The sequence below is a fragment of the Callospermophilus lateralis genome, chromosome 12 (assembly GCF_048772815.1).
Source record: "Callospermophilus lateralis isolate mCalLat2 chromosome 12, mCalLat2.hap1, whole genome shotgun sequence".
NCBI lineage: Eukaryota > Metazoa > Chordata > Mammalia > Rodentia > Sciuridae > Callospermophilus > Callospermophilus lateralis.
In genome coordinates, this window is record NC_135316.1 from 9380654 (window position 1) to 9452742 (window position 72089).

Consider the following 72089-nt stretch of genomic DNA (forward strand, 5'->3'; position numbering starts at 1 on the left):
GCATGATTTCCTAATGCCTCTATTGATATCTGCTTTCCGACATATTTTCCCCAGTTCATCATTGTGACTGACTCTTCACTTGTGCTCACATTTAAATTCACTCTCTACCCGAAACCCTATTTCTAGAGAACTTTTGGTCCATATCCTATACTCACTCTTCTTTCTAAAACTCCGACTACCTTTCTAATAATTCCGACTATCCCTTTTTGACTCGAAGTTCTCTTCAACATTCCATCATCCAACATACAAGGTCCTATGCCATTGTAAATTCATTTATCTGAGACAACTCTGCAGAAAATAATTCAACTCTAAGTATCCCAATCAAGGGCCCAATGCCCTTCTGGGCTTCAAATCATACCTAGATTTCTGTTTTCATACTTATATCTCACCCATATATTCTTGTAAATATTGCAGGTTCCCAATACCATTATTCATCCTGCAGAATGATTCCTAACTCAATTCGAACATGTTATTAATCCTAACCATACACTCTTCCCTCAATCTACCTTTACAGAAGATTATGGACAGAGTTGGTCTTACAATACAGGAATGTAGCGGATTTTCCACCTGCTAAGATCCTCAAAGGTCCATACAGAAATGATCCCTGGAGAAGATGTAGGCAGCTATGAAGGACCTGAGAGAGAAAAAGTCATCTCCATGGAATGACTCACCGCTGGCTCCTAAAAATTTCACAGAGTTGGCCAAGGAGATTAGATCTGAGACAGGACAGGCCTTTTATGGTGAACATAGTATGGCCCACCAGTCAGAGGACAGTCTGGATAGTCACAGGCCTACTTGGCGGAAGGAGGTTCCTTTGTGGGTTGGGTGTGCGTTTGTGGTCTTGTCTCATTTTCTGAGAATAGGTAGGAAAGGCCGTTTGTTCATTTTGGAGTGGACTGTTTCTAGAAATTCGTTTTACAAGGAGTGTGTTTCTATGTCTGTGTATCCCACTGTGTTAGTGGATGAAGACATTAGAAAGAGGATGCATCAATGGATGTGTTCTGTCTAGTAGAAAGCTTCCCAGCATTCATCCTTCCCAATTTATGAATGGAATTGGCTTGCCTTCTGGATGGGCAACACCTACTGTCTTCCTAAGTTCCTGTTTTCTGCCTGAATTCTGGCCACTCTCCATAATAGGCTCATGGTTTTGTGTCCAAAATATTTACCACCTCCAAGCTCTGGGACACGGCCATGTTCAGGATAGCTGAAGGAAATTGGAGCATCTCAGAAAGCTCACATATCAATGTGACCAGTGAAGTCTCTGTGGAGAAACCCTGCTTTGGGCTTTATGCATACGTATCCTTCTGTTGCACTGAATAACAGGAAGGTCTTTGATTAGGCCACCCCTTTATGAAGCCTGAAGAAAACAGTTTTCAAAAGGAAATGAATGGGCATCACCTGGGGCTCTTTGCTTAATTGTTTGAAAACGGATGTGTCTGAATAGGCCACTTGGCCCTGTGTGAGACTGTGGCTTAGATTCTCAGCACCTGATGGATCTGAAGAAAGATCCCATGTGTGCACCCAAATCCAAAATGTCCAAAAATCATTCACTGTGGATGACATCTCTCGCCTTCCTCTGTAAGGTTCCTGATCTCCATCAATTGAGAATAGGGATCCTTTGCATAAAATGTGTTCTTCAAAGCCCTGCAGAGTCTAGTCCATAGGTTCTTGTGATTTTTCATAACTCCAGTTCACATAAAGAATCTAAATCCCACAGTCAGTAGGCCTCAAATTGGAGTAGTGGAGCAGTATTAAAGGCAGGGCTCTATGATCATTCCGTGTTCAAAGGAAGGGTGTCCAGGCAACCCTGACTTGTGACAAATGAGGTGCAAGGGTGCTTATTTTGAACACTGTGTTGGTCTGTGACCCTCATGAAAACCTCCAGCCAGAGGTTATTATTAGTGTCTATATGGAAGAAGATGAGGGCCATGTGAGAGTGCTTTGTTTTTAATTGTGGTCATTTGTGTGGCGGTTGGAAGAGATGTCTGGTTCCACCTGGGCTTGAACTCTGGTGTGATTCCCCTTAGAGACTGAATTCTGGAACTGTTCTCAGAGAAGTATTGCCATGAATTGAGTTGGGATTTTAGGAGGCCACACATGTGATTTGATCTTGGAAACTGAGATCTAGGCCGAGGGTGGCTTTCCACAGAGCACAGGTAATCTCAGCCAGGATATCACATGATTTTATTGTTAAAGACCTGGCAGCCATAGTTCAGAGTCAAAACACACATGGAGCTCACATTGTAGACCTCAATGGGCCTGGCTTCATGTGACCTTTTGGCCACTCTTTGGGAAGTCCTGCCTGTGATTGTTCTCCAGATCGTTCGTTCAAATGAGTTTCCTCGCCATTTAATGGTTCCTGAATGATTTCAAACCCACAATGCCTCCAACTTCATCCTTGAAAAATAGCTAGACAAATACCACATTTTTTTTTAAATTTCCATGACCAGGTGGCACTGGAGAACCTTTGGATTCCTGTTGCTGATCATGAATATACCAGACAGTGCCTTGATTGACTTGGTTTCATGAAAATGGTGTAGAACAGAGATGCCAGTAAGTTGGAACCTGCTGAGTAGTTGGCCTAGAGCAGTGGTGGGATGGTGTCAGATAAAACATTTGTGGTGGGGCCATGCTTTTCTGCCATTGGCTTCCAAGTGGCTTGTGACTAACATTTTGCATCCAGAAGACCCTTGTATGTAAAAGCATCTTGTTATATGGAGAGGTTTCAGAGCAATGTTCAGAATCAGGTTGCTATGGTCAATGGGGCAAGCTCTGTGGGAAAAAAAGCTTGCTTGGTGCATTCTCCTTCAGACCCTGACCCACCACATGTGACAGAACTCCCTCCAGCACTGTGTCCCAGTTGAACTCCTTGTATTTCTTGAAACAAAAACCAAATTCCCAGTGCAAAAGGAAGAAACACCAAGAAGAGTGGAGGATGACAAATGACTTTAGATTAAACTTGAGGAGATACTTAGGCCCCAGTGGCCACAGTTTACTTACAAAGAGAAAATTCAGCACTTCTGCCTTATGTTCATTGGGAAATAAGAAACAATGGCTCCAGGTCACATAGATGCAGACCCAGTTATGATGGTCTCACTAGAAAGGAAGATAAATCTCCTGACAACAACATATATTTCAAGTGCCCAACCTCAGAAGCAGTTTCTCAAAAGTCTTTAGGCCAGCAGTGCTCCATGTTTGTGGAGTGTTTACCCTGTTCCTTACTTTTGGAAACTCCTATACCACCTCCAAGTTTGTGAACTCCTGAGCATATTCCATTGCTGATATGTATTCTCAGATTTTCTAAATCATGTCCTCTAATTGTGTCTTATTTTAGGCGAAGATAATGTCAAGGCATTGTTCAGGATGAGAGTGGGAAGATATTTGTGTAGCACATATTTGAATAAATTTTGAATTCATTTTTCTATTTTCAATTTGAAATACTGAATCCCTGACACTAACCCATACCCTACTAGACTCTGACTACTAATCCTAATATGATGGAGAAAAATAACCCAGACCGAATAGAAATACAAGCAGTTCAGATGAGGCATTGTGTATAGTTGTACTTTCCTTTTGCATGATAAAGGGTTGGTGTTATAAATCTAGTCAATTTGTAGTTGAAATAGTTCTCTATGTGTTTTTAACAAATATGTGAATTCCTGTCTCCCTTTCTCTGTAGCCTATTCAGCACATGCATTTTTATATGCACATATAGAATCCTACATGGTATCACATGTACATATTTGTGAGGTAACTGACTTGGCAAATACAAATTGTTAGAAGAGATCACTTCTCCTAAATGTTGTTGGAACTGAAAATTTAACCTATGGGTGAGCTTCCTAGTTGAACAACATAAATCCATGTTTAGAAAATCAATATTTTTGGATCTCTGGATGATATATATTTCATGGTGACTTTCGATTGGCATACATAATGCTACTTTGTAATGTCTGTGTGTAGGTGTGTGTGTATATACATATATATATATATATATATGTATTCACTCTCCTAATTTTTCAAAATATGAAATATATGTGTCTTATTATACACTTCCTAAATTCATTCATATTCATGTATGTGGATTTATAATCAACTTTTCACAAGATTATTCTCAGGAATATTCATCCACCTGAAATACATGTTTGTTCCCTAGTACTGAAAACTAACTTCGGGAGATCATATGATGTCGGTGATGGGAGTTCATCACCCCCATGTACCGCGTCACTTTGCGGGAGAATGACGAGTTAGAACGGCTAATATCTATCATGTTAGAAATTTCCAGAAAAATTGGTGTGCTCCAAAACCTACAAGAAGTATTTCCATTGCACAAGGACCAGCTACGGGGGCTCAAACGCCAGCGATTTGTCCGCACAGAGGGTCACGCTGCTTATTCAGCAAATCGCCCCACGGCTAGAGTCTGCAGTGCGTGCTGGAAAACGACGAGAGATGAACGCAAAGATACAGCCCTGCGGATTATGTGGGCTCCTGCCAGCTGTGCAATCACTGTGCTCAGTGCTGAATTCTGGGTTTGAAATGGGGAAAAGAAGGGGTCCAATTCGGTTCTTCACACTGGTCAGACCACAGGGGAAGCCAGCGGCCACCATCTTGGAGAGCTGATGTCACCATCCCTGTTTTCGACTGATCACAGCTCAGTCACATACAGAACAGGTAATTTCAGGCTGCCATTCGCCTGCATCTCGCAGACAAATTACTCAGGGTCAGTGCTAAAGAACCCATGGAAATTGCTTCTGGGATCCTGCTCCTATCAGAATATACACCGAGCCCCGAGCGGCTGAATTCTGGGTCCCGGAAATGCTCTGGCCCAGGGCTAAAGAACCCGCGGAAACTGTTTCTTGGTCTGGGTCCTGCTGAATACTGTGGAGGTATATGCCAACTGAACCTTCATAGGCAGTGGCAACAGGATTGAGACGGGGCTTGTGAGGGCCAGTCAGGACTCACCCGTTGCTTTGGTCACCCGGCAAAGGGAATGAAATGCTGCCATTCACATGGGATACCAACATGGCAGAGATCTGATGTCATCACAAAGCGGTGGAGGAGATAACTTCATAGATACCAGTGGCAACAGAAAGAGTTGGTCTCCTGGTAAAGAAAGTGAGTCAAAAACATCCGAGTCTCTCTTAATTTGTCATTGAGCCAGAAGTGTAGAGCAGAGCCGCTGCATGTGCCTGGAACAGGCCCAGCGACCCACCGGCGTGGTAGTCACGTCACCCCAATTGGAGTAGGGGCAGAGCAGTCCCGCCGCCCGAGCCTGCAAGGTAGGCAGACCTGCGACCGACCGGCGAAACACACTCCGCGGCCTGCTGGCATGGTAGACACGTCACCCCAATTGGAGTAGGGGCAGAGCAGAGTCTTCACTCGCACCCAGTACAGGCCCAGCGGCCTGCCGGTGTGGTAGTCACGTTACCCCAATTGGAGTAGGGGCAGAGCAGAGCCGCCACCCATGCCTGCAAGGTAGGCAGATGTGCGACCGACCAGCAGAACAAGCCCAGCAGCCAGTCAGCATGGTAGACAGATCACCTCAATTGGAGGAGCAGCACAGTCGCCGACCGCATCTTCAATGGAGATTTTTCCACAATACAAGAGCAATATAAATATATAGGGGGAAAAATTCAAAAACACAACAGTTTCTCCAAGCAGAAAGAAATGCGAGCAGTATGAAAAGAAAAGAAAAGCAAGGACCACAAGCAATGCAGGTCAACTCAACTTTAGAAGAGGTAATAGATGCAGCAGATTGAATGTCAGATAAAGAATTCAGGATGTACATGCTTCATATGATCTGAAATCTCAAGGAAGATATTAGACAGCAAAATCAGACAATGAAAGATCACTTCGACAATGAATTACATAAAAAAATCCAAGTAGCAAAGGTCAACTATACAGGGAGATTAAGGTTATAAAAAACAAACAAACAGAAATCCTAGAAATGCAGGAAGCAATGAACCATCTTAAAAACTCAATTGAGAATACTACCAGCAGAGTAGAATACTTAGAAGATAGAAAATCAGACAATAAAGACAAAGTATTTCAACTCGAAAAGAACATAGACAGCTCAGCAAGACTGTTAAGAAACCATGAGCCGAACATCCAAAAAATATGGGATAACATAAATAGACCAAACTTAAGAGTCATTGGGATACAGGAAGGTATAGAGGTCCAAACAAAAGGAATGAGCATTATATTCAATGAAATAAAGGATAAAACTTCCCAGACTTGAAGAATGAGACAGAATACCAAATCCTAGAAGCTTACAGGATGTCAAATGTGCAAAATCATAAGAGATCCACACCTAGACATATTATAATAAAGATGCCAAACATACAGAATAAGGAGAGAATTTTAAAAGCTACTAGAGAAAGGAAGCAGATTATATTTAGTGGTAAACCAACCAGGATAACAGCTGGTCTTTCAACACAGACTTTGAAAGCTAGAAGATCCTTTAATTACATATTTCAAACACTGAAAGAAAATGGGTTCCAACCAATAATCATGTATCCAGCGAAATTAAGCTTCAGATGGAAGATGAAATTAAAACCTTCCACGATAAACAAAAGTGAAAAGAATTTGAAGCTAGAAAACCATCTCTTCAAAACATCCTCGGAAAAACACTACAAGAAGAGGAATTGGAAAATAACAATGAAAACCAAAATTGGGAGGTAGGACATTAAAGGGGGGAAAATAATCAAAGAGGAAAACAAACCATGTTTAGTAACATAAATTAACAAATATGGCTGGAAAAACAACCAATATCTCAATAATAACCAAAAATCTTCATGGCTAAAACTCACCAATTAAGAGACACAGGCTAGTAGAATGGATCACAAACAAGAACCAACAAAATGCTGCCTAAAGGAGACACATTTGATAGGAAAAGACATACATAGACTGGAGGTGAAAGATTGGAATAATCATATCACTCATATGGACTTCAGAAACAAGCAGGAGTGTCCATACTCATATCAAATAAAATAGATTTCAAGCCAAAGTTAATCAAAAGGGATAAAGAGGGACACTACATACTACTCAAGGGAACTATACACCAACAAGATATAACAATCATAAATATATATGCTCCAAACAATGGTGCAGCTATGTTTATCAAACAAACTCTTCTCAATTTCAAGAGTCTAATAGACCACAATAAAGTAATCATGGGAGACTTGAACACACCTCTCTCACCACTGGACAGATCTTCCAAATAAACGTTGAAATACAAAACTATAGAACTCAATAACACAATTAATAACCTAGACTTAATTGACATATATAGAATATACAACCCAACATCAAGCAGTTACAGTTTTTTCTCAGCAGAACATGGATCCTTCACAAAAATATATCATATATTATGTCACAGGGCAACTCTTACACAATATAAAGGAATAGAGATAATGCCATGCATTTTATCTGATCATAATGAAATGAAACTAAAAATCAACAATAAAAGAAGGGAGGAAAAATCATTTATCACTTGAAGAATGAACAATAGGTTACTGAATGATCAATGGGTTATAGAAGACATCAAGGAGGAAATTTAAAAATTCTTAGACATAAATGAAAACACAGAAACAATATATCGGAATCTATGGGACACATTGAAAGCAGTTCTAAGAGGAAAATTCATTGCTTGGAGTTCATTCCTCAGAAAAAGAAAAAACCAACAAATAAATGATCTCATACTTCATCTCAAAATCCTAGAAAAACAAGAGCAAAACAACAGCAAACGAAGTAGAAGGCAAGAAATAATTAAAATCAAACTGAAATTAATCAAATCAAATTAAATCAAAAGAAACAATTGATAAATCTGACAAAACTAAAAGATGGTTCTTTGAAAAAATAAATAAAATCGACAGACCCTTAGCCATGTTAACGAAGAGAAGAAGAGAGAGAACTCAAATTACTAGCATACGGGATGAAAATGGCAATATCACAACAGACACTTCAGAAATACAGAAGATAATCAGAAATTATTTTGAATTCTTATACTCCAATAAAATAGAAGATAGTGAAGGCATCGATAAATTTCTTAACTCATATGATCTGCCCAGATTGAGTCAGGAAGATATCGACAACCTAAACAGACCAATATCAATTAAGGAAATAGAAGAAACCATTAAAAGACTACCAACTAAGAAAAGCCCAGGACCGGATGGGTATAGAGTAGAGTTTTAAAAAACTTTTAAAGAGGAAGACAAACCAATACTTTTCAAGCTATTTCAGGAAAATTGCAAAAATCCTCAAAAAAATTCTGGTGAATCAGACACAAAAACATGTCAAAAAAATTGTGCACCATGATCAAGTAGGATTCATCCCTGGGATACAAGGCTGGTACAATATACGGAAATCAATAAATTTTATTCATCAGATCAATAGATTTAAAAATAAGAACCATATGATCATCTTGATAGATGTGGAAAAAGCATTTGACAAGGTACAGCATCGCTTTATGTTCAAAACTCTAGAAAAACTAGGGATAACAGGGACATACTTCAATATTGTAAAAGCAGTCTATGCTGAGCCTCAGGCTAGCATCATTCTAAATGGAGAAAAATTGAAGACATTCCCTCTAAAATCTGGAGCAAGACAGGGATGCCCTCTCTCACCCCTTCTGTTAAACATAGTTTTTGAAACATTGGCCAGAGCAATTAGATAGACTAAAGAAATTAAAGGCATAAAAATAGGAAAAGAAGAACTTAAATTATCACTATTTGCAAAAGACATGATTCTATACCTAGCAGACCCAAAAGGGTCTACAAAGAAACTATTAGAGCTAATAAATAAATTCAGCAAAGTGGCAGGATATTAAATCACCACGCATAAATCAAAGGCATTCCTGTATATCAGTGACAAATCCTCTGAAATGGAAATGAGGACAATCACTCCATTCACAATATACTCAAAAATAAATAAATAAATAAATAAAATACTTGGGAATCAACTTAACAAAAGAGGTGAAAGATTTATACAATGAAAACTACAGAACCCTAAAGACAGAAATAGAAGAAGATGGAAAAATATACCCTGTTCATGGATAGGCAGAACTAACATCATCAAAATGGCGATATTACCAAAAGTTCTCTAAAGGTTTAATGCAATGCCAATCAAAATCCAAACAGCATTTCTTCTAGAAATAAAGAAAGCTATCATGAAATTCATATGGAAAAATAAAAGACCCAGATCTGTAGAAATAGTTTTAGTTAGTCTTTCTGAAATCCAAATCGGCTGCTGTTCTCCCTGTGGAAACACGCAATCAGAGCCCCGACTCCAGACAATCACTGGGTCAGGACCTTTCCATTGACCTGTTAGAATATCTTTCCAAAGAACTTTAGGCTTATGCAAATTTTTTGGATACATATGCCTTTCCGCAGCACTAAGTCCTGATGAATCCAAATTTAAAAAGTTTAGAGTAAAAAGCGTTATTTTAAGTTTATCTTTGGGGGATATATACCCCTTTCCAATTCCCTCTTTTTACTTTAATAAGTACGTTTTAATAGTTTGATGAGCTCTTTCAACTATGCCTTGTCCCTGTGGATTGTATGGAATTCCTGTTATATGAGTAATGCCAAATAATGAGCAAAATTGTTTAAAAGAGTTAGAGGTATAGCCAGGACCGTTATCAGTTTTTAACTGTTTAGGAACGCCCACAGTGGCAAAATTTTGTAAGCAATGAGCTATAACATCTTTAGTTTTTTCTCCGGCATGAAGGGAGCCCATCAAAAATCCGGAAGAAGTATCAACTGTAACATGTAAATATTTTAATTTTCCAAATTCTGGCAAGTGTGTGACATCCATCTGCCAAATATGGTTAGGTATCAGTTCTCTAGGATTGACTCCAAGATTCACTTGTGGTAAAAAGGTCACACAATTTTGACATTGTTTTATTATATGTCTGGCTTGTTCCTTAGTTATTTTAAAACGCTTTTGAAAAGTATTAGCATTAACATGGAATTTTTTATGAAAATTCTTAGCTTCTTCTAGTGTAGAGAAAATATATATGTCATGTGTAGTTTTATCTGCTAAATCGTTGCCCAAATTAAGGGCTCCAGGCAATCCTGTATGTGCTCTAATATGTCCTATAATGAATGGATCTTTTCTGTCACAGATTAGACTTTGTATGGTGGAAAACAAAGAGAAAACAGTAGAAGAAGGGGAAATCCTACCAGCATCTTCAAGAGATACTATAGCATTAACTACATACTGACTATCAGAAAATAAATTAAATACAGAATCTTTAAACATTAAAAAGGCTTGTAATACTGCATTAAGCTCTACCTTTTGAGCTGATTGTTTGGGTACTAAAAATGTAAAAGTTTGATCAGGGGTAACTACTGCTGCTGTACCATTATTTGACCCATCAGTGAATATATTTGGAGCATTCATGATAGGGGTTTTTCTTGTCATTATTGGAAAAACTACAGGATGCTTAGACCAAAAAGACAACAAAGGATTAGATGGTAAGTGATTATCAAATAAAACATTAGATTTACACATGATTATTGCCCAAGTATTTAACTCATTAGCTAACTCATCAATTTGATCCATAGTATATGGAGTAATAATTTTATTGGGAGAAATTCCAAACACTCCCTTCGCTGCTTTTATTCCTTTGAGTATTAATTGTCCTACAGCCTCAGGATAACTAGTAATAATAGTGTTAGGAGAATAAGATAAATGTATCCACAATAATTGACTTTCTTGCCAAAATACTCCTGTAGGAATATTTTTTGTTGGTAGTACAATAAATAATTAAGGCAAACTTACATCAATTCTATCCAAATGTATATTTTCCATATATGTTTCAATAATTTTCAATGCCTTTCTTGCTTTAGGAGTTAACATGTGATGTGAGTTTGGATCTGATGGACCTTTTAGAATATCAAATAAAGGTCCCAACTCTCCTGTTGGTATGCCTAGATAAGGCCTTATCCAATTTATGTCTCCCAATAACTTTTGAAAGTCGTTAAGTGACTTGAGTTGATCTACTCGTATTTGAATTTTTGGTGGACAGACAATGGTTGAGGAGAATAGAACTCTTAAATAATTAATTGGAAAATTTAATTGTACTTTATCTATTGCTATCTCTAGATTATAATTTTTTAATAAGTTTGTAAGTGTGGCATAACATTCCAGCAATATGTTTTTATCTTTATGTGCCAATAATACATCATCCATATAGTGAAATATTTGTAGTTCAGGATTTTGATTTCTAAGTGGCTGGATTGCTTTATTAACATATATTTGACGCATAGTTGGACTGTTAGCCATCCCTTGAGGGAGTACTTTCCATTCATATCTCTGATCAGGACCTTCATGATTTAATGCAGGGATAGTAAATGCAAAACGTGGACTATCCTCGGGATGAACTGGAATTGAAAAAAAAAAATCTTTAATATCTATGGCTAAAACATGCCAGGTTTTTGGCAAAGCAGACAATTGAGAAATCCCTGATTGAGCAGGTCCCATAATAACCATCTCATTATTAATGGCTCTTAAATCTTGCAATAATCTCCATTTACCAGATTTCTTTTTAATGACAAAAATGGGAGTATTATGGGGAGATATGGAAGGTTGTATATGTCCTTCCGATAATTGTTGTTTGACCAGATCATGGGCTACTTGTATCTTTTCTTTAGTCAGGGGCCACTGAGGAACCCACACTGGTCTTTCTGATTTCCAAGTAATTTTTATTGTCTCAGTGGCCCTTTCTGAAAATCCAACCCATGTCTGTCTGTTCCTTGATCTATTTGAATTGGTGCTGCTATACCTTGTCCTTGTTTTCCTAATCTTTTTTCTTTCCTAAAACCTTGTCTAGCCCTAGTACTGGGCGCATTATGATTGATGTTATTTGTTATCGTCAAACCTAATTGATCTAGGACATCTCGTCCCCATAAATTTATAGGAAGATGATCCAATACATATGGCTGTATAGTTCCCTCACATCCTTCAGGATCCTTCCAATCTAATACCATTGCACTTCTATGGGGATTAGTAGCCACTCCTAGGCCTCAAAGCGTTTGAGTGGCTTGTTGTAATGGCCAATGTTTTGGCCATTCCTGACTAGATATGATGCTAAGGTCTGCACCTGTGTCCAGTAGCCCATTAAAGTCATGTCCTTGAATATTTAGTTTTAACATTGGGCGAGAATCTAAATTTAAAGACAGCATAGCCCAATCTACACCTGTGGAGCCTAATCCCCTGGAACCTCTTTTTACACTATGACTAGGAAATTTATTATGTAGGCTGAGTATTATTAACAAATGTGCTATTCTATCTCCAGGTGAAATTACTGATATACCTCTTGGAGAACTAGCTATAATTTTTATTTCACCTACATAATCGGGATCAATTACCCCAGGACTTATCATAAGTCCTTTTAATGTAGATGAACTACGTCCCAATAATAAGCCTACTGTCCCTTGGGGAAGAGGTCCTTTCATTCCTGAAAAAATGATTTGAACTCCCATCTCTGGAGTTAGTACTGCTCTGTCAGAGGCGCAGATGTCCAACCCTGCACTCCCTCGGGTTTGTCTGATGAGGGATTTAATGGACAATGTGTCCTGGGCACTACGTTGATGGTGCTGCTGGGTTCCTCCACTGCCCCGTATATTTGTGGTTGTGAGCCCCGGAGCATTGGGCCCCGCTGTCCGTTTTTTGGCAATGGAGCCTGATGCCTTTCTCCACAATATCTTGGGTAAATACCTGGTCCTTGTCCGTTTTTTGATAAGGGAGTACCCTCTATGGTGGTTTGATAAGGGCATTCATTAGCCCAATGTCTCCCTCTACGGCAATGTGGGCAAATACCCGGTATTCTATTTCTTTGATACATAGTTTTGTTAAATCCTCCTCCTAGGGGCAACTCCTTTTAAAATGTCCTGTTTGTTCACAATCATAGCATGTTTTTGGCCTGGCATCTAAAGCCTGTTGTACTGCAGCTGCCAAGACTTGCCCTTGTTCATTATTATGTCTACATAATTTAATACATGTGTTTAAATCTTCATGTCTCCATGGTCTAACAACCTCTCTGCATCAACGATTTGCTTGGTCATAAGCCAGTTGTTTTATTAATGGCATTGCTTGTTCCGTATCCCCAAAAATTTTGGCAGCCGTTTGAATTAGCCTATCTACAAAGTCAGCGTAAGGTTCATTAGCTCTCTGTATTACCTTAGATAGCTGACCTTGTAAATCTCCATGTCCTTGTAAAGTCTTCCATGCCCTAACTGCGTCTGCAGCAATTTGTGCATATATAGCAGGATCATATTCAATTTGTTGCAGCTGACCCTCATAAGGTCCTTTCCCTAGCAACATTTCTAGAATTCTTTGAGGGTAACTGGCTGCTGCATTTCGCCTAGCTGTCTCTGCGCAAAATTCCTCATTGGCAACCTTCCATAACAAATATTGTCCTCCATTTAGCAGTGATTTACACATGCTAGCCCAATCTGCTGGCGTCATGTCCAAGTTAGTAATGGACTCGACCATGCTCATCGTGAAGGGAGCTTGGGGACCATAGGTTGTTACAGCCTCTTTTAACTGCTTCACTGTTATAAAATCTAAAGCACGGTGAATTCGCTGCCCTCCTGCTTGCTCAAGTACAGGGCATGCTAATCTTCGAGGTCCTGTCTCAGGATCCCAATTATCAACTACGGGGTTTGAGGGCCACTCAGCTGTCTCTATCGGTGGGGCTGTTGGTTGAATTAAACCCTCTTGTGATAAAACGGAGTTAGTAACAGCCTCCTGTTGTGGCCTTTTTCCTAACAACACCTTTTCCTTTAAATTTTCTTCCTCTGTCTGACTAGCTCGAGAGACCTTCTCTTTTGCTTGAGCCTTTAGTGAACCATTTTTTCCAGTTTGCCTGAGAAATTTCTAGGGATAGGCAGCTTGAAAGAAAAACAAAATAAATCAAAAGTAGAACACATTGTTTTTTGAAATGGTCACCCATTCTCTCGCCTTCCCTCAGGGGCGAGCAATTTCACTTACCCCCAAGCTTCAGGCATTCCGCGTACGAGCCACCAAATGCCACAGTCTCTGGCTGTGCACAAATCACGAGTCTCCACACAGCTTGTAGATTCAAACAGCAATTCTTTATTCCCGAACTCACACCGGCCGTCTACAAACACATTCTGGGGGAATCCATGTTCTCTTCCCAAATCCACTCTCTGCCCAAATCCATCACTTCCCTGGGCTTCTGTCTCCCAAAAATATTGTCTGACCCAAAGAACTCAAGAGGAACTCAGCAGCAGTATACGCCCTATTCTAAAGGGGGAACACCCTAATCTCCTATTATGCTAAACCACCCTATTCTAAAGAGAGAACACCCTAAACACGGACCCACCCTGGTCCTTGAGCAAGGTCACCTTACATGCAATGTCCTGAAAAATGTCCTGTTTCCATGAGTCCTTCCACTAAAGAAACATGGGGGTACGCTGGCAAAGAAATTGTCATACCTACTTGGCTGATGGCACCCAGCAGAAGAGAAAAAACAATGCTAAGCAGGAAGTGTGAATCAGGTGGTATAGTGACACAAGACTTCAAACTATACAACAGAGCAATAGTAACAAAAATAGCATGGTACTGGTACCAAAACAGGCGGGTAGACCAATGGTAGAGAAGAGGACACAGAAACCAATCCACAAAAATACAACTATCTTATATTTGATAAAGAGGCTAAAAGCATGCAATGGAGGAAAGATAGCATCTTCAACAAATGGTACTGGGAAAACTGGAAATCCATATGCAACAAAATGAAACTGAATCCCTTTCTCTCACCATGCACAAAAGTTAACTCAAAATGGATCAAGGAGCTTGATATCAAATCACAGATACGGCATCTGATAGAAGAAAAAGTTGGCTATGATCTACATACTGTGGGGTCTGTCTCCAAATTCCTTAATAGGACACCCATAACATAATAGTTAATAACTAGAATCAACAAATGGAACTTAATCAAAATAATTTTTTTTTCTCAGCAAAAGAAACAATACGAGAGGTAAATAGGGAGCCTACATCCTGGGAAAAAATCTTTACTCCTCACATTTCAGATAGAGCCCCAATATCCAGAGTATACAAAGAATTCAAAAAATTAGACAATAAGATAACAAATAACCCAATCAACAAATGGGCCAAGGACCTGAACAGACAATTCTCATAGGACGACATAAAATCAATCAACAAGTCCATGAAAAAATGCTCACAATCTCTAGCAGTAGGAGAAATGCAAATCAAAACCACCCTAAGATACCATATCACTCAAGTAAGATTGGCAGCCATTATGAAGTCAAACAACAACAAGTTCTGGTGAGAATGTGGGGAAAAGTGTACACTTGTACATTGCTGGTGGGACTGCAAATTGGTGCAGCCAATTTGAAAAGCAGTATGAAGATTTCTTGTAAAGCTGGGAATGGAACCACAATTTGACACAGCTATTCCCCTTCTCAGTCTACTCCCCGAAGACCTAAAAAGAGCATGCTACAGGGACACTGCTACATCGATGTTCATAGCAGCCCAATTCACAATAGCAAGAGTGTGGAACCAACCTATTTGCCCTTCAATAGACGAATGTTTAAAAAATGTGGCATTTATACAAAATGGATTATTACTCTGCATTAAAAAATGACAAAATCATGGAATTTTCAGGGAAATGTATGACATTAGAGCAGATTATGCTAAGTGAAGCTAGCCAATCCCTAAAACACAAATGCCAAATGTCTTCTATGATATAAGGAGAGTAACTAAGAACAGAGTAGGGATGAAGAGCATGAGAAGATTAACATTAAACAGAGATGAGAGGTTGGAGGGAAAGGGAGAGAGAAGTGAAATTGCATGGAAATGGAAGGAGACCCTCATGGTTAAATAAAATTACATACAAGAGGAAGTGATGGGAAAGGGAAAAATAATACTAGGGGGAGAAATGAATTACAGTAGAGGGGGTAGAGAGAGAAGAGGGGAGGGGAGGGGAGGGGAGGGGAAATAGTAGAGGTTAGGAAAGGCAGAAGAATACGACACTAACATGGCAATATGTAAATCAATGGATGTGTAACTGATGTGATTCTGCAATCTGTATACGGGGTAAAAATGGGAGTTCATAACCCACTTGAATCAAAGTGTAAAATATGATATATCAAGAACTATGTAATGTTTTGAACAACCAACAATGAAAATAAAAAGAAAATAAAAGTAACTTTGGTGAATGGTGCACATGTATCCTAATATTTTTACAGTAACTGACCCAGTTTAACATCAATGCAAGTAGATTCCTATAGGACATGATGTGTATTTGATGTTCATTTTTATTCAACACTGGTACATTTCTATTTCTTCAGTTAATTCACATTATAGGATACATATTTCATCCACAAATTAGCAAATTTAGAGTCATTTTAAAAATTTCAATCACTTCCTGCTTCAGAACTCATGATTTCCTTGATGTTCCTTGACTGGTCTTTTCATGAGACTTCTTTCCAAACACATTATTTTGGATTTCCAAAATCACTTTTGAAGTAAAACTCACACAAACTTCATGATAAAACGTAACACTAATATTAACATTAGGTGTATAACTGGTTGGAATGAATGATTGAATATCAATATAAAACTTCTTATATATTTTCAGATATCAATTCAATCCATTATTTAAAGTGGATCCAGTTATATTATTTATTCACAGTAAGGTTTATTCATGCATTATTTGTATAGTCATAGAAACAGGGTAGACCTCTTTGTACCCCTAATACTAATTTATATGTCTTCAAAATAAGAAATAATCATGGAACCTGATCTACATATACATTTTTTCACAGTAATATTCTGGAAACAAAATGCAAATGTCCCACTTAGGATTGTACAAAAGCCTAAATGGAAAGTGATCATAGATTACTAACAACATTCATGTCCATGTTGCCTAATGCTCTCAAATGTCAATCCTATTGGTAACTACATATTTGTTTCTTCCTAAGATTATACATTCAACCTCAAGTCTGTTGAAATTGTCTAATTCTATCACTAACTTTATACTTTGCCTGATTTCCTAATGTCTCTATTGATATCTGCTTTCCTACATATTTTCTCCAGTTCATCATTTTGTCTGACTCTTCATATGTGCTGATATTTACATTCACTTTCTACCCGAAAAAAATATTGCTAAAGAACTTTTGTTACATCTTGTATACTAACTCCAGTTGCTAACCCTAATGACTATCTTCCTAATCCTACCACTATCCCTTTTGACTGGATCTTCTCTTCCGCATTCAATCATCCAAGGTTCAAGTTCCTCTGCCATTGTGTATTGATTTATATGAGACATCTGTGCAGATATAATTCAAAGCTAAATATCCCCATCTAGGTCCCAATGCCCTTGTGGGTTTCAAATCTTACTTTGATTTCTGTTTTCATACATATATTTCACCTCTATATTCTTATTAATATCACAGGTTCCCAATACCATTATTCATTCAGCAGAATGATTCCTAATGCAAATCGAACATGATATTAACCCTAACCATACACTGTTCCCTTAATCTAACTTTACATAAAAGCAGGGAAAGGTTTGTTCTTACAATACAGGAATGTAGAGGATCTTCCACTTGTTGAGAACCTCAAAGGTCCATGCCGAAATGATCCCTGGAGAAGATGTAGGCATCAATGAAGAATCTGAGAGACCAAAAGTCATCTTCCATGGCAAACAACCAGGTCAGGATTAAGGGTTGTGTCTGAATCAGCCTCTCTCTTCTTAATGTAGAGAAGATGGACCAAACCAGGCTTGTGTGGAGAGCTGATCCCGGGTGTCTAAGATTGATATACCATTCTAACATGTGAAAGTTTCAAAGGAAGTAGGGGCAGCCTTCATCTCATGGGACCCTTGGAAGCAACTGTTAGGACAAAGTGGTTTCCCAGGCAGTGACCTCATTCAGTTCTTGAGGGAAGTGACCTACCTCACTTTCTTGTTGATGGAACTCTCTAAACATGGGATCCAGGAAGCCAGGCACCCAGGTTCATTGGAAAATAAGAAACCATGTCATCCAGGTAACATTGATGCAGACCAAGTTTTGATGGGCTCACTACAAAGGAAGCTAAAGCTCCTGACAACAAAATATATTTCAAGTGCCCAAACTCAGAGGCAGTATCTCAAGAAGTCTTTGGCCAGCAGAGCTCCATGTTTGTGGAGTGGTTACCATGTCCCTTACTTTTGGAAACTGCTATACCACCTCCAAGGTTGTGAACTCCTGAGTGTATTCCATTCCAGATATGTATTCACAGATTTTCTAACTCTTCTCCTCTAATTGTGTCTTACTTGGGGCGAAGGTAATGTCAAGGCACTGTTGTGGATGAGAGTGGGAAGATTTTTGTGTACCACATATTTGTATACACATTGGATTTATTTTCCAATTTTCCGTTCAAAATACTGAATCCCTGACACGAACCCATACCCTACTAGACTCTGACTACTAATCCTAATATGATGGAGAAAAATAACCCAAACAGAATATAAATACAAGCAGTTCAGAGGAGGCATGGTGTATAGTTGGACTTGCCTTTCGCATTATGTAGGGTAGGTGTTATAAATCAAGTCAATTTTTTTGTTGAAATAGTTCTGCATCTGTTTTTAATGTTAAAAAATATGTGAATTCCTCTCTCCCTTTCAGTGAAGTCTATTCAGCACATGTGTTTTTATATGCACATATAGAATTCTACCTGGTATCACATGAACAATCTTGTGAGGTGGCTGACTTGGCAGATACAAATTATGAGAAGAGATCACTCCTCCTAAACGCTGTTGCATCTTAAAATTCAACCTATGAGAGACCTTCCAAGTTGAAAAATATTATTAATAAATTCACGTTCAGTAAAATTAATATTGTTGGATCTGTGGACAATATATATTTCACCATAAATTTCGATTGGCATATATAATGCTAATTTTTAAAGTCTGTGTGTGTTTTGTATATATATGTAAATATATACTATGCAGATTTTTCAAAATATGAAACATATGTGTCTTATTATACACTTCCTAAATACATTAATATTCATGTATGTGAATTTGTAATAAACTTTTCACAAGATTATTCTCAGAAATATTCATCCACCTGAAATACATATTTGTTTCTTAGTACTGAAAACTAACTTCATTGAATGGTGCATACAAATCCTAATATTTCTACAGTAACTGACCCAGTTTAACATCAGTGCAAGTAGATAAATATGGGACATGATGTTTATTTTGACGTTCATTTTTATTCAACACTGGTACAGTACTATTTCTTCAGTTTATGCACATCATAGGATAAATATTTTATCCAAAATTTCAAAATTTAAAATATTTGTTTTACTTTCAATCACTTCCTGCTTCAGAACACATGTATTCCTCCAGGTTTCTTGACTGGTCTTTTCATGAGACTTTTTTACAAACACATTATTTTCGATTTCCATAATCACTTTTGAAGCAAAACTCATACAATCTTCACGATAAATCGTAACCCTAATATTACCATTAGATGTATAACTAGTTGTAATGAGTGTAGGTATACCAATATCAATATAAGATTTCCTGTATATTTTTAGATATCAATTTATTCCAATTCCAATTTCTAAAGTTGGATCCAGTTATATTATTTATTCACAGCATGGTCTATTCATGCATCATCTCTATATTCATTGACACCGGGTGCACCTATTTGTAACCCCAATGCTAATTTATAGGTTTTGAAAATATTGCTCACCATAATGGTTGAAGAAATACTCATGTCACCTGATCCACATATACATTTTATCACAGTAATATAGTGGACACAAATGCAAAGGTCACACTTATGATCGTACCAAAGCCTACATTGAAAGTGAGTATATAATACAAAAAACATCCATGTGTAGGATGCCTAATGCTCCCACGTGTCAATCATGTTGGGGACTACATATTTGTTTCTTCCTAAGATTATATATTCAACCTCAACCCTGTTTAAAATGTATAATCCTATCACTCACTTTATACTTTGCCTGATTTCCTAATGTCGCTATTGATACCTGCTTTCCTACATATTTTCCCCAGTTCATCATTGAGACTGACTCTTCACATGTGCTGACATTTACATTCACTCTCTAAACGAAACCCTATTGCTAAAGAACTATTGGTCCAACTCGAAGACTCACTCTTCTTCCTAAACTTACTATCTTCCTAATCCTACCGACTATCCCTTTTTGACTGCATGTTCTCTTCGACATTCAGGCATCTGAGGTACAAGGTTTTATTCCATCGTATATAGATTTATCTGAGACCTCAGTGCAGAATGTAATTCAAAGCTAAATACCCCAATCAAGGGCCCAATGCCCTTCCTGGCTTTAAATCTTACCTAGATTTCTGTTTTCATAATCATATTTCAAATATATATTCTTATAAATATTGCAGGTTCCCAATACCATTATTCATCCAGCAGAATGATTCCTAACACAAATCAAACATATTATTAACCCTAACTATACACTCTTCCCTCAATCTAAATTTACAGAGAGGAGGGACAGAGTTGGTCTTAAAATACAGGAATGTAGGGGTCTTCCACTTGCTGAGAACCTCAAAGTTCCATGCAGAATTGATCTCTGGAGAAGATGTAGGTAGCTATAAAATATCTGAGAGGGCTAGAGTCATCTTCCATGGCAAACAACCAGGTCAGGATGAAAGGATGTGTCTGAATCAGCCTCTCTCTTCTTAATGTAGGAAAGATAGACCAAACCAGTGCTGTGTGGAGAGCTGTTCCCAGGTGAATATGGTTTATATACCATTCTAACTGGTGAAAATATCACAAAAGTAGTGACATCCTCCATCTTATGAGACCCTAGGAAGCAACTGTTAGGACAAAGTTGTTGCCAACGCAGTGACCTCATTCAGTTCCTGAAGGAAATGATCTCCCCTCACATGCTTGGTGATGGAACTCTCCGAATTTGGGATCCAGGAATCCAGGAACCCAAAGCCAGTCCAAATCCCAGTCCCAGTGGTCTCACTTGTTTGGATTTACCAAGGACAAAGTCAGTCGTTCTTGGTACCTACTGATGGGAGAATGGCCATATGCCTGGAAAGCTCTGAAAAGGGGCCCTTCCAGAGAAAGCAGGTAGAGGCACACTGCTGGCTCCTGACAACTTCAGAGCATTGGCCAAGGAGACCAGATCTGAGACAGGACAGGCCATTTTGGGGAAAATCGTATGGCGTACCAGTCAGAGGACACTCCCCATAGTCACAGACCAACTTGGGGGAAGAAGGTTCCTTGGTGTGTGTGGATATCAGTTTGTGGATTTGTCTCAAATTCTGAGAATAGGTATAAAAGGAGGTTTGTTTGCTTTAGAGTGGACTGTTTCTAATAAGTCGTTTGACATGGCGAATGTTTCTATGTCTGTGTATCACACTGTGTCTGTAGTTGTAGACCATAGAAAAGAGAAGGCATCAATGGATGTGTCCTGTATAGTAGAAAGATTCCCAGCATTCATCCTGCCCAATTAATGAATAGACTGTGGCTTGCCTTATCTATGAGCAACTCATTCTAACTTCCAAAATTCCTGTTTTCTTCCTGAATTCTGGCCACTCTGCAGAATAGGCTCATGGTTTTGTGTCCAAGATATGTACCACCTCCAAGCTCTGTGACATGGCCATATACTAGATATCTGAAGGGAATGGCGAGCATCTCAGACAACTCAGATATCAGTGTGACCAGAAAAGTCTCAGTGGAGAAACCCTGCTTTGGGCCTTTTGATTACCTATTGTCCTGTTGCCCTGAAGGTCAGGAAGGTCTTTGCCTCAGGCCACCCCTTTGTGAAGCCTGAATAAAACAGTTCTCAAATGGAAATGAATGGGCATCACCTGTGGCTCTTTGCTTAATTGCTTTGAAAAAGAATATGTCTGATTCAGCCTCTTGGCCCTGTGTGAGGCTCTGGCTTAGATTCTCAACTCCTGATGGATCTAAAAAAAAAAAATCCCATGTATGCATCCAAAACCAAAATGGCAAAAAGAGCAGTCATTGTGGATGAAGTCTCTTGCCTTCCTCTGTAAAGTTCCTGACCTCCATCAAGTGAAAATAGGTATCTGTGGGGTCTAATTAGTTCTTCAAAGCCCTTCAGAGGTTCTTGGGATTTCTCCTGACTCCAAATCACATAAAGAATCTATACCTGACAGTCAGTAGGCCACAAATAGAAGAAGCAGAGCAGTATTAACACCAGGCCTATTTGATCACTTTTGGTTCACAGGAATTGTGTCCAGGCCACCATGACTTTTGGCAAATGAGGGGAAAGGGAACATATTTTGGACAATCTCTTGAGCTGCACCCCTCATAGAAACCTTCAACCAGAGGTTATGATGAGTGTCTATATGAAAGAAGATGAGGGCCATGTGTTTTGGTTTTAATTGTGGTCATTTTTGTGGTGGTTGGAAGAGATGACTGGGTCTACATGGGCTTGAAATCTGTTGAGATTCCCCTTAGAGTCTGAGTTCTGGAACTCACCTCAGAGAAGTATTGCCATGAATTGTTTTGGGATTTTAAAATGCCATGCATGACAGTCGCCCTTGGAAACTTATGCCCCATTGAGGCTTTCCACAGAGCACGGGGAATGTCAGCCAGGATATCATTTGATTTTATTCTGAAAGACTTGGCAGCCATATTTGATAGTCAAAACACACATGGACCTCATATTTTAGACCTCAATGGGCCTGACTTCATGTGATCTTTTGCCCACTCTTTGGGAAGCCTTGTCTGTGAGAGTTCTCCACAGCTTTTATTAAAATGTGCTTCCTCCAAATTTAATGGTGCCTGAATGAATTGAAACCCACAGTGTCTCCAACTTCAACCGTGAAAAATGGCTAGATAAATACCATGAAATTTTTGAAATTCCCATGAACAGGTGGCACTGGAGAACCTTTGTATGTCCTGTTGCTACTCATGAGTACACCAAACAGTGGCTTGATTGACTGGGTTTCATTAAAATGGTGTAGAACTGAGATGCCAGTAAGTTGGAGCCTGCTGAGTAGTCGGCCTAGAGCAGTGGTGGACAGGTGTGTGATAAACTATCTGTGGTGTGGCCATGTGGATCATCCATTGGCTTCTAAATGGCTTGTGACTCACAAGATGCAGCCAGCAGACCCTTTTATGTAAAGGCAAATTGTTATTTGGAGTGGTTTTAGGGAAATGTTCAGAATCAGGTTGCTCTGGACATGGGGGCAAACTATGAGGGATAGAAGATTGGATGGTGCATTCTCCTGCAGACCCTGATCATACACAAGTGACAGAACTCCCTCCAGCACTGTGTCCCATTTGAACTCCTTGTATTTCGTGAAGCAAATACGAAACTCCCAGTGCAGCAGCAAGAAACACCACAAAAGTGGAGGATGACCAAATGGCTTCACAGTTCACACGGGGAGACACTTAGGTCCCAGTGGCCACAGTTTACTAAGGAAGAGAGAAATCAGCACTGCTGTCTCATGTTCATTTGAAAATAAGAAACCATGTCCTCCAGGTCACATAGATGCAGACCCACCTTTGATGGTCTCAGTACAAAGGAAGCTAAAGCTCCTTACAACAAAATATATTTCAAGTGTCCAACCTCAGAGGGACTTTCTCAAGAAGTCTTTAGGCCAGCAGATCTCCATTTTTGTGGACTGTTTAAATTTTCCCTTACTTTTGGAAACCCCTTTACCACCTCCAAGTTTTTGAACTACTGAGCATATTCCATTTCACATATGAATTCACAGATTTTCTAACTCTTCTTCTCTAATTGTGTTTTACTAGGGTCGAAGGTAATGACAAGGCATTGTTCTGGATGAGAGTGGGAAGATTTTTTTTGTAGCATATGTTTGTGTACACATTGGATTCATTTTCCTATTTTCCATTCGAAATACTGAATCCCTAACACTACCCATACCCTACTAGACTTTGACGATTAACCCTATCATGATGTAGAAAAATAACCCAAAAAGAATAGAAATACAAGCAGTTCAGAGAAGGCATGGTGTATACTAAGTCTTGCCTTTTGCATGATAAAGGGTAGGTGTTATAAAAATAGTCAATTTTTAATTGAAATAGTTCTCCATGTGTTTTTAAAGGTAACAAATATGTGAATTCCTGTCTCCTTTTCAATGTAGCCTATTCAGCACATGTATTTTTATACGCACATATAGAATCCCACCTGGTATCACACATAATTTCTTTTGAGGTTACTGACTTGTAAGAAAAAAATTGTGAGAAGAGATCATTCCTGCTAAACGCTGTTGGAACTGAAAATTCAACCTTTGTCAGCTTCCTAGTAGAACAACATTATACATGAATCCATGTTAAGCAAAATGAATATTTTTCGATCTGTGGATTATATATAAATCATGATGAAATTTGATTGGCATATATATTGCTACTTTCTAATGTCTGTGTGTGTGTGTGTCTGTGTGTGTGTGTTTGTGTGTATATATATATATATATATATATATATATATATATATATATATATACACACACACACTCTCCAGGTTTTTTAAAATATGAAATATATGTGTATTATGTACACTCCCTAAATTCATTCATGTTCATGTATGTGGATTTATAATCAACTATTCACAAGATTATTGTCAGAAATATTCATCCACCTGAAACACATATTTGTTTTCTAATACTGAAAACTAACTTCAGTAAATGGTGCATAGAAATCATAATATTTTGACATTGTAAGATGGCCGCGAATAGAGTGAATCACACCCTGTTTACCGCACCACTGCGCAGGTGAATAATGACTTAGAACGACAAAAAACTATCTTGTTAGGAACTTACAGCAAAATGGGGGTGCACTGAAACCTAGAAGAAGGATTACTAGCACCGAAGTCTGGTAATTGAGTCTCAAACACGAGCCAACTCTGCGACCGGAGATCCTGTCTGACTGATCTGCGTGACCCGCCCAGTGGCTACAGATGGCGGGGCACCACCGAGATGCTATCAATAAGCTGGGAGAAACGTTGATGCAGATTCTGTGGAATCCTGCCGGTAGAGCCCCCACTGAGTCCTGGGCTGAGTTCAAGATTTCTGACGGGGAAGAAAGCGGTACAGTTCTATCTCCCACAACGGAAACTCCACCAAGGAAACCAACGGCCACCATCTTGGAGAGCTGAAGTAACCACAGGGACTCTCATACAGATTGCAACTATAAAACAGGTGTGTGTTACTCAGCTCATCTCCCATACATAGGGGAATTCGCATAAAATCTCTCCTAGGCTTTCTGGGGGATAGATTGTCAGAGCGAGCCTGCATAAAGATGGGGGAAAACTAGAGGCACCTGACTTTCAACTCGCCCTCCTATCAGCGGTGAAAAAAATCCTGTCTATCCAGCGCTTGGGGAGGGGCAAGCGGAAAAAATCAAAACAATAGGGTGCCGGGGTTCCCAATAGCCAACTGTGCGACCAGAGATCCGGGCTGATTGAATCATGTGGCCAGGCCCGCTGTTACAGATGGCGGGGCACCACCGAGAAGTGACCTGCAAGCAGGGAGAAATGTTGCTGTGGATTCTGTGAAATCCTGCCGGCTGAGCTCCCACTGAGCCCCGGGCTGAGTTCGGGAATTCAGACCGGGAAGGAATCGGTACAGTTCTATCCCCCACAATAGAAACTCCACCAAGGAAACCAGCGGCCACCAACTTTGAGAGCTGAAGTAACCACCGCCCCTCTCCAATAAATTGCAACAATAAAACATGAGGCAGCAAGTCCAAGCAATAAAAGTATATTTTGAAAATAAATTAAACAAACAAATTCAAATGGCAAAGAACGAGCTTTACCAGGAGATAGAGATCTTAAAAAAACAAACAGTAATCTTAGAAATCCAGGAAACTATAAACCAAATTAAAAATTCAAACGAGAATATTACAAATAGACTAGATCAAGTAGAAGTCAGAACATTAGATAATGAAGACAAAGTTTATCAACTTGAAAAGAATATAGTCAACACAGAAAAGATGCTAAAATCCCACAAGCAATCTATTCAAGAGATATGGGATGTCATAAAAAAAAAATTGAGAGTCATCGGAATAGAAGAAGGCATAGAGATTCAAACCAAAGGAATAGACAACATATTAAATAAAATAATTCTAGAAAACTTCCCAGAGATGATAGATTGATTGGATTGCCAAATCCTGAAACCCTATAGGACCCCAAACATTCACAACCAAAATAGACCAACTCCAAGACATATAATTATGAAGATATCCAACATACAGAACAAGGAGAGAATATTAAAAGCTATAAGAGAAAGGAGGCAGATTACATTCAGGGGTAAACCAATTAGGTTAACAACTGATTTTTCATCACATACTTTGAAAGTGAGAAGATCCTGGAACAATGTATTTCAAATGCTGAAAAATAATGGATTCCAACCAAGAATACTGTATACAGCAAAATTAAGTTTCAGATTTGACAATGAAATTAAAGTCTTTCACGATAAACAAAAGCTAAAACAATTATCAGCCAGAAAACCAGCACTGCAAAGCATTTTGTGCAAAATACTACAAGAAGATGAGTTGAAAAATAGTGCCCAAAACTAACAGCAGGAAGTATCTCAGTGAAGGGGGAGGAAAATAACCAAAAAATAAAAACTATCCAAACTATAATATAATAAGTAAATAATCATGACTGGAAGTACAAATCATATTTCACTTGTAACCTTAAATGTTAGTGGCAAAAACTCACCAATCAAGAGACATGTGCTAGTAACCTATATCAAAAAAAAACAAATCCAACAATATGTTGCCTTCAGGAGACTCATATGATAGGAAAAGACATACACAGGCTGAAGGTAAAAGGTTGGGAAAAATCATACCACTCACAAGGCCCTCCGAAGCAAGAAGGATTTGCCATACTCATATGGAATAAAATCAACTTTAAACCTAAGTTAATCAAAAGTCATAAAGAAGGACACTATATTCTTTTAAAAGGAACCATCCACCAAAAAGAAAAAAAAAAAAAAACAATAATCAATTTGTATGCACCAAGCAATGGAGGTGCAATGTTCATAAAACAAACTCTCCTCAAGTTCAATAGTCAAATAGACAACAACACAATAATTATGGGTTAATTCAACACACCACTCTCAGCATTAGACAGATCCTCTAGACAAAAACTGAATAAAGAAACTATAGAACTCAAGAGCACAATCAATAACCTAGACTTAACCGACATATATAGAATATATCAACCATCATCAAGTGGATACATGTTCTTCTCAGCAGCACATGGATCCTACTCAAAGATAGACCATATTTCATGCCATAGGGCAATTCTTAGTAAATATAAAGGCATGGAAATAATACCATGCACCATATCTGATGGTAATGGAATGAAACTGGAAATCAATGGTAAAAGAAGGAAGAAAAAATCCTACATCACATGTAAAATGAACAACATGCTACTGAATGATCAATAGGTTACAGAAGACATAAAGAAGGAGATTAAAAAAATTCTTACAGACAAATGACAATACAGACACAACGTACCGGAATCTATGGGACACAATAAAAGCAGTTTTAAGAGGGAAATTCATTTCTTGGAGTTCTTTCCTCAAAAAAAAGAAAAAAACAACAAATAAATGAACTCACACTACACCTCAAAAACCTAGAAAAGGAAGAGCAAAACAACAGCAAATGTAGTAGAAGACAAGAAATAATTAAAATTAGAGCAGAAATCAACAAAATTGAAACAAAAAAACAACATTAAAAAAATTGATAAAACTAAAAGTTGGTTCTTTGAAAAAATAAATAATATCGACAGGCCCTTAGCCATGCTAATGAAAAGAAGAAGAGAGAGAACTCAAATTACTAACATATGGGATGAAAAACGCAATATCACAACAGACACTACAGAAATACAGAAGTTAATTAGAAAGTATTTTGAAACACTATATTCCAATAAAATAGAAGTTAGTGAAGATACGAATAAATTTCTTAAGTCATACGATCTGCCCAGATTGAGTCAGGAAGACACACACAATTTAAACAGGCCAATAACAAAGGAAGTAATAGAAGAAGCCATAAAAAGACTACCAACCAAAAAAAGCCCTGGACCGGATGTGAATACAGCAGATTTCCACAAAACATTCAAAGAAGAATTAATACCAACATTTTTCAAGTTATTTCAAGAAATAGAAAAAGAAGGAGCTCTTCCAAATTAATTCTATGAGGCCAACATCACCCTGATCCCGAAACCAGACAAAGACACTTCAAAGAAAGTATACTACAGACCAATATCTCTAATAAACTTGGATGCAAAAATTCTCAATAAAATCCTGGAGAATCGAAAACAAAAGCATATCAAAAAAATAGTGCACCATCATCAAGTAGGATTCATCCCTGTGATGCAAGGCTGGTTCAATATACGGAAATCAATAAATGCCATTCACCACATCAATAGACTTAAAGACAAGAACCAAATGATCATCTCGATAGATGCAGAAAAAGCATTTGACAAAGTTCAGATTCCTTTATGTTCAAAACACTAGAAAAACGAGGGATAACAGGAACTTACCTCAACATTGTAAAAGCTGTATATGCTAAACTTCAGGCTAGCATCATCCTAAATGGAGAAAAACTGAAGACATTCCATCTAAAATCTGGAACAAGACAGGGATGCCCTCTATCACCACTTCTATTCAATTTAGTTCTTGAAATACTAGACAGAGCAATTAAACAGATAAAATAAATTAAAGGCATAAAAATAGTAAAAGAAGAATTTCAAGTATCGCTATTTGCAGATGACATGATAATATATTTAACAGACAGAAAATGCGTCTACAAAAAAATGGCTAGAGTTAATAAATGAAGTCAGAAAAGTGGCAGGATATAAAATCAACACGCATAAATCAAAGGCATTCCTGTATAACAGCAACAAAACTTCTGAAATGGAAATGAGGAAAACCACTCCATTCACAATGTCCTCAAATAAAATAAGATACTTGGGAATCAACCTAACAAAATAGGTGAAAGATTTATATAATGAAAACTACAGAACTTTAAAGAGAGAGATAGAAGATCTCAGAAGATGGAAAGGTACCCTGTTCATGGATAGGCAGAACTAACATCATCAAAATGGTGATATTACCCAAAGTTCTCTACAGGTTTAATGCAATGCCAATCAAAATCTCAACGGCATTTCTTGTAGAAATAGATAAAGCAATCATGAAATTCATATGGAAAAACAAAAGACCCAGAATAGCAAAAGCAACTCTAAGAAGGAAGTGTGAATCTGGAGGTATAGCGATACCAGAGTTCAAACTGTACTACAAAGCAATAGTAACAATAACAGCGTGTTACTGGTACCGAAAAAGGCAGGTTGACGAATGGTACAGAATAGAGGACACAGAAACCAATCCACAAAATTACAACTTTCTTATATTTGATAAAGGAGCTAAAAGCATGCAATGGAGGAAGGATAGCATCTTCAACAAATGGTGCTGGGAAAATTTGAAATCCATATGCAACAAAATGAAACTGAATCTCTTTCTCTCGCCATGCACAAAATTTAACTCAAAATGGATCAAGGAGCTAGGTATTAAATCAGAGACACTGCGTTTCATAGAAGAAAAAGTTGGCTACGATCTACATACTGTGGGGTCGAGCTCCAAATTCCTTAATAGGACACCCATAGCCCAAGAGTTAATAACAAGAATAAAAAAAAAATGAGACTTACTTAAACTAAAAAGTTTTTTTCTCTGCAAGAGAAACAATAAGAGAGATAAATAGAAAGCCTACATCCTGGGAACAAATTTTTACCCCTCACACTTTAGATAGAGCCCTAATATCCAGAATATAAAAAGAATTCAAAAAATTAAACAATAAGATAACAAATAACCTAATCAACAAATGGGCCATGGACCTGAAAAGACACTTCACCAAGGAGGACATACAATCAATCAACAAGTACATGAAAAAATGCTCACCATCTAGAGCAGTCAGAGAAATGCAAATCAAACCCTCCCTAAGATACCATCTCACTCCAGTATGATTGGCAGCCATTATGATGTCAAACAACAACAAGTTTTGACGAGGATGTGGGGAAAAGGCTACACTTGTACACTGCTGGTGGGACTGCAAATTGGTGAGGCCAACATGGAAAGCAGTATGGAGATTCCTGAGAAAGCTAGGAATGGATCCACCATTTGAACCAGCTATTGCCCTTCTGGGACTATTCCCTGAGGATCTTAAAAGAGTCTACTATAGGGATACTGCCACATCAATGATCATTGTGGCACAATTCACAATAGCTAGACTGTGGAACCAACCTAGATGCCCTTCAATAGATGAATGGATAAAAAAAAAATGTGGCTTCTATACACGATGGATTATTATGCAGCACTAAAAAATGACAAAATCATAGAATTTGCAGGGAAATGGATGGCATTAGAGCAGATTATGCTAAGAGAAGCTAGCCATTCCTTAAAAAAACAAATGCCAAATGTCTTCTTTGATAAAAAGATAGCAACTAAGAATAGAACAGGGAGGAAGAGCATGAGGAAAAGATTAATATTAAACAAAGACGAGTGGGATAAAGAAAGGGAGAAAGAAGGGAAAGCATATGGAAATTGTAGGAGACCCTCAATGTTAACAAAATTACATATAAGAGGTAGTGAGGAGAAAGCGGGGGACAAGGGAGAGAAGTGAAGAACAGCAGATAAGGAAGAGAGGAAAGATGGGAGGGGTGGGGAGGGGGGATAGTAGGGGGTAGTAAATGTAGCAGAATACAACAGTCACTAATATGACATTATGTAAAAATGTGAATGTGTAACTGATGTGATTCTGCAATTCGTATTTGGGGAAAATTGGGAGTTCATAACCCATTTGAGTCAAATGTATGAAATATGATATATCATGAGCTTTGTAATGTTTTGAAAAACCAATAAAAATAAATAAACAAAGGTTTAAAATTGAGTGGGAAGAAATCAGGTAAAAAGGGTTGAGATGCATTCATTTTGCTAAGCAGAAAGTTTGTTTTGTGTAGTTGTAAATATAACAAAATTTATAATAACAGAAAACTGGCTTTTGAAAATGCACATAATTGATATTAAAGGATAATCCACCTACCTTCATGAAAAATTCATAGAATTTCCTATATTTTTCATATTTCATTTTTTTCGTGAATATTTTGTCATGGACCAGGTCTAGTCTTAGGCTATTTTTCCAGAATACTACCTCATCTGACAAGTTCGTACAATGTGTTGGACTGTTCTTTTCATCTTTTATTTAATAGTTTCTAGCAGATAATGTGTATTTTTCCTTATCTTTATTTGGACATACATACTCAACTATATCTTTGCATTTCATGTTTTACTGGGTAAGAGACTCACCAAAAGCACTTTATAATATGTATGAACAATCAAATATTTAGAGCATACAATTATTCTTACTATTGCATGAAAATATCTTTGTACCATTTTACTTATAAAGATGTAGAATTATTAATACTGTCCCTACTGTAATAAGTAACTACTTACAAGAAGAATTAAACAATTAATTTTATATCAATTATGAATATGAAAATTAATAAAATAAGTATTTGGCAATAAATATGCAATTGATAGAAATTGAAATCACGAGAAAGCCATTTAAAATGTCAGTGCATATTGTCCTTAAATAATAGGTTGTTAAAAAAAATTTCTCTAATTCATAAGAGTTAATATGCCATATTGCAGCTTAATGTGATATAAAACCTTAAATTATAAATATTGATAAATAAGAATGATACCTGTTTACTTAAATATGTTTATTTGATTTTCACTGTAAAAGATGTTAATTCTGGAAGACTTGAAAATTAAGAAAGACTTGGTCTATATTATTTCTTACAGGCTAATCAAAGTGCTTTTAAATATATTTGTATATATATATATATATATATATATATATATATATATATATATATAATATCTGTAATACATATGCATGAATATAGATACAAATGTATAATAAATGTATTGTAATATATCTATCAGATGATTATAATTTTTAAATTTTTTCAAGAAAAAAGAATGACTATAAAAAACAGTCTTATATGTAAATTTCATACCATATTACTGTTTGTAATGACATGAGAGAAAAAATGCATATGGAGGGAAAATGAAAAAGGAAGACAGAGAAGGGGGAAAATGAGGAAGAAAGTGAGAAAAGAAGAGGGAGAGGAGTGTTTGATTATAAGATAAAAGTGGAGAGTCTGGGTGTGTGGCTCAGTGGTAACATGCTTTTCTAGCATGTGTGAGGCACTGGGTTATATTCTCAGCAACACATATAAATAAATAAAATGAAGGTCTATCAACAACTGAAAAAATAAGAAAAAAATAAAAAAGTAGAAATATTACCAAAATTCCAAGTTTTTATGAATGTTAAATAAAAAAAATTTACATAGCCTTATGTAATTTCTTGACTCCCCAAAATAGTCATTTAATGTTAGATTATTAGTGCTATAACTAAAAATCCATTGCTCTTTCCTCGACATTCTGTTGCATGCTAGTGCTAAAATAAATTGTATTATAACACCAAAAAAATTCTAATATTTCTACAGTAACTGACCCAGTTTAACATCAATGCAAGAAGATTTCTATGGGATATAATGTGTATTTTGACGTTCATTTTTATTCAACACTGGTACATTACTATTTCTCCAGTTTATGCACATCATAGGATGTATATTTCATCCACAATTTAGCAAATTTATACGCATTTGTTTTACTTTCAATCACTTCCTGCTTCAGAACACATGTATTCCTCCATGTTTCTTGACTGCTCTTTTCATGAGACTTCTTTCCAAACACATTATTTTCTATTTCCATTATAAATTTTAAGCAAAACTCACACACCCGTCATGATAAACCATAACCCTAATATTACCATTAGATGTAAAACTGGTGGGAATGAATGATTGCAAATCAATATAAGATTTATTGTATACTTTAAGATATCAATTCAATCCATTTAAAGTGGAACCAGTTATATTATTTATTCACAGTATGTTCTATTCATGCAAAATCTCTATATTGATAGACACAGGGTACACCTCTGTGTATCCCCAATAATAATTTGTATATCTTCAAAGTATTGCTCCCAGAAATGGTGGAAGAAATATTCATGTCAACTGATCTACATCTACATTTTATCACAGTAATATTCTAGACACAAAATGCAAAGGTCACACTTACGATTCTACCAAAGCCTAAATGGAAATTGAACATGGATTACTAAAAACATCCATGTCCTGGATGCCTAATGCTCTCAAATGTCAATCCTATTGGTGACTATATATTTGTTTCTTCCCAAGATTATATATTCAACCTCAACCATGTTAAAAATGTCTAATCCTATCACTCACTTTATATTTTGCCTGATTTCCTAATGTCTCTATTGATATCTCTTTTCCTACATATATTCCCCAGTTCATCATAGTGACTGATTCTTCACATGTGCTGACATTTACATTCACTCTCTATCTGAAACCCTATTGCTAAAGAACTTTTGGTTCAAATACTATACTCACTCTTTTTTCTAAATCTACTGACAATATTCCTAATCCTACTGACTATCCCTTTTTGATTGGATGATCTCTTCGACAATCAATAATCCAAGGTATAAGGTCCTATGCCATTGTATATTGATTTATCTGAGACATCTGTGCAGAACATTATTAAAAGCTAAGTATCCCAATCGAGGGCCCAATGCATTTCTGGTCTTCAAATCTTACCTAGATTTCTGTTTTCATACTTATATTTCACCTGCATATTCTTATAAATATGCAGGTTCCCAATACCATTTTTCATCCAGCAGAATGATTCCTAACACAAATAAAACATTTTATTAATCCTAACTATACACTGTTCCCTCAATCCAACTTTGCAGTAGAGCAGGGACAGAGTTGGTCTTACAATACAGGGATGTAGGGGATCTTCCACCTGTTGACAACCTCAAAGGTCCATGCAGATATGATCCATGGAGAAGATGTAGGCAGCTATGAAAGACCTGAGAGAGCAAAAGTCATCTTCCATGGCAAACAAATAGGTCAGGTTGAAAGCATGTGTCTGAATCATCCTCTCTCTTCTTAATGTAGGGAAGATTGACCAAACCAGGCCTGTGTGGAGAGCTGTTCCCAGGTGCCTATGGTTTAAATACCATTCGAACTTGTGAAAGTGTCACAGGAAGTAGGTGCATCCTCCATCTCATAAGACCCTAGGAAGCAAATGTTAGGACAAAGTTGTTGCAAAGGCAGTGACCTCATTCAGTTTCTGAAGGAAGTGACCTCACCTCACATCTTTGTTGATGGAACTCTCAGAATTTGGGTTCCAGGAAGCCAGGCACCCAGACCCAGTCCCAGCCCCAGTCACAGTGGTGTCACTTGTTTGGATTTACAAAGGACAGAGTCAGTCTTTTGTGGTACCTACTGATGTGAGGATGGCCAAATGCCAGGAAAGTTCTGAAGAGGGGCCCTTCCAGAGAAAGAAGGTAGAGGCTCACTGCTGGCTCCTGACAGCTTCACAGAGTTGACCAAGGAGACCAGATCTGAGACAAGGCAGGCCATTTTTGGGAAACATACTATGGCCCTCCAGTCAGAGGACACTCTGGATAGTTCCAGATCTACTTGGGGGAAGGAGGTGTATTTGTGGGTGTTTGAGTGGGTTTGTGGTTTTTTCTCATGTTCTGAGAATAGTTCGGAAAGGGGGTTTGTTTGGTTTGGAGTGGACTGTTTCTAGTTAGTCCTTTGACAAGGAGACTGTTTCTATGTCTTTGTATCCCACTGTGTCCGTGGTTGTAGACATTAGAAAAGAGAATGCCTCAATAGGTGTCTCCTGTCAAGGAGAAAACTTCCAAGCATTCATCCTGCCCAATTTATAAATGGACTGTGGCTTGCCTTATCAATGGGCAACACATACTATTTTCTTACGTTCCTGTATTCTTCCTGAATTCTGGCCACTCTCCAGAATAGGCTCATGGTTTTGCGTACAAGATATGTAGCACTTCCAAGCTCTGTGACATGGCCATGTACTGGATAGCTGAAGGGAATGGCAAGCATCTCAGAAAACTCTGATATCAGTGTGACCAGTAAAGTCTCAGTGGAGAAACCCTGCTTTGGGCCTTTTGATTACCTATTGTTATGTTACCCTGAATATCAGGAACGTCTTTGCTTCAGGGTACTCCTTTCTGAAGCCTGAAGAAAACAGCTTTCACATGGAAATAAATGGGCATTACCTTTGTGTTTTACAATAAAACCTTCACAGATTTGGCTCTCATTAACTTAAAAATACATTTAGATTGTATCTCAGTGTAAAAAGTAACATGGAACTGTACATATCTTATTTATAACAAGTCCAATTATAGAACACAAATAATATACATAAATCTCCAACATGTTTTTCTTTTAAGCCTAGAATTACCATACAAGCTTAGAACACCAGCTTGATACAATGCTTTATTGAAGCTTCTACCTTACACACTTGTATACCTGGAAGATATGAACACATTATCACCACAATTACATTGATGTTTTTGCATTTACCATGTTTAGCTCTTTAAAGAAGTAACATGGCACAATTTTATAAAAACAGTACTTGTTTAAACAGGTGTTTAATTTTTTAAGATTACTTGCTCAAACTTACACATATAACCAACTTACACAAACCTTTTTTTATTATTTACTTAAACCCTTTTAATTATTTAATCATATAGACTCTCTCATCCACAAACACATTTTCCCTCTATTAAATCTATATCTAGAACCTTTTAGTTTCTCTTTTCCATCTGTGAACCTCTTTCTGTTCACATTTTGAAACAATACTTGTAAATTTCTGAATTTAAGCAGATTATTTTATAGACATCAACATTTTATTAGGGCCTTTTTGAACACCTAGAAAACTTATAGGCCTAATTTTAAAGACATTTTTAATTTTATCTGTTTACCCAATTTGAATTGAACCATTTGAATCACATGAATCAAAGATATTTGGATCCATTTTTAAATTTTTCATCAGCGCTCCTCATCTGTCAATTGTCATGTCACTGCATGATATATGGACATACATACATACAGACATACCGACAAACAACATGTAACACAAGAGTAACACAAAACACAATAGTGAAGGCCTTGTAGCTTTTTTAGGTTAAATCTCCCTTGCAAAGTTTAAAAATTCCACAGTTGTGCAAAAATGGAACTGATCAGAAAACATTAACCCATCTGCAGGATCAAGATCATGAGCTCAAAAAAAATATATAGAATCTAAGAAGAAGCAAGAGTCCTAAAAAAGATGACTGGCCAGTAATTAGTAAATACCATATAATTTACTTTTTGGTTGGGTCAATTTTGAGTTCAGGTAAAAAGACACTTTTACTCCTTTTTATCTGTCTCCTTCTGAGTGCTGAAGGCTTCCTTTATTTGCATATCAAGTTAAGTTCTGGCTGAGGTCTGGAAAATAGGAAAGACTGGAATTCTGAGCAGAAACCTCATGCCTAAGGCATTTTAGCTATAAGTCATAATTTCCAGGTTTGAATGTTGAAAATTATGATGCAAGTTTAAGATGTAATTCTCAAAATTTTAAATCTTTAGATTTTTCTACACTAGGAAAAACTTGCTCACACAAAACTGAAAATAGAATCATTTTTTGATAATATAAAAGCCACCATCAGAAGACGTTTCTATAGGATCATTAAGCCACTTTCTTTGTTCTGAAGTTTTTAACGTAGTATTAAGTTACATTACATTGGCTGAAAAAATTCTAAAAACAACCACAGACTACCATGTGTATCTGAAATTAAGCTTTAAAAATTTCCAAGACTGTTGCTAATTAATGTCATTTCACTAAGCCAGACCGACGTTTTAATTTAGCACTTTTTTAAAAAAAATCTTACACACTGACGGGAACAGACACCATATCATAATTTATTATCTATGCCCAAGTTAATTCACTGGTATATCTAGTGAAATTTTCTCTGGCTACCTAGTTCAAAATTAAAACTCTTTAATTTTTTTTATCCTAAGTATTTAAGTTTTCTATCATGAACTATCTGAAATCAAACTAAACAATTGTTTAAACTCAACTTTTAACTGTAAGTTAGTGCAATGATTCAGAAACCCATTTAGATACCAGATTGTTACAATAAAAAAAAATGATTTTTAGATACGCATTCAGCCAAGATCATCCCCAAGGAACAATATATAATATCAACATATTACTGCATTCATTGTCCCTTTTGTTAAGTAAACAGAGGTGGAGTAATCCTTAAAGTGCAGGTAAGGAATAAGGGAGTTCCCCACAGCAACATAGCTCTGGCAGCTGCTGGGAGTCCCTTAGCCTCACCATTTACTTACAGGATTAGTTCCTCTGGTTAGGTTTGACCCTAGGCAGCAGGCATTTTCTATATCTCCCAACTTTCAGTAGTCAGCTCCCAAAAAGTTCATCCTCTGCTTGCAGTTGTTTTGAGTGCTAGGCTTTCCCAAGACGGCAGAGTGGGGACTCCTTTAAAGTCCCCTCTGGGGTGTCAAAATTTATGACTGAAGGTTTGGTTCCCATACCCAAAGCCAATAAATGCCAATTTAATAATGAGGACAGGGTTTTGAGAAAAGTTTAAGCGAGATAACAAAGTTTTTAGACCCCAGGCAATTCCCTCTGCAATGAGCATGCTCAAGCCAACTATGGGAAGAAAAGAAAACACTGCTTCCCTAACCTCGCTTAACAAAGGGGAGTAAAGTTTATCAAAGTTGTTTAAAGCACAGCTAAGAGAGGTATAAAAGGTGAGAACAGAAAAACTGGTGGTTCTATTGACTTTTGGTCCCTCACAGGAGAAGCATTAGATTAAAATTTAGCTAAAGTTACTTCCACACATCTAAGGCAGGTTGGAACTCGGGACTCTGCATTGGTCCAAACAATGCCATCACATTTAACAGAAACACAGACAAAAAGACACACAAAGACCATCATGCAGCTCCTGTTTGTTCACAACCCCAAGATCTACAATCTTGTGACTTAGGGAGAATGGAGGGAAGAGGGTGTGGAGCAGAAGGTTTTAGTGATGGGTTTTTGGGCAAAGGGGTCGGAGTAGAGGCAGGGACCAGGAAAGGCTTCAAGGACAGAGGAATGGAATGGCTTTGTCCCAAAATGAGAGTTACTCAAACAGAGACAAGGACAATATAAATGTGACACCAACACAGACACACAGTTAACGTTTAACACGAGTTCAGAAGTAAAGATTACAACCTAGTAACTGGCAAAACCTGATGGGTTTGACCACAAAGACAGATAGTAAATTCAACCTGAAAGAAAAACGTAGCCAGCAAGACCTGATGGGTTGGCAGCAGAGTCACTTAATGAGGGCTCATCCATCCCTCCTCTCCTAATGAGGGCACTTACATCCCTCCTCACTTAATGAGAGCACATCCGTCCCTCCCCGAGTCCTTCAAGGTGTTCCTTGCAAGAACGTGGCCTGTGGCTTTAGGACACGTTTGTCCACCACCGCCAGGGAAAACTCACGCGCTCTGCTGGCAGCCACTCTGCCAACCCAAACCAAAAACTGAAAAACCAAACCTGAACAAAAAGATCTGAGCGATCACAAGGAAAAATGGAAAGAGCCGCCTTACTTACCCCCAGAGGGGTCCGTTGGGGTCTCCTTGTTCTGTGCTGCGTGATTCCTCCAACTCACGAAAATTAAGGGTTCAGCCAATGTCGGAGGAAGAGACCACCAAGAGACCGTGGATCATGCAACAGCAAAAGACGTTTATTGAGTATCCAATCCAGCATGCTGGGGCTCCGCACTCACTCAAGAAGGGAGAGCAGCCCAGAGCCACAAGCAGGGGTTGAGCAGTGCTTAAGTACACTTTTTGGGGAGGGCAGGACTTTACATATATCACAGTCTCCTTTTTCAAATCATCATACACCACGGGAAAATCAAACAACAATTCCTAAACATGATTAGCGCATTCATTGGCGGGAACAGGTCGGGCAAGAGTGATAGGTCATTTCTAAAGCGGGGTACACATTGAAACTGATTGGTTTAGGCCCTGCGATGCGTATGTGCCAGGCCACACAGGGTCCTAGGTTATTAAACAACCAGGCGGTCAGGGGAAAATTTACTGGGCAGTCCGGAAATTGTCCTACAAGCTACAGGAATTTCAGGTTTTGCGTGTAGCATAGGAACTTAACAATACCTGGTCCTTTACGTTTTAACTCAGGCCTTGCAGCTTAGAAACTCTACAACACCCGGTCTTTTAAACTTTAAATTTTACATATTAATTTTATTTTCTTTTAACCTTACAGATCACTCCTGGTTCACAACAAGGGTGTCAAAGCCACCCTGACTTTAAGCAAATGAGGGGCAAGGGAGCTTATTTTGGACACTGTTTTGGGCTGTGCCTCTTATGGAAACCTCCAGCCAGATGTTATGATGATTGTCTTTATGGAAGAAGATGAGTGCCATGTAGGAGTCTTTTGATTTTAATTGTGGTCATTTGTGTGGCGGTTGGAAGAGATGACTGGGTCCACCTGGGCTTGAACTCTGCTGTGATTCCTCTTAGAGACTGAGTTCTAGAAGTGACCTCAGAAAAGTATTGCCATTAATTGTGTTTGGATTATATGAGGCCACCCATGAGAGTCACCCTTGGAAACTGAGATCTAGGCCTAGGGTGGCTTTCCACAGAGCACTGAGAATCTCAGCCAGGATATCACATGATTTTTTTCTGAAAGACTTGGCAGCCATAGTTGAGACTCAAAACACACATGAACCTCACATTCAAGACCTCAATGGGCCTGGCTTCATTTGACCATTTGGCAACTCTTTGGGAAGACTTGCCTTTGAGAGTTCTCCAGAGCTTTCATTGAAATCAGCTTCCTCACCACTCAATGGTTCCTGAATGAATTGAAACCCACAGTGCCTACAACTTCATCCTTGTAAAATGGCTACATAAATACCATGAAACTTTTGAAATTCCCATGACCAGGTGGCACTGGAGAACCTTTGGATGTCCTGTTGCTGATCATGAGTGTACCAGACAGTGCCTTGATTGTCTGGGTTTCATGAAAATGTTGTAGAACAGAGATGCCTGTGAGTTGGAGCCTCCTGAGTAGTGGGTGTAGAGCAGTGGAGTATAGTTTTGTGAATAAATATCTGTGGTGGGATCATGTGGATCTGCCTTTGGCTTCCAAAAGACTTGTGACTGACATGGTGCAGGCCACAGACACTTATATGTATAGGCATCTTGTTATATTGAGAGGTTTCAGGGCAATATTCAGAATCCGGTTGCTATAGTCAAGGGGGAAATCTATGTGGGATAGACCCCTGTTTTGAACATTCTCCTGGAGACCCTGAACAACCACACGTGACAGAACTCCCTCCAGCACTGTGTCTTGGTTGAACTAGTTGTATTTCATTAAGCCAATACCAAACTCCCAGTGCAGCAGTAAGAAACACCAGGAAAATGGAGGATGACCAAATGGCTTCACAGACCACATGCGGAGACGCTTAACTCCCAGTGGCCACAGTTTACCTACAAAGAGTGAATTCAGAACTGCTTCCTCATGTTCAATAGAAAATAAGGAACGATTTACTCCAGGTCACATAGATGCAGACCCAGATTTGATGGTGTCACTACAAAGGAAGCTAAATCTTCTGACAACTACATATATTTCATGTGCCCAACCTCAGAGGCAGTTTCTCAAGAAGTCTTTAGGCCGAAGAGCTCCATGTTTGTTGAGTTTTTAACCTCTCCTTTACTTTTGGAAACTGTTCTAACACATCCAATGTTGTGAACTCCTGAGCATTTTCAGTTCCACATATGTAATCACAGGTTTTCGAACTCCTCACCACTAATTGGGTCTTACTTGGAGCGAAGTTAATGTCAAGGAATTATTCTGTATGAGAGTGGCAAGATTTTTGTGTAGCACATATTGCATACACATTAGATTCATTTTCCTATTTTCCATTTGAAATACTGATCCCTGACACTAACACATACGCGACTAGACTCTGAAAACTAATCCTAATATTATGGATAAAAAGAAACCTAACCGAATAGAAACACAGTCCTTTCATAGGAGGCATAGAGTATACTTCAATTTGCCTTCTGCTTTATCCAGGGTATGTGTTATAAATCTTGTCAAATTTTCCTTGTAATATTTCTCCATGATATATATATATACTTTCTAGATTTTTCAAAATGTGAAATGTATGTGTCTTATTAAACACTCCCTAAATTCATTCATGTTCATGTATGTGGATTTATAATCAACTTTTCAAAAGATTATTCTCAGAAATATTCAACCTCCTGAAATACATATTTTTTCCTAGTACTGAAAACTAACTTCAGTGAATGGTGCTTACAAATCCTAATATTTCTACAGTACCTGACGAAGTTTAATATCAATGCACGTAGATTCCTATGGGACATGATGTGTATTTTGAAGTTCACTTTTATTCAACACTGGCACATTACTATTTCTTCAGTTTATGGAAATCATATGATATATCTTACATCCACAAGTACAAAAATTTATAGATATTTGGTTCAATTTCAATCACTTTCTCCTTGAGAACACATATATTCCTCCATGTTTCTTTATGGTCTTTTCACTAGACTTCATTCCAAACACATTATTTTCGATTCCATAATCATTTTTGAAGCAAAACTCACACTCTTCATGATAAACAGTAACCCTAATATTACCATTAGATATATAAGTGGTTGGAATGAATGTATGTATATCAATATAAGATTTGCTATATATTTTCAGATATCAATTCAATCCATTATTTAAAGTTGGAAATAGTTATATGATTAATTCACAATATTGTCTCTTCATGCATCATCTCTATATTCATAAACACAGGTTACAACAATTTGTGTCCCCAGTACTAATTTATTTAATATTTTGCTCCCCAAAATGGTGGAAGAAATATTCATGTCACTTGATGTACATATACATTTTATCACAGTAATATTCTGGAAACAGTATTGATAATTAAGAATGATACCTGTTTACTTAAATATGTTTATTTGATTTTCACTGTAAGATGTTATTTCTGGAAGACTTGAGAATTAAGAAAGACTTGATCTATATTATTTCAAACAGGCTAATCAAAGTACTTTTAAATATATATATATATAACATATGTAATGCATATGCATGAATGTAGATACATATGTATAATACATGTATTGTAATATATCCATCAGGTGATTATAATTTTTAAATTTTCTCAAGAAAGAAGAATGACTATAAAAAACAGTATTAAATGTAAATTTCATAGCATACTACTGTTTGTAATGACATGAGAGAAAAATACATATGGAGGGATAATGAAAAAGGAAGAGAAAGAAGGGGGAAAATCAGAAAGAAAGTGAGAAAAGAAGAGGGTGAGGAGTGTTTGATGATAAGATAAAAGTGGAGGGGCTGGGTATGTGGCTCAGTGGTAACATGCTTGTGTAGCATTTGTGAGGCACTGGGTTATATTCTCAGCACCAGATACAAATAAATAAAATGAAGGTCTATCACAAACTGAAAAAATAAAACATAAGAAATTAGAAATATTACCAAAATTCCAAGTTTTTACTGATGTTAAATAAAAAAAATATGTTACATAGCCTTATGTAATTTCTACACTCCCCAAAATAGTCATTTAATGTTAGATTATTAGTGCTATAACTAAAAACCCATTGCTCTTTCCTCTACATTCTGTGGCGCGCTAGTGCTAAAATAAATTGTATTAAACACCAAAAAAATTCAAATATTTCTACAGTAACTGACCCAGTTTAACATCAATGCAAGAAGATTCCTATGGGATATAATGTGTATTTTGACGTCCATTTTTATTCAACACTGGTACATTACTATTTCACCAGTTTATGCACATCATAGGATGTGTATTTCATCCACAATTTAGAAAATTTATACGCATTTGTTTTACTTTCAATCACTTCCTGCTTCAGAACACATGTGTTCCTCCAGGTTTCTTGACTGCTCTTTTCATTAGACTTTTGTCCAAACACATTATTTTCGATTTCCATTTTCACTTCTGAAGCAAAACTCACACACCCGTTATGATAAACCTTAACCCTAATATTACCATTAGATGTATTACTGGTTGGAATGAATGATTATATATCAATATAAGATTTCCTACTTAGTTACACATATCAATTCAATCCATCATTTAAAGTGGAACCAGTTATATTATTTAGTCATAGTATGGTCTATTCATGCATTATCTCTATATTGATAGATACAGGGTACACCTCTTTGTACACCCAATACTAATTTATACGTCTTCAAAATATTGCTCCCAAAAATGGTGGAAGAAATTCTCATGTCAACTGATTCTAGATATGCATGTTATCACAGTAATATTCTTGACACAAAATGCAAAAGTCATACGAATGATTGTTCCAAAGCCTAAATGGGAACTGAACATGGAATACTAAAAACATCCATGTCCAGGTTCCCTAATGCTCTGAAATGTGAATCCCATTGGTGACTACATATTTGTTTCTTCCTAAGATTATATATTCAACCTCAAAACTGTTGAAAATGTCTGATTTTTTCACTCACTTTATCCTTTGCCTGATTTCCTAATGTCTCTATTGATATCTGATTTCCTACATATTTTCCCCAGTTAAACATTGTGACTGACCCTTCAAATGTGCTGACATTGACATTCACTCTCTAACCGAAACACTATTGCTAATGAACTTTCGTCCAAATCCTATACTCACTCTTCTTCTGAAACATACTGACTATCTTCCTGATCCTTTCGACTATCCCTTATTGAGTGGATGTTCTCTTCTACATTCAATCATCCAAGGAACAAGGTCCTATGCAATTGTATATCGATTTATCTGAGACATGTATGCAGAACGTAATTCAAAGCTATGCATCCCAATCAATTGCCCAATGCACTTCTGAGCTTCAAATCTTACTTAGATTTCTGTTTTCATAATTATATTTCACCTATATATCCATGTTAAGTAAAATGAATGTTTTTAGATCTGTGGATGATATATATTTCATGATAAATTTTCTACCTGATATACATATATATTTCATCTCAGAAACATTCCTGACACAAAATACAAGGGTCACTGTTATGATTGTACCAAAGCCTAAATTGAATGTGACCATGTATCACTAACATCATCCATGTCCTTGTTCCCTAATGCTCTCAAATATCATTGCTATTGGTGACTACATATTTGTTTCTTCCTAAGATTATATATTCAAATTCAACCCTGTTAAAAATGTCTTTTCCTATCACACACTTTGTACTTTGCCTGATTTCCTAATGTCTCTATTGATAAATGCTTTTCAACACCTTTTCTCCAGTTCCTCATTGTGAATGACTCTTCACATGTGCTGACACTGACATTCACTCTCTCACTGAATCCCCATTGCTAAAGACGTTTTGGTCCAAATGCTTTACTCTGTCTTCTTTTGAAACCTACCAACTATCTTCCTAATCCTACCAACTATCCCTGTTTGAGTGGATGTTCTCTTCTACATTCAATGATCCAATGTACAAGGTCCTATGGCATTGATTATATATTTATCTGAAACATCTGTCCAGAATGTAATTCAAAGCTATGTATACCAATCAAGTGTCCAATGACCTTCTGGGCTTCCAATCATTCCTAGATTTCTGTTTTCATACTTATATTTCACCTCGATAGTCTTATAAATATCGCAGGTTCCCAATAACATTATTCATACAACAGAATTATTCCTAACCCAAATCGCACATGTTATTAACCCTAACCATACACTGTTCCCTCAATTTAACTTTACAAAAGAGCAGGGAAAGAGTTGGTCTTACAATACAGGAATTTAGGAAATCTTCCACCTGCTGTGAACCTCAAACGTCTATGCAGAAATTATCCCTGTACAAGATGTAGGCAGCTATGAAGGACCTGAGAGAGTAAGAGTCATTTTCCATGGCAAACAACCTGGTCAGGATGAAGGGTTGTGTCTGAATCAGCCTCTCTCTTCTTAATGTAGAGAAGATGGACCAAAGCAGGCCAGTGGGGAGAGCTGTTCCGGAGTGCCTATGAATGATATACCATTCTAACTTGTGAAAGTGTCACAGGAAGTAGGGGCAGCCTCCATCTTATGGGGCCATTGGAAACAACTATTAGGACAATCTGGTTGCCAAGGCAGTGACCTCATTCGGTTCCTGAAGGAAGTGACCTCATGTCACTTTTTTGGTGTTCGAAATCTCTGAACATGTGATCCAGGAAGCCAGGCACCCAGAGCCAGTCCCAGTCCCAGTCCCAGTGGTCTCACTTGTTTGGATTTACCAAGGACAGAGTCAGTCTTTCATGGTGCCTACTGATGTGAGGATGGCCAAATGCCAGGAAAGCTCTGAAAAGGGGCCTTTCCTGAGAAACCAGGTTGTGGCTCACCGCTGGCTCCTGTCAACTTCATAGAGTTGGAAAAGGAGAACAGATCTGAGACAGAACAGGCCATTTCGTGGGAACATAGTATGGCCCACCTGTCAGAGGACACTCCGGATAGTCACAGAACTACTTGGGGGAAGGAGGTGCATTTGTGGGTGTGGGTGTGGGTTTGTGGTTTTGTCTCATGTTCTGAGAATAGGTAAGAAAGGCAGTTTGTTTGGTTTGGAGTGAATTGATTCTAGTAAGAAATTTTGAAAAAGCGCGTGTTTCTAGGTCTGTGTATCCAACTGTGTCGGTGGTTGTAGACATTAGAAAAGAGAATGCTTCAATGAATGTGTCCTGTGTAGTAGAAAGCTTCCCAGCATTTATACTTTGAAATTTATGAATGGACTGCAGCTTGCCTTATCGATTGGCAACCCTTGATATCTTCCTAAGTTCTTGTTTTCTTTCTGAATTCTGGCCACTTTCCAGAATAGGCTCATGGTTTTGTGTCCAAGATGTGTACCACCACCACACTCTGTGACATGGCCATGTACTGGATAGCTGAAAAGAATGGCAAGCATCTCAGAAAACTCAGATATCAGGGTGATCAGGAAAGTCTCAGTGGAGAAACACTGCTTTGGGCCATTTGCTTACCTATTGTTCTGTTGCCCTGAATCTCAGGAAGGTCTTTGCCTCCGTCCACCCCTTTGTGAAGCCTGAAGAAAACAGTTTTCAAATGGAAATCAATGGGCATCACCTGTGGCTCTTTGCTTAACTGCTTTGGAAAGGGATGTGTCTGAATCAGGCTCTAGGTCCTGTGTGAGGCTTTGGCTTAGATTCTCAGCACATAATGCATGTAAAGAAAGATCCCATGTTTGCATCCAAAACTAAATTTGCCAAATAGCAGTAATTACGAAAGAAGTCTCTCGCCTTCCCCTGTATGGTTCCTGACTTCCATCCATCAAGTGAGAATAAAAACCTTTTGATCAAATGAGTTCTTTAAAGCCCTGCAGAGGCTAGCCCATAGGTGCTTGGGTTTTCTCCAGAATCCAAATCACATAAAGAATCTATACCTGACAGTCAGTAGGCCTCAAATTGGAGAAGGAAAGAAATATTAACAGCAGGCCTATTTGATAACTCCTGGTTCCCCGGACGAGTGTCCAGGCCACCCTGACTTTAGGCAAATGAGGAGCAAGGGAGGTTATTTTGGACACTGTCTTGGGCTGTGCCCCTCAGGAAACCTCCAGCCAGAGGTTATGATGAGTAATATATGGAAGAAGATGAGGGCCATGAGAGAGTGTTTTGGTTTTAATTGTGGTAATGTGTGGCCGTTGGAAGGGATGACTGGGTCCACCTGGACTTGAACTCTTTTGTGATGCCCCTTAGAGACTGAGTTGTGGAACTGACCTCAGAGAATTGTGTTGGGATTTTAGGAGAATTTGCATGAGAGTCACCTTTGGAAAATGAGATCTAGGCCCAGGGTGGCTGTTCACAGAGCACTGGGAATCTCAGCCAGGTTACCACATGATTTTATTCTGAAAGACTTGGCAGCCATAGATGAGAGTCAAAACACACATGGATGTCACATTGTAGACCCTAATGGGCCTGGATTCATGTGATCATTTGGCCACTATTTGGGAAGCCTTGCCTGTGAGAGTTCTCCAGAGATTTCATTGAAATGAGCTTTCTCACCATTTAATAGTTCCAGAATAAATTAAAACACACAGTGCCTCCAACTTCAACCTTTAAAAATGGCTATATAAATACCAAGAAATTTTTAAACTTCCCATGACCAGGTGGCACTGGAAAATCTTTGGATATCCTGTGGCTGATCATGAAATTACAAGACAGTGCTTTGATGGACTGTTGTTCATGAAAATGGTTCAGAACAGAGATGCCAGGAAGTTGGAGCCTGCTGAGGAGTGGGCCTAGAGCAGTGGTTGGCAGGTGTGTGATAAAACATCTGTGGTGGGGCCATGTGGATGTCCCATTGGCTTCCAAATGGCTTGTGACTGACATGATGCAGCCAGCAGACCCTTGTATGTAAAGGCATCTTGCTATATGGAGAGGATTCATGGCAATGTTTAGAATCAGGTTGCTATGGTCAAGGGGGCAAGCCATGTAGGATATAAGCCTGGTTGTTGCATTCTCCTGCAAACCCTGATCTACCAAAAGTGACAGAACTCCCTCAGGCACCAGGTAACATTGAATTCTTTGTATATCATGAAGTAAATATCAAAATCCCAGTGCAGCAGCAAGAAACACCACGAAAATTGGAGGATGACCAAATGGTTTCACAGTCCACATGTGGATTCACTTAGCCCCCTGTGGCCACAGTTTACCTACAAAAGAGATTTCAGCACTTCTGCCTCATATTCAGTGGAAAAAAAGAAACCATGTCCTCCAGGTCACATAGATGCAGACCCAGCTTTGATGGTCTCACTACAAAGGAAGCTAAATCTCCCGACAACAACATATATTTCAAGTGCCCAAACTCAGAGTCAGTTTCTCAAGAAGTCTTTAGGGAACCAGAACTCCATGTTTTTGGACTGTTTACCCTGTCCCTTACTTTTGGAATCTCCTCTACCACTTCCAAGGTTGTGAATTCGTGAGCATATTCCGTTTCAGATGTTTATTCACAGATTTTCTAACTCTTCTCCTCTAATTGTGTCTTAGTCTCGGCGATTGTAATGTCAAGGCATTGTGCTGGATGAGAGTGGGAAGATTTTTGGGTACCGCATATTTGCATACACATTGGATTCATTTTCCAATTTTCCATTCGAAATACTGAATACCTGACACTGACACCTACCTTACTAGACTCTGACTACTGATCCTAATAAGATGGAAAAAATAAACCAAAAAGAATAGAAATGCAAACAGTTCAGAGGAGGCATGGTGTATAGTTGGAATTGTTTTTTGCATTTTATAGTGTAGGAGTTATAAATGTAGTCAATAGTTTGTTGAAATAGTTCTCCATGTGTTTTAAAGTTAACAAATATGTGAACTCCTGTATCCCTTTCTCTGTAGCCTATTCAACACATGTATTTTTACATGCAATTATAGAGTCTTACCTGATACCACACGTACATTCTTGTGAGGTGGCTGACTTGGCAGATACAAATTGTAAGAGATCACTTCACCTAAACGCTGTTGGAACTGAAAATTCAACCTATGAGTGAGCTTCCTTGTTGAACAACATTATACATAAATCCATATTCAATATAATAAATACATTTGAATCTGTAGATGATATATATTTCATGGTGAATTTCAATTGGAATTTATTATGCTATTTTTAATGTCTGTGTGTTTGTATATATATATATATATATACACACACACACTCTCCAGATTTTTCTAAATATGAAATATGTGTTTTGTTATACACTCCCTAAACTCATTCATATTCAAGTATGTGAATTTATAATCAAATTTTCACAAGAGTATTCTCAAAATTATTCATTCACCTGAAATACATATTTGTTTCCTAGTACTGAAAACTATCTTCAGTGAATGGTGCATACAAATCCTAATATTTCCAGAGTAACTGAACCAGTTTAACATCAATGCAAGTAGATTCCTATGGGACATGAAATGTATTTTGACATTTATTTTATTCAACACTGGTACATTACTATTTCTTCAGTTTATGCACATCATAGCATATATATTTCATCCAAAAGTTCACAAATTTATAGGCATTTGGCTCACTTTCAATCACTTTCTTCTTCAGAACACATGTATTCCTCCATGTTTTTTGATGGGTCTTTTCATGAGACTTCTTTCCAAACACATTATTTTCGATTTCCATGATCACTTTGAAGCAAAACTCACACACACTTCATGATAAACCATAACCCTAATATTACCATTAGATGTATTGCTGGTTGGAATGAATGATGGTATATCGAAATAAGATTTCTTATATATTTTCAGATGTCAATTCAATCTATTATTAAAAGTGGGACCAGTTATATTATTTATTCACAATGTGGTCTATTCATGCATTATCTCTATATTCATAGACACAGTGTACACCTCTTTGTACCCCCATACTAATTTATAGGACTTCAAAATATTGCTCCCAGAAATGCTGGAAGAAATACTCATGTCACGTGATCTACATATACATTTTATCACAGTAATATTCTGGACACAAAATGCAAAGGTCACACTTATGATTGTACCAAAGCCTAAAAGGAAAGTGAACAGGGATTACTAAAAACATCCATATCCAGGTTGCCTCATGCTCTCAAATGTCAATCCTATTGGTGACTACATATTTGTTTCTTCCTAAGATTATATATTCAAACTCAATCCTGTTCAAAATGTCTCATCCTATCACTCACTTTATACTTTCCCTGATTTTGTAATGTCTCTATTATTATCTGATTTCCAACATATTTTCCAAAGTTCATCATTGTGACTGAATCTTCATATGTGCTGACATTTACCTTCACCCTCTAACGAAAAACCTATTGCTAAAAAAGTTTTTTTTTTCCAAATCCTATACTCACTCTTCTTCCTAAACCTACCAACTATCTTCCTAATTTTACCTACTATCCCTTTTTGACTAGATGTTCTCTTCCACATTCAATCATCCAATGTACAAGGTCCTATACCTTTGTATATGGATTTATCTGAGACATCTGTGCAGAACGTAAGTCAACACTAAGTATCCCAATGAAGGGTCCAATGCCCTTCTGGGATTCAAATCTTAGATTTCTGTTTTCACACATATATTTCACCTACATATTCTTATAAATATCGTAGGTACCCAATACCATTATTCATCCAGCAGAATAATTCCTAACACAGAATGTACATGTTATTAACCCTAACCATACACTCTTCCCTCAATCTAACTTTACAGAAGAGCAGGGACAGAGTTGGTCTTACAAGACAGAAATTAAGAGATCTTTCACCTGCTGAGAACCTCAAATGTCATTAAAGAAATGATCCCTGAAGAAGATGTAGGCAGCTATAAAGGACCTCAGAGAGCAAAAGTCATCTTCCATGGCAAACAACCTGGTCAGCATGAAGGGTTGTGTCGGAATCAGCCTCTCTCTTCTTAATGTAAAGAAGATGCACCAAACCAGGCCTGTGTGGAGAGCTGTTCCTGGGTGCCTATGGTTGATATACCATTCTAACTTGTGAAAATGTCAGAGTAAGTAGGTGCAGCCTCCATCTCATGGGACCCTTGGAAGCAACAGTTAGTACAAAGTGGTTGCCAAGGTAGTGACCTCATTCAGTTCCTGAAGGAAGTGACCTCACCTCACTTCCTTGGTGATGGAACTCTCTGAACTTGGGATCCAGGAATCCAAGCATCCAGAGACAGTACAAGTCCCAGTCCCAGTGGTCAAACTCTTTTGGATTTACCTAGGACAGAGTCAGTCTTTCTTGGTACCAACTTATGTGAGGATGGCCAAATGCCAGGAAGGTCTGAAGAGGGGCCTTTCCTGAGAAAGCAGATAGTGGCTCACCACTGGCTCCTTACAGCTTCACAGAGGTGGCCACAGAGACTAGATCTGAGACAGGACAGCCTGTTATGAGGGAATTTATTATGGCCCACAATTCAAAGGACACTCCGTATTGTCACAGACGTACTTGGGGGTCTGTGTGGGTGTGGATTTGGGTATTGGTTTGTGGTTTTGTCTAATGTTCTGAGAATAGGTAGGAAAGTTGGTTTGTTTGGTTTGGTGTGAACTGATTCTAGTAAGTCATTTGACAAGGCTAGTGTTTCTATGTCTGTGTATCCCACGGTGTTCATGGTTGTAGAAATTAGAAAAGAGAATGCGTAAATACATGTGTCCTGTCTAGTATAAATGTTCCCAGCATTCATCCTGCCCAATTTATGAATGGTCTGCAGCTTGCCTTATGGATGGGCAACACCTAATATCTTGTTAAGTTCCTGTTCTCTACCCGAATTATGGGCAATATCCAGAATAGGCTCATGGTATTGTGTCCAAGGTATGTACCATCTCCAAGCTCTGTGATCTGGCCATGTACTAGATAGCTGAAGGGAATGGTGAGCATCTCAGAAAACTCAGATATCAGTATGACCAGGAAAGTCTCAGTGGAGAAACCCTGCTTTTTGCCTTTTGCTTACATATTCTTCTGTTGCCCTGAATGTCAGGAAGGTCTTTGCCTCAGGCTACCCCTTTTTGAAGCCTGAAGAAAACCGTTTTCAAATAGAAATGTATGGGCATTACCTGTGGCTTTTCCTAATTGCTTTGGAAAGGGATGTGTCTGAATCAGCCTCTTGGCCCTGTGTGAGGCTGTGTCTTAGATTCTCAGCACCTGATGGATCTAAAGAAAAATCCCATGTGTGCATCCAAAACCAAAAAGCCAAAAGAGCACTCATTGTGGATGAAGTTTCTCTCCTTCCTTTGTAAGGTTCCTGACTTCCATCATTGAGCATACGGATCCTTTGGGTCAAATGAGTTCTTCAGTTCTTCAAAGCCCTGTAGACGCTAGACCATAGGTTCGAGGGTTTTCTCATGACTCCAATTAACATAAAATATCTAAATCCCACAGTCAGTAGACCTCAAATTCGAGAATAAAAGCAGTATTAACGGCAGGCCTCTTTGAACACTCCTGGTTCACAGGAAGGGTGTCCCGGCCACACTGACTTTAGGCAAATGGGGGCAAGGGAGCATATTTTGGACACTGTCTTGGGCTGTGCCCCTCATGGAAACCTCCAGCCAGAGGTAATGATGAGTGTCTATATGGAAGAAGATGAAGACCATGTGGGAGTGTCTTGATTTTAATTGTGGTCATTTGTGTGGCCGTTGGAAGAGATGACTTGGTCCACCAGGGCTTGAACCCTGGTGTGATTCCCCTTAGAGACTGAGTTCTGGAACTGACCTCAAAGAGGTATTGCCCTGTATTGTGTTGGGATTTTAGGAGGCCACGCATGAGAGTCGCCCTTGGAAACTGAGATATAGGCCCAGGTTGGCTTTCCACAGAACACTGGGAATCTTGGGAAGGATATGACATGATTTAATTCTTAAAGACTTGGCAGCCATAATTGCAAGTCAAAACACACATGGACCTCACATTGTAGACCTCAATAGGTCTGGCTTCATGGGACATTTTGGCGTGTCTTTGGGAAGCCTTGCCTGTGAGAGTTCTCCAGAGCTTTCTTTGAAATGAGCTTCCTCTCCATTTAATAGTTCCTGAATATATTGAAATCCACAGTGCCTCCAACTTCATCCTTGAAAAATGGATAGATAAATACCTTTAAATTTTTGACATTCTTATGACCAGGTGGCCCTGGAGAACATTTGGATGTCCTATTGATGATCATGAGTGTACCAGAAACTGCCTTAATTGACTGGGTTTCATGAAAATGGTGTTGAACAGAGATGCCAGTAATTTGGAGCCTGCTGAGTAGTCGGCCTAGAGCAGTGGTGAGCAGGTGTGTTTTAAAACATCTGTGGTCGCGTCATGTGCATCTGCCCTTCTCTTCCAAATGGTTTGTGACTGACATGGTGCAGCCACCAGACCCTTGTATTAAAAGGCATGTTCTTATATGGAGAGGTTTCAGGGCAATGTTTACATTCAGATTGCTATGGTCAAGGGGGCAAGCTATGTGGGATAGAAGCCTTGTTGGTGCATTCCCCTGCAGACCCTTACCCACCACACGTGACAGAACTCCCTCCATCACTGTGTCCCAGTTGAACTTCTTGTATTTCGTGAAGCAAATACCAAACACCCAGTGCAGCTGCAAGAAACACCACGAAAATTGGAGGATGACCAAATGGCTTCACAGTCCACACTGGGAGACACTGAGGCACCAGTGGCCACAGTTTTCCTACAAAGAGAGAATTCAGCACTGCTGCCTCATGTTCATTGGAAAATAAGAAACAATGTCCTCTAGGTCACATAGATGCAGACCCAGCTTTGATCGTCTCACTACAAAGGAAGCTAAAGCTCCTGAAAACAACATATTTTTCAAGTGCCCAACCTCAGATGCAGTTTCTCAAGAAGTCTTTAGGCCGGCTTAGCTCCATGTTTGTGGAGTTTTTAGCCTGTCCCTTACTTTTGGAAACTCCTCTACCACCTCCAAGGTTGTGAAATCCTGAGCATTTTCCATTCCAGATGTGTATTCACAGATTTTCTAACTCTTCTCCTCTAATTGTGTCTTACTTGGAATGAAGGTAATGTCAAGGCATTGTTCTGAATACACACCGGATTGTTTTTCCAATTTTCCATTCGAAATACTAAATCCCTGACTGTCAAGGGTAGAAGGAATTCTCCTTCAAGAGTAGCCTGACACTTACAAGAAACAGCCCCCAGGGAGACTTCCTGTCTGGGAGACATCCTGTAGCCATCTGTGTCCCGGAGACATCCTGTGGCCATCTGTCTTCCTGAAACATCCTGAGTTTATCTCACCTTGTGAAGACATCCAGGAACTGCCGATAAGAGATCTTTCCCATCTCCAGCATATAAATGCCCCTGTGTGGAAAATAAAAGTTTGCAACTTGATCAGAACTTTTGTCTTGCTGTCATCTCTCGTGTCTCTTGTCCCTTCATTCCTCCCCATCTAGGTTCGCTGCCCCTGTTGATGTACCTTTTCAGCCGGGACATCTGGCGCCCACTGACTGGGGCTCGAGCCTTGACTGATTGGGAACCCCATCCTCCTGGAAGACGTCGTCAAGTGGAGCTCACGATTGCCTAGCAGACATCACCAAGAGACAGATCCAGGAGGAGATTGGGGGTGATGCACAGTGAGTGACCCACCATGGGACAAGAAGTTTAGTCACATGATTTGTTTTTGTAGGCCTCAAAGAGTCCTTCTAGACATGGGGGGTGCGTGTTAAGATAAAGGTCTTAAATTTTTTCTTTTCATACATAGGAGAATTGTGTCCATGGTTTCACCTTAAAGTGACCATTGATGGTAAAAGATTGTTTAGAGTAAGAGACTGTTTAAAAGATTATTATGAATCCTTTGGCCCAGAAAAAGTGCCAGTTCTCACCTTTTCGTACTGGAAGTTAATTAATGAAATTCGTAAAAGTTCACCCTTTGACAATGGTACCTTACAACTTGTCAGGATTGGGGAAGAAACTATGCAAAACACCTCTCGTCCCCCCTTGGCATACCCATCAGTTAGTATAGACATAGACCATTATCAGTCTCCCCAGGACCCTGGGAACCTTCCTGTTCCCCCTCAAAATACCGCCCTAATGAATAAGGCTCCAATGTTTACTAAACACCTTTATCCAGTTTTAAATCCCAGAGACACATTGACCCCTGGGAAGGAAGCTACCTTAGAGAAGGAAGCAGCTCGCTACCATTCAGAAGACCCGCCACCTCTCAGGACCCTGCCACAGCCTATAGGACTTACACATCTACCTACCTCCTATATCCCTCCTGCCTTTTGTGCTCCACCCCTTCAGGTGCAAAATGCCACCCCCAGATATTTTTTCCCCACTTCCCTTGCCTTACCTGGCTCCCTTGTGAAAGTCTCTCCAACATAGACGGGAGCAGATCAAACTTTTAAAAGAATTAATATCCCTTGACTCTGAGCTGTGTTCATTAGCCTTAGGCACAGAGTCAATGCACCTGGCCCACGGCGGTCTAATACAAAGGCTAAGCTGCTCCATCAGCCTGTTCTCGCCTTCCCAGTCACCCGCAGTCAGATAGATAAGCCTGCCAAGGCTGAGGTCAAAGACTTAGATTAGGATAACGAGGAGGAAGCCTGGGAAATGGATCAAGGAGATTAGGACTCAGAGTTGCCGCCTTTACCAAGACCTTTCAAAATCCTGGCTCATGTACTTGCTTTACTTGTAAACAACCTGGCCATTTCGCACGCAAGTGTCCAAAAGGCAAACAAAGCCTAGGAATAGCGTCTCCTCAAACTGGGGCTAAAACGCCCCCAGCTACACTTTGCCCTAGATATGGTAAATGTCATCACTAGGCCAGTGAGTGTAGATCTAAGACAAATGCCCTCAGACAGCCTATTTCTTCCTGCTTCTCGGGAAACTCCCTGCAGGGCAGCCCCCGGCCACGAACTCCCCCAGAACAAAATCAGGGGCAATAAGGTTTGTTCCCTCCCAAACTCCCAACCTACCTCAAAATCCTTCTTCACAATTGCCTCCCTCCAACTAGCCACCCCAGGCAGCGCAGGACTTAACCTCTGTGCCACCACCGATACAACATTAGACTCAATGCAAGGGCCCCAGATAATACCCACTAGAATTATGGGTCCCCCTCTATCTCATACGAGTGCCCTTATTCTTGGAAGAGCCTCTACTACATTACAAGATGTTCAGGTCTTTCCTGGCATTAATGATAATGATTTCAATGGAGAAATAAAAATACTGGCCACAGCTATTAATGGAGTTACCGCCATCTCAGCAGGAACAAGACTTGCACAATTAATATTCCTTCCCTTGGATTCACGAGGCACTTCCACCACCCAAACCTACCACAGGGGACTGCCTCCTTGAGCTCCTCTGATGTATATTGGGTTCAGCCCATTTTTCACAATAGACCCACCATTACCTTACTTATTGAAGGAAAGGAATTCCAAGGAATTCTAGATACTGGAGCTGATGCCACAATTATTTCTCACAAATACTGGCCATCAGGTTGGCCGCTCACCCCATCCTTGACTGACCTTAAAGGGATAGGAGTCAAAAAAATCCCCATGTCAGTTCTAGGGCTCTTAGCTGTACTGATAAAGCAGGTAATAAGGGAACTGTCACTCCTTTCGTTGTTCCTAACCTCCCTGTTTACCTGTGGGGCCGAGATATTTTGAGTCAAATGGAAGTTATTCTTGCCAGTCCCAATTCCATGGTGACTCATCAAATGCTTCGTATGAATTTTGTCTCTGGTACAGGCCTTGTGAGACGGAGAGAAGGACTGGTGGAGCCTATAAAACCCATACAATAAACAAATACATATGGACTTGGGTATTCGGAATTTAATGTGGGTCCCTGACCCTCCTGCACCCTATGCAGATAAAATTATTTTGGAGACTCAGACTCTTGTGTGGGTGGATCAGTGGCCCCTTACCCAAGAAAAAATTGGAGGCTGCCTCCATGTTAGTGCAGGAACAGCTGGCAGACGGCCTGTAGAGCCCTCAACCTCACCATGGAATACTCCTATTTTTGTTATCAAGAAAAAAATCAGGCAAGTGGCGTCTTTTACAATATTTGTGTGCCATTAATAAAGTTATGTGCCTGAGGGGAGCACTACAGCCTAGCATTTCCACACCAGTAGCTATTCCCAAAAACTATTGTAAAATGGTTATTGACCTTAAAGTTTGCTTTTTTACCATTCCTATACATCCTGAGGATAGACCCTATTTTGCCTTTAGTCTCCCTTGCATTAATTTTCAGGGCCCTATGCAGAGATTTCAATGGAAGGTTCTTCCCCAAGGTATGGCCAACAGCCCTAGTCTTTGCCAAAAATAAGTTGCTCAAGCAGTAGACAATGTGAGACAGTGATGGCCACAAATTTATATTTTACATTATATGGATGATTTTTTAATTGGTGAACCTAATAACCATGACCTTAATAATTGTTACTTGGACCTTTACAAAACCCTCACTACCTTGGGACTACAGATTGCTCCTGATAAGGTTCAAACACAGGACCCTTATGCCTTTTTGGGCCTTAAACTTCAAGATAATCAGATCCAAATTCCTAAAATACAACTACGTGTGGACCATCTTCACAGCCTTAATGATTCTAAAAAATTACTGGGGGATATTCAATGGCTAAGAACATATTTAAAATTACCCACTTGTGTACTTTTTCCCCTTAATGATATTTTGAGAGGTGATTCCCACCCATCCTCCCCTCAAAAGCTTACTCCCGAGGAATGAGAGGCATTAAACCAAGTCACAGAAGTCATTGTCCAACAGTTTGTTACACAAATTTCTTATAACCATCCACTGGTTCTGGTCCTTTTACACACTCCTCACACAACCTCAGAAAATTTTGGCAGTGAGATCCATATTTTAAAAATAAAGGCTTCCCCTTGCTTTGGGTCCATTAATCCACCACATCCTCCAAGGTTATTACTGTTTATCTTGCTCAGGTAGCTTCTATTATTATTAAAGGTCGTTTGCTTTCTCAACAACATTTTGCCAAAGACCATGATAATATTTTAATTACATATACTAAGGACCAAACCCATTTATTACTACAGAGAGGGGATGAATGGGGTATTGCCCTATCAGGCTTTTGGGAAACAATTGATAACCACGTCCCCAATGACACCCTTTTACATTTTGTCCAGATACATCCATTTATTTTTCCCAAAATTACACAAAAGTCTCCCATTCCTCAAGCCCTTACTGTCTTTACAGACGGTTCCAGTAATGGCTGTGCGGTCTTTGTTGTCAATAACCAGCCTACCACCTTTGATACTGTCTATCATTCAGCACAGTTTGTGGAATTGTTTGCCATAACACAAGTTTTTATAACATTTTTTGATAATCCTGTCAATATTTATACAGACAGTGCCTACATTGCTCATTCTGTGCCCCTGCTGGAGATTTCACCCGCTATTAAGGCTTCTTCCAATGTGGCCTTTCTGTTTCACCAGCTTCAGCAGCTAATTCAGGCCAGACAACACCCATTTTTCTTAGGACACATCAGGGCACACTCTGATCTTCCCGGCCCTCTAACATAGGTAATGCCCAAGCTGATGTAGCAACTAGTACCATCTTTCCAATTTTTGTTGGCTCCATTCAAACGGCCACAGAGCTAAACAATCTTCACCATCTAAATTCCCAGAGCCTTTGATTACTTTGTAAAATTACCAGGCAACAGGCACGAGAAATAGTAAAAGAATGCCCTGCTTGCGCTGTCTCCCTCCCCATTCATCACTGGGTGTTAACCCCTGAGGATTACTGCCAAATCAGGTTTGGCAAATGGATGTTACTCATTTTCCTGAATTTGGAAAAACCAAATATATATACGTTTCTATAGATACCTTCAGCGACTTTATTTTTGCATCAACACATTCTGGAGAAGCTGCCAAATATGTCCTTTCTCATCTTGTTTCAGCCTTTTCTGTAATGGGTAAACTAATACATATTAAAACAGATAATTGTCCTCCATATACCAGTGCCAAGTTTAAACAGCTTTGTGCTACCTTGCAATTTTGTCATACTACTGGAATTCCATACAACCCTCAGTGCCAAGACGTTGTGGAACATGCCCACCTTACCTTAAAGACTTAGCTAACCCGCCTTAAGGCTTCTGCCCTTGTATTTACCACTCCCAGGCATTGCCTTCATCATGCATTATTTGCCCTTATTTTTCTTACCCTAGACAGTGAAGGCCATTCGGCTGCAGACAGACACTGGCATCCCTTGTCCAATTCTGATCACCGACCTGTTATGTGGCGCAATCCCCTCACAAATAAATGGAAAGGCCCAGATCCTGTCCTCATCTGGGGACGAGGCTCAGCTTTTGTTTTGGACCAAGAGCAAGCAGCCCCAAGATGGTTACCAGAATGCCTGGTTAAACAGGTTAATGACTTACCTCAATTCGAGGACGGAGGCCCTCCCCCTGAGTACAAATTTTTCTCTATTTCAGATGCATCCAACAATCTGTGTGAGGATGCTGCTTAAGGAACTTCTGCTGAACAGGTTTGTACACGGAGGCATTGGCCTTCCACCTTCCAACATCATGGAGTTTCTTTTTGGCCCCCAAGTGAATGCAAGGGAGGATCTTGGACTGAGGCTCCCACTAGTTGGACCCAGACTGCTGACTGCGTGACTAAGGTGGCTTACCTCCGTGCCAAGTTTGACCATAAACTCAGAGGAGTTCATCAGCCTAAATGGGTATGTTTTAACAAGCCAAAGATTATTCCCCCTAGTACAAGTAAAGCTCTCCAAAATTGCTCTGCAACCCGTACGCATACCCAGGCGATGCATGTCTGTTGTTATGTGTCGGCCTCAATTTGTTTTAACAAGCATGGAGAATAATTTTTTGAAGCCTCCGTAACTAAAACTCACGCAGCAGTGGGGACCACTATTCATTATACCCCTGTTCTCTTTGACCAGATAGGAGAAGGCAAATACACCAAGCTACAGTCAGCTGGGTGCCAAGGAACTGTTGGTAAACCCTCCTGCTGGCCCATTAAGGCCCCTACAGGGGTCTCTGATGGTGGAGGACCCACTGATGCTGTCAAGCATCCTCAGATAATCAAACTTTTGAATCCCCAAATCCCTGAGCTCACATATCATCCCTTAATGTAGCCGAAATCCCAGCTCCCAAGTTTAGATACCAATACATTAGATATTTTGGAAACTACCTTCTCCTTGCTTAATAATTCCAACCCCACCCTTGCTCGTAATTGCTGGATCTGCATGACAACAGGGGCAATCATGCCTATGACAGTTCCTATTTATTCTTTCATGGACAATGATAATACATGCCAACCCGGATTTCCTTTTAAAGTACAGCCTAGAGGCACTTTTACATTATGTCTTTTAGGTGTGATGCAGAATAAAACCTATGATATGGATTTTGGAGTTACTTCCTTTGTAAATTGCTCAACAGTACAAAATTATTCCTCAGCCATCCCATCTCTTTGTTTCCCCAATGGCACAGTTGTTATGTGTGGAGGAAACTTGGCCTTCCCCAGGCTTCCAGCGAATTGGACTGGTGGCTGTGTTCTTGCCTTATTACTTTATGATATAACTATTGTCTCAGGAGACCAACCTCTATCCATTCCTAGCCTAGACACCTTAGTCAAAAGACAGAGACGGGCAATACAGGCCTTACCACTTATTGGCAGCCTAACAGCTGCTGTGGGTACAGGTACACTGGCTTAGGCACGGCCATACACCCTTACCATCGCCTGTCTCAACAACTTAAAATGATGTACAAACTCTATCAGGAACCATTAAAGATTTGCCGGACCAAATAGACTTTCTGGCAGAAGTGTTCCTTCAAAACAGACGAGGCTTAGATTTGCTGACTGCTAACCAGGGAAATATTTGCTTGGCTTTAGGGGAACGATGCTGCTTTTATGCCAATAAATCAGGCATAGTATGCACTAAATTTAAGTAGCTTCAAGAAGATCTAGAAAAGAGATGAAGGGAACTATTTGAAAATCCCCTCTGGACTGGGCTTAATGGATTTCTACCCTACCTTCTTCCCCTATTAGGCCTTTTGGTGGGTTTACATTTAATGGTGTCCATAGGTCCCTGCATTGTAAACAGGGTGGTACAATTTATTAAAGAACACATTAATATTATGGCCTCAAAGCCCATACAGATTCACTATCATCATCTGGAGATAGAAGACCAAGCTACCAACATTTAAAAGGATGTTCTACCCTTCTCACAGGCTTATTTCTTAAGTTTACATCCCCACAGATCTCTCTTTCTTACATAAAACTATAAGTAACAGCTCTGACCAACCATCTTCTGCTCTTGCCATAAGGATTCGTCCTACATGGGCCCTTCGGCTTGGGGGAGGATGCACCCATGGAGTGAGGACGTTAGGCCATAATATTGGAGGGTGCAGGAAGGACTGCAAGAGGATGGATCCACGGATCCCCAAACACAAGACCTCTGAGTGACAAGCTCTGGTGCATGGCGGTTGGCATGCTTCCCCTTCAAGGCCATCTTCTCCAAAAACATGCCAAGGCCACCACGAAATCTGCTAGTAAAGATGCTCACTTGGATCAGGAGTTATTCTAAGGCCTCCTAGAGAAACAGAGCCTCTATCACCCCCTAAAAACATGGCGGGAAGGTAGGTCAAATATTTTATATAAGAAAGGGGGAGATGTCAGGGGCTAGAAGGAAGTTCTCTTTCAAAGAATAGCCTGACACTTGCAAGAAACAGCCCCCTGGGAGACATCCTGCCTGGGAGACATCCCACAACCATCTATCTCCCTGAGACATCCTGTCGCCATCTGTCTTCCTGAAATATCCTGAGGTTATCTAACCCTGTGAAGACATCCAGCAACTGCCGATAAGAGAGCTTTCCCATCGGCAGCATATAAATACCCTGTGAGAACAATAAAAGTTTGCAGCTTGATCAGAACTCCTGTCTTGCTGTCATCTCTCCTGTCTCTTGTCCCTTCATTTCTTCGCAACTCGGTTAAACGCCCACGTTGATGTGTCCTGCCGGCCGGGACACCTGGCACTAACCCATACCCTACTAGTTTATGACTACTAATCCTAATATGATGGAGAAAAATAACCCAAACAGAATAGAAATACAAGCAATTCAGAGGAGGCATGGTGTATATTTGGAGTTGCCTTTTGCATGATATAAGGTAGGTGTTATAAATCTAGCTAATTTTTAATTGCAAAAGTTCTCCATGTGTTTTTAAAGTTAACAAATATGTGAATACCTGTCTCCATTTCTCTGTAGCCTATTCAGCACATGTATTTTATATGCACATATAGAATCCTACCTGGTATCTCACGTATATTCTTGTGAGGTGCCTGACTTAGCAGATTCAAATTGTGAGAAGAGATCACTTCTCCTAAACGCTGTTGGACTGAAAATTCAACCTATGGGGGAGCCTCCTAGTAGAACAACATTATACATAAATCCATGTTAACTAAAATAAATATTTTTGCATCAGTGGATGATATATATTTCATGAGGAATTTCGATTGGCATATATATTGCTACTTTTCATTGTGTGCATGTGTGTTTTGTCTGTGTGTGTGTGTGTGTGTGTGTGTGTGTATATATATATATATATATATATATATATATATATATATACTCTCCAAATTTTTCAAAATATAAAATATATGTGTCCTAGATACACTACCTAAATTCATTCATGTTCATGTATGTGGATTTATAATCAACTTTTCACAAGATTATTCTCAGAAATATTCATCCACCTGAAATACATATTTGTTTCCTAGTACTGAAAACTAACTTCAGTAAATTGTGCATACAATCCTAATATTTCTTCAGTAACTGACCCACTTTAACATCAATGCAAGTAGATACCTATGGGACATGATGTGTATTTTGAAGTTCATTTTATTTAACACTGGTATATTACTATTTCTTCAGTTTATGCACACCATTGGATATATATTTCATCCACAAGTTCACAAATCTATAAGCATTTGATTCACTTTCAATCATTTCCTGCTTCAGAACACATGTATTCTTCCAGGTTTCTTGACTGTTCTTCTCATAAGACTTCTTTCAAAACACATTATTTTCGATTTTCATAAAAATTAGAAGCAAAACTCCCACACTATTCATGATAAACCATAACCCTAATATTACCATTCGATGTATAACTGGTTGGAATGAATGATTGTATATCAATATAAAATTTCCTGTATATTTCCATATATCAATTCAATCCATTATTTAAAGTTGGAACCAGTTATATTATTTATTCACGGTATGGTCTATTTATGCATTATCTCTATATTCATAGACACAGGGTACATCTATTTGTAACCCCAATACTAATTTATTAGTCTTCAAAATGTTGCTTCCAGAAATGGTGGAAGAAATACTCATGTCACCTGATCTACATATGCATTTTATCACAGTAATATTCTGGACACAAAAAGCAGAGGTCACACTTATGATTGTACCAAAGTCTAAATGGAAAGTGAGCATGGATTACTAAAAATATCCTAGTCAGGATGCCAAATGCTGTCAAATGTCAATCCTATTTTTGACTACATATTTTTTTCTTCCTAAGACTGTATATTCAACCTCAACCTTTTTGCAAATGTCTAATCCTATCACTCACTTTATACTTTGCCTGATTTCCTAATATCTCTATTGATGTCTGCTTTCCTAAATATTTCTCCCAGTTCACCACTGTGACTGCCTCTTCACATGTGCTGACATTTACATTCACTTTCTACCTGATACCTTATTGCTAAAGAACTTTTGGTCCAAATCCTGTACTCACTCTTCTTCCGAATCCTACCGAATATCTTCCTAATCGTACCGGCTATGCCTGTTTGAGTGGATGTTCACTTCTACATTCAACCTTCCAAGGTACAATGTCCTATGCAATTGATTATTGATTTATCTGAAACATCTGTGCAGGACATTTTTCAAAGCTAAGTATCCCAATCAAGAGTGCAATGAACTTCTGGACTTCAAATGTTATCTAGATTTCTGTTTTCATACTTATATTTCACGTATATATTCTTATAAATACCACAGGTTTCCAAAACCATTATTCATCAAGCAGAATAATTCCTAACGCAAATCAAACCTGTTATTAACCCTATCCATACAATGTTCCCTCAATCTAACTTTACAGAAGAGAAGGGACAGTGTTGGTCTTACAATACAGGAATGTAGGGAATCTTCCACCTGTTGAAAAACTCAAAGGTCCATGCAGAAGTGATCCCTGGAGAAGATGTAGGCAACTCTGAAGGACCTGTGAGAGCAAAAGTCATCTTCCATGGCAAACAACCTGGTAAGGATTGAAGGTTGTTTCTGAATCAGCCTCTCTGTACTTAATGTAGAGAAGTTAGACCCAAACATTCCTGTTTGGAGAGCTGTTCCCGGAAATCTATGGTTGATATACCATTCTAACTTGTGAAAGTGTCACAGGAAGTAGGGGCAGCCTCCATCTCATGGGACCCTTGAAAGCAACTGTTAGGACAAAGTGGTTTCCAAACGAGTGACCTCATTCAGTTCCTGAAGGAAGTGACTTCACCTCACTTTCTTGTTGATGGAACTCTCGGAACTTAGTATCCAGGAATCCATGCACCCAGAGCCTGTCCCAGTCCCAGTTCCAGGGGTATCACTTGTTTGGATTTACCAAGGAAAGAGTCAGTCTTTCTTGGTACCTACTGATATGAAGATGGTCAAATGCCAGGAAAGCTCTGAAGTGGGGCCTTTCCTGAGAAAGCAGGTAGAGGCTCACCACCTCACAAGTTCACAGAGTTGGCCAAGAAGACCAGATCTGAGATAGGACAGGACATTTCCGGTGAACATGGTATGGCCCACCAGTCAGAGAACACTACAGAGAGTCACAGACCTACTTGGGGGAAGGAGGTTAATTGTGGGTGTGGGTGTGGGTTTGTGGTTTTTTCTCATATTCTGAGAATAGGTAGGAAAGGTGGTTTGTTTCGTTTGGAGTGAACGGTTTTTAGTAAGTCATTTGACAAGGCGAATGTTTCTATGTCTGTGTATCCCACTGTGTCCGTGGTTGTAGACATTAGAAAAGAGAATGTATCAATGGATGTGTCCTGTCTAATACAAATCTTCCCAGCATTCATCCTTCCCAATTTATGAATGGACTGCAGCTTGCTGTATCAATGGGCAACACCTGCTATCTTCCTAAGTTACTGTTTTCTTCCTAAATTCTGGCCACTCTCCAGAATAGGATCATGGTTTTGTGTCCAAGATATGTACCACCTCCATTTTCTGTGACATGGCCATGTACTGGATAGCTGAAGGGATAGCGACCATGTCAGAAAACTCAGATATCAGTGTGACCATGAAACTCTCAGTGGAGAAACCCTGCTTTGGGCCTTTTGATTACCTATTTTTGTGTTTCCCTGAATGTTGTTAGAGAAACAAAAACCATGAGTACTGAATAAATGTTGCAGCAGTTGGAACATGTGACTCTATAGAAGTTCCCTCACCCGTCTTTAATATCCCCAGTTATCAAGACTGTCAACTTAATATTTAACTTTTAGTGTTACAGTTGTCCCTTCCCATTAGATACAGTTTAATAATTTAATATCATGTGATCTTGCAAAATCCTTTTACTTGTATTACCGCTGTGTCTAATAGAGAAACTTTTAATTCTGTTCCTCAGGGCTGGATAATTGTACTAGCAAACACCAAGCTTACCTGTGTAGGTTAGGAATATCTGTAGGCCTTAAACTAAAAATTCTGCCTCTGGAAGCTCCTCTTGATAGTCTCTATTTATAGTTATCAGGCATTCCTGTCTGAGAATCGTTCTTTGTAGCTTCCAGTCTTACTTATTTTGGGAGAGTAACATAAAGTGTATACCATAAAATATTTTTAGTATTAGTATTATTAATATTATTATTATTATTATTATTATTATTATTATTATTATTTAAAATGCCCATGAATGGCTGTGTTGTGCTTTCAACTGTCTTTTCTAAGTGTTTAAGATGAAGCAGTCAATCTGACTTTTGTTTCTATCTATTGTTAAGAGTCAGCTGAGCTTTTATGGGAGTCATTCCTGGGGATACTTGAGAGCAGCATCTCAGTTCTTCTAGTGCCATTTGCGCTAGGTGGGTCAAAGTCTTGCTTGACCATGTGGCTTCCCTCGGAAGCATCAGGGATGTCTCCCTTCTCTGATGACTCTCCTCTTTTTAGCAAATGCACTGATTGGCTTTCAGTTCTCCATTGGTCTCATTAATCTCCCTGATGGGGAAGTTTTGTGGCCCAGAGTTGCAAAGCTCTTTAGAGAAGTCCCCTGTTCCCTGGATTCAGTCAGACTCAGAGGGCAAGGACTCCACAAAGGGGAATCTCTTTTCACCCTTTTGAGCACTTGCCGAAACTAAAAAAGTCAAGCAGAATTTCAGGATCTAGTGACCCCTCTGGGGGCCATCGGTTTTGGTTATCTAATTGGTAATATGGCCAGTGCTCTCTACTGAATTTGATAAGGAGTTTGGGTTCCATCAGGCAGCCCCTGTATGCTCATATGCCCATGAGTTACAGAAGAAGTCGCCTTTTTCCCCACACAGCCGTGGCTATTTCTGGCTTTGACAGTCCGCCGGGCAAACATAGTAATCTAGGCGAGCCAACCTGCATCTGGCTCGCATGCCCTTAAATCCATAATGTTTGTTTCCATTATATATGGTACAGAAGGGGTTTAATGGAATTTTAGTGGGATCCTCTTCATCAGGGATATCCCAATAGGAAAGTCATATAGCCAGCTGACAATGTCTGGGTGGAGAGATGGTCACCAGATCCATAAGGGAGCTGTATGCAAGATAGATTATACTTCTTTTCCAGTAGGATTTGTGATCAGCAAAGCTGCTGAATGGGCTGATGAGGGTTACGACTACTGGTGGTCAAGGGGAGAGTCTATAGCCTTATACACACGGTGAATGCGCAATTTGAAAGTGTTATTAGTCTTTTCCTATTTACAACCAGAGTCTGGACAGGGCGCAAGCTTGAGATGAGAGGCATGGGTCCAGGAAGTGATTCCGTCTACCTTTACCACTGTAGGTGTTATAAGCAGCACCTGTTATGGTCCTTTCCAGCGGGGTTCCAGGGATGACACCTGATGTTGTCTTATGGAGATGAAGACTACTTCTTGATATACTTGTGGAGTCCCCACGTCCTCGGGTTTGTAGGTAGTGGCCAGCTGTTTTCACATGACAGAGGAATGAGAGAAAAACCTCCTGGAAGCTAGAAAGAAATATCCTCAGACCTGATGTGCAACCAAAACAACTTCCCAACATAATCAAAGCTGGCTTCCCCTTAAACCCACCCAACTGGGACCCCAACACCTTTGAAGATAGGGAGAATCTGTCCAATTATTGCCAGTCTCTAATAGCAGGTCTCCAAGGAGCCGCTAGGTGACCAACTAATTTGGCTATGGTAAGAGAAATTATTCAAAGGCCTGATGAATCTCCCTCATTGTTTCTAGAGAGAATTATGGAGGCATATAAGAGATTTACTCCTTTCAATCCTCAGGCAGCGGATCAAAAGGCATCTGTCACGATGGCCTTAATTGGGCAAGCTGCCATGGATATTAAAAAAAAAGTTAAAAGAGATTTAGTCAGAGAAGTCGAGAAAGTATACTATAAGAGAGATACAGGGAGAAAGAAATGGAGCAAATGGAGGATGAGAGAAGCAAAATACAGACTAAGGCATTGACTAAGGTCCTGATCACAACAAGAAAGAGGCCAGAAATTAAGACATAGGGTGACAAGAAGGGGTACCTGGGCCCATGCCAGAGGCCACCCCTGGCCTCAGATCAATGTGCCTACTCTAAAAAAAAGGACACTTGGCCAAAGAGTGCCCTATAAAGAGACAGCCACGCCAGCCAGTCATTCTGACTCTGGAGGATGACTAAGAAAGTCGGGGCTCAGATCCCTTCCCCTACCTCAGGGTAACTTTTGAAGTGGAGGGGACCCCAGGAAACATTGAAGTGAATACAGGAGCAATATACTCAGCCCTTAAGGCCCCATTGGGCCCTCTGTCAAATAAAAGGTCTCTAGTTCAAAGTGCTAATGACAGTAAATATCGGGCTTAGACAACTAAGAGGACCATGGACCTGGGTAAAGAAAAAATCCATCACTCCTTCGTAGTAATCCCAGAATGCCCGGACCCATTGATGGGCAGAGATCTGCTCACCAAGCTCTGGGCCAAAATAACTTTTAACCCTGAAGGCCCCCAAATGAAATTTCTAAATCCTTCAATAAAAACTCCTATAGTCACGGCTTTAACTATATTAGTAGAAGATGAACATCCACTCTTCACACGCCCCAAGACTGATCAAACAGGTAAGCTACCTCAGAAATGGATAACAGATTACCCAGATGCCTGGGCAAAAACTGCTGGGTTAGGCCTGGCAGTGAAACAACCTCCAATAACAGTGGAGTTAAAAACCTCAGCCTCCCCAATCAAAGTCAAATAATATCCTGTAAGCAAAAAAAGCTAAAGATGGGGTAAGGCCCCATATTCAGAAATATCTGGCCATAGGGGTCCTAAGGCCCTGTCAATTGACCTGGAACACTCCCCCGCTACGAGAAAAAAAAATCCAGGAACCGGGGACTATCACCCCATTAAAGACCTAAGAGAGATCAAAAACAGAGTGCAGGACATTCACCCCACGGTACCTAATCCGTACAATCTGCTTAGCACTCTGAACCCTGAGCGGAAATGATATACTGTTCTGGACTTAAAAGATGCTTTCTTTTGCTTGCCTCTGCATAAATATAGTCAGTTGCTGTTCGCTTTCGGGTGGGTAGACCCAGAAACCGGAACGTCTGGTCAACTAACTTGGACTAGACTCCTACGAGGGTCCGAAAACTCCCCTCACTCTCTTTGATGAAGCCCTCCACAGAGATCTCAACAACGTCAGAACTACGCACCCCGAAGTCACCCAGCTTCAATACGTGGATGACTTGCTACTGGCAGCCAACACCAAGGAAAACTGTGAGTCTGGGACCCATGCACTATTACGTGAGCTTGCTCAACTCGGGTATACAGTTTCGGCCAAAAAGGCCCAAATGTGCTAGCATGAAGTAATCTTCCTGGGCTATTCCCTTAGGGGCAGTTAACAATGGCTCACTGAGCCCATAAAACAAACCATTGTGTAGAGACCATGCCCATCTAAAAGGAGACAACTCAGAGAGTTTCTTTGGACTGCTGGCTTTTGCAGGTTATGGATACCTGGGTTTGCATCCTTAGCTGCTCCTTTATAACCAGTGTTAAAGGGAGATGCCCAATTCCAATGGAACCCTGAGCACCAGGAAGTTTTGGATAACATCTAAGGACACTGACACTGAACGCCTCAACTACACTGAGCTCAGCCTGCAATTAAAGAAAGCCCTACACTAGGTTAAAAATGTACATCAACTCACTCACTTTGGTTCAAAGAAATTGCAGGCATTCCTGTAGGATTAAGAAAAGAGTTTTCCACTAACCCACTCACAGCAAAAGGAAATAACTGAACGGGTAACAAAAGCCTGTCAGGTCCGTCAATTGGTTAATGCTTACCCTTCCAAGTTTTCTAGAGGAAAGCACCTACGAGGAACCAGACCAGGACAATTCTGGGAAGTGGACTTTACTGAAATTAAGCCAGCAAGGTATGGACTTAAATATCTCCTAGTCTTTGTAGATACATTTTCAGAGTGGATTGAAGCCTTCCACACACACATTCACACAAAAAAAAAAAAAAGAAAAAAGAAAAACAATGGCGCAAATGGTTTTCAAGAAGATCCTGAAAGATATTTTTCCAAGATACGGTCTGCCTAAGGTAATAGGGTCTGATTATGGGCTGGTGTTCATGGCCCAGGTAAGTCAGGTGTTAACCAGGACCCTGTGGATTCATTGGAAGTTACATTATGCTTATATACCCCAGAGCTCAGGACAGGTAGAAAAAATAAATAGAACCATTAAAGAGACGTTAACAAAATTAAACTTAGAGACCGACATAAAAGATTGAACTATGCTCCTGCCTTATGCACTGTTTCATGCGAGAAATACTCCCTCTGTTTCTTTGTGTAACCTCAACTTCTATGAAATTCTCTATGATGCCCATCCTCCAGTAAGGGACCTAACCCCAACTCTAAGGCCTAACGTTCCCTTCCAAACCTCCTTGCTTGACAGACTTAAAGCCATTTAAAGAACACAGCAATACCTGTGGAAACAGCTGGCCACTGCCTACCAACCTGGGGAAGAGGGGACTCAACATCAATATCAAGTAAGAGACTTTGTCTACATAAGACAACATCAGGTGTCATCCCAGGAACCCCGCTGGAAAGGAACATACCAGGTGCTACTTATAACACTTACAGCGATAAAAGTAGACGGAATCACTTTTTGGATCCAGGCCTCTCATCTCAAGCCTTCGTTGTGTCCAGACTCTGGTTGGAAACTGGAAAAGACTGGTAACCGTTTCAAATTGCGTATTCGCTATGTGGATAAGACTATAGACTCTCCCCTTGGCAACCAGTAGTCCTAACCCTCATCAGCCTGTTCAGCAGCGATGGCTGATCACAAATTCTACTAGACAAGAAGTATGGTCTATTTCGCATACAGCCCCCTTAGGAACCTGGTGGCCATCTCTCCACCCAGACATTTTTCAGCTCAGTATAGGTCTTTCCTATTGAGATATCCCTGATGAAGAGGATCCCACTAAAATTTCATTAAATCCCTTCCGTACCATAGATAATTGAAACAAACATTATGGATGCAGGGACATGGGAGCCAGATGCAGGTTGGCTACCCTAGATTACTATGTATGCCCGGTGGACTATCAAAGCAACAAACAGCCACGGCTGTGTGGGGAAAAAGCCGAAATGTTGTGTAAGTCATTGGGATGTGAGCATACTGGGGCTGCCTGTTGGAACCCAAACTCCTTATCAAATTCAGTACACAGCATTGGCCATATTACCAATTAGACAACCAAAAACTATGGCCCCCAGAGGGTTCTCTAGATCCTCAAATTCTGTGTGCATTTTTAACTTCGGCAAGTGCTCAAAAGGGGGAAATTCCCCTATGTGGGATCCTTTTTCCTCCTTCGCTCACATCCTGTACTATGCTTCTCCAAGAGTTCCTCACCCTCAGCCTTCTGCTCTAGACTCTCTGCTGTCACTCCCACCTCAGCAACCTGATTCTCCCCTCCAATTACTAGATCAAAAACCCAAACCTCCGCTGGATCTCAGAACATTGCCCCCTTTCTGAGGTAGCAGGTACCGAGGTACCCCTCCACCCACTCACTCCTCTATTTTCCTGTCAGTGCCTGCACTAGGTCCCACCAAGTCCTCTAGCAAGCTAACCCAAAGCTCAAACCAGCTGAGAAGATCCCTCAGACCCCTATCCAAGACGTAATGAAAATGGCCTTTAAAGTTGATTTGTCATCACTGAAAACAGGTTTCTAAAAATTTAAAGTCTCTCACAGGCTTTTTTGAATACTCACTCCCGTCTTCCCCTCTGTTCTACCTGTTCTACTCCTCAAGTTTTTGTTCTAGGAAAATCCCAAACCCCTTTCCCATTATTCTTTTACATCTCTCCTTCCTCATTCTCAGATCCACGGAGCTGCTCTCAGTCTCGCCTTCCCCATCTTCCCCCTCTCTACCAGGTCCACAGAAATGTCTTAAATGACCTTCTCCAGAAGTCTTCACCAAGGCTTACTTTAGGTCTTTCAGCAAAAGAGTCCCTCTGAAAGAGTTCAATGTAGATAAACTTCCACTTTTCGTGTTGCCCTGTTCTACTTGGCCACTGGCTGGAAAAATCACCACCCCTAAGCTAGACACTGCCTTACCAGTTTTTCACAAAATATGTGAACATGGCCTCTGGCCTTGAGCTGGGGCTTCACAGAGATGGCTCCCTTTCTAAGATAAAAAAGTTACCAACTGGGCTCCATGGTGACAGCTGGCAGGGAGAAAAAAGAGACAAAAAATCTCTTCCATTCCAAGGTGTTCTTGAAAAGTTAACTTGCCCAGAACAGAGGGAAAAAAAACAGAAACAAAAATGATTTGTGTGAATTTCTGCAGACTGTGAACTTCTGAGCCCCTTCCCTTATATGTTGGGTACAAATTCTAAAACTACCGAAATTTGGAGTTCAGGGGATTAATTGATTACAACAGAAGCAATGCCCTCTAAATCCGGATGCAACCAAATAAGACTGTTTTCCTGTCTTTGGTGCTATCTTAGGTGCCTTTCCTTGTCCGTCCCTACAACAGTATAATTCAATACACTTTAACATTATTTATGTTTTCATAAAATGGTCAATAGATGCGATTAATTATGTAATGATGCAGATGTTTTCTAGAGTGTTCTATCATGACGCAGGTTCATTTAAAGATCAAATAGGGGGGCATACAACCCGGTTCCACGGGGAACCTGTATCCCTCGCTTTAGCCATCCTATTTGGAAAAATAGTTGTTGAAGGGTTGGGCACAGGAACAACTACCCTAGTCCATGAGACACAACAAAGACACAATTGGAAGCAGAAATAGACCAAAGCTTAAAGACATTAAATACAGACATCACAGCTTTACAGGAATTTTAACTTCTCTCTCTCTCTGAAGTTGT